Source organism: Salvia hispanica, chromosome 5 (assembly GCF_029641045.1).
Source record: "Salvia hispanica isolate PSC_SH4W2 chromosome 5, Shi_PSC_v1, whole genome shotgun sequence".
In the NCBI taxonomy this organism is placed as follows: Eukaryota; Viridiplantae; Streptophyta; class Magnoliopsida; order Lamiales; family Lamiaceae; genus Salvia; species Salvia hispanica.
In genome coordinates this window covers 5,918,645-5,979,592 of record NC_142696.1, presented here as the reverse complement: position 1 = coordinate 5,979,592, position 60,948 = coordinate 5,918,645, and the positions used below count along the sequence as shown (strand labels likewise).

The 60,948-nt window shown below is 37.0% G+C and overlaps 2 protein-coding genes across 51 annotated transcripts; both read right to left on the bottom strand.

The window, feature by feature from the left end:
• Positions 1-885: 885 nt before the first annotated feature.
• On the bottom strand, positions 886-1,350 carry LOC148924260 (uncharacterized). Its single transcript, XM_089059032.1, has one exon. The coding sequence runs from the start codon at positions 1,348-1,350 to the stop codon at positions 886-888; it is 465 nt and encodes a 154-aa protein (XP_088915158.1).
• Positions 1,351-3,950: 2,600 nt separating this feature from the next.
• LOC125216834 (uncharacterized) lies at positions 3,951-35,560 on the bottom strand. 50 transcript variants are annotated; one of them, XR_016130670.1, is made up of 37 exons: positions 35,286-35,560; positions 34,745-34,869; positions 34,329-34,659; positions 33,559-33,658; positions 33,337-33,477; positions 33,028-33,134; positions 31,930-32,013; positions 31,681-31,777; positions 30,327-31,289; positions 30,180-30,247; positions 28,644-29,472; positions 28,500-28,546; positions 28,360-28,417; positions 27,710-27,855; positions 26,811-27,632; positions 24,459-26,724; positions 24,019-24,381; positions 23,560-23,696; positions 23,412-23,473; positions 21,208-22,277; positions 20,309-21,130; positions 20,161-20,222; positions 17,958-19,039; positions 17,518-17,880; positions 17,059-17,195; positions 16,911-16,972; positions 15,254-15,776; positions 15,083-15,176; positions 13,808-14,630; positions 11,454-13,721; positions 11,230-11,376; positions 11,123-11,142; positions 10,555-10,691; positions 7,304-10,468; positions 4,884-7,217; positions 4,642-4,784; positions 3,951-4,515 (listed from the first exon to the last, which is right to left on the bottom strand). XR_016130670.1 is itself a non-coding variant. In XM_089058906.1 (35 exons), exons 32-35 carry the CDS (start codon positions 8,791-8,793, stop codon positions 4,402-4,404), a joined length of 357 nt encoding a protein of 118 aa, XP_088915032.1. In that variant the 5' UTR covers positions 8,794-10,468; positions 10,555-11,376; positions 11,454-13,721; positions 13,808-14,630; positions 15,083-15,176; positions 15,254-15,776; positions 16,911-16,972; positions 17,059-17,195; positions 17,518-17,880; positions 17,958-19,039; positions 20,161-20,222; positions 20,309-21,130; positions 21,208-22,277; positions 23,412-23,473; positions 23,560-23,696; positions 24,019-24,381; positions 24,459-26,724; positions 26,811-27,632; positions 27,710-27,855; positions 28,360-28,417; positions 28,500-28,546; positions 28,644-29,472; positions 30,180-30,247; positions 30,327-31,289; positions 31,681-31,777; positions 31,930-32,013; positions 33,028-33,134; positions 33,337-33,477; positions 33,559-33,658; positions 34,329-34,659; positions 34,745-34,869; positions 35,286-35,560; the 3' UTR covers positions 3,951-4,401. The 50 variants fall into 50 exon arrangements, 1 of the variants encoding a protein (XP_088915032.1); XR_016130665.1 differs by having other exon boundaries at positions 10,555-11,376; positions 13,808-13,944; positions 14,377-14,396; positions 14,484-14,630; XR_016130666.1 differs by having other exon boundaries at positions 10,555-11,376; positions 20,309-20,445; positions 20,877-20,896; positions 20,984-21,130.
• Between the last annotated feature and the right edge of the window lie 25,388 nt (positions 35,561-60,948).

Here is a 60,948-nt window from a genome sequence, read left to right as displayed (position 1 = left end):
CGCCCATATTTTCCACTAGTAGTGGACATGCTCAAGCCACCAAATAATTTAATTTTTTTCATTTTGTTTATATTTTAATTCTACTACAATAAAAGTTATTGGACTATAATAATTGAAAAAATGCATAAGACCTAAAATTAAAACAAAATCTTCGTTGTATTATAGAAAGGGGTAAAATTATACAACGAAAATTTTCGACGTCTCATAAACTACATTCCCAACGCGTATCACACTCTACCCCCTTCTCCCCTACGATTCCAAACCTCTTCGACCATATCAGCCTGCAGTGTCGTATGTGATGTTTCCCTCTGCATATCGGCGAAACGTTGGATCAAATATGCATTACTACGCGGTACACCCATCTGCAGTGGGGCGGTTGCAATACCGTGACTTGTACTAGCACCCTCTTCCGGTGCCCAGTACTCTGCAGAATATCCTTCGTCATCTATTATCATATTGTGCAATATGATACATGCATACATAATGGAGGCGACATCATTTTCGTGCCATTGTCGAACCGTGCACCGTAGAATGGCCCATCGTGCTTGGAGGACACCAAAAGCACGCTCAACATCCTTCCTAGCACTCTCTTGTTTGGCCGCGAAATAGGATTGTTTCGGCCCAACCGGCTGCCAGATCGTCTTGACAAACACGGGCCAACGAGGGTATATCCCATCGGCTAAGTAGTATTCCCTGTTGTACCGCGTCCCGTTGGCCATGAATCTGACCGTCGGACCCTTAGGACACTCATCATTGAAGAGATGAGACGAATGCAGTACGTTGATGTCGTTGTTCGACCCCGCGACACCAAAATATGCATGCCAGATTCGCAATCGGTAGTCTACAACAGCTTCCAGTATCATTTTTGGGTGTCTCCCTTTGAATCTAGATGTAAACTGCCCCTTCCAAGCAACCGGACAGTTTCTCCACTCCCAGTGCATGCAATCGATGCTGCCCAACATCTCCGGAAAAATTATGCACTCTCCCGTGCATATCTATCAATCTCTGGCACTCATCGGCATTTGGCTTCCGTAGATACTCCGGACCGAAGATGGCCTGGATACTATTGCAAAACTGCCTCAGCGTGGTTAGGGCAGTTGTTTCACCCAACTGTAGGTATTCGTTGAACATATCAGCGGGTCCGACATAGGCAAGCTGCCTAATTGCAGCGGTACACTTATGATATGTCGACAACCTGGGTCGGCCGCTAGCATCACTGCTCAGTATGAAGCACTTGTACCGCTGCGCTAATGTAGTCGCTATACGGATGAATAACCGTTGCAACATTCTGTAGCGGCGACGGAAAATCTTTGCTAGGTAACGGGGGTCATCGCCAAAATAGTCTTCCATCAACCGCTGGTGTGCCCCGACATGGTCACGGCAGATGGTCCGCCGATGATAGAACGGGTGAACGAACGCCGCCGCCGCCTCCTCCTCCTCCTCCTCTTCTGCTTCCCGTTGCACCTCTTGAACGAGTTCATCGAACTCCCTATCCATCAATTGTTGGAACTCATTTTTCAAAAGTAGAATTGGTGATAAAATGAAAAGAGTGGAGATTGGAATGGTGTAAAAAATTGGGAAAAAATGGGTATATTTATAGAATGAATATAAAAAAAAATAAATCGAAAAAGGGGAGCCGCGGCTGAGCCGCGGGCCGTGGCCGCTGCAACATGAGCGCCGCGGCCTAGCCACAATCGTGGCGCTCTCGTGGGCACCGCGACCGGGCCACAAATAAATGCACACTACCACAAATTTTAGAAAACACACATTGTACGCAATGAACACACACGTTACATTACACATTGCATATGCTATAACCAAAATACACACTACACACTACAATCACACAAAATACACATTATACACCAAATAAATACACTACACCACACCACACAATATACACTATAATTTACTTAAAAATAAATAAATAAATACACACTAAATTTACAACATTCAATAATCAAAATACACACATACAACAATCAAAACACAAAATACACACTATAGACATTGTACACATTGCATTTACTATTTAAAAAATAAATATATAAATAAACACATTACATAATAATGAAAAGTAATCATTATACTCAATGAACACACTGCACACAATGAACACAACTACACACATTGCACACACAGTACATACACTAAATACACACACTAAATACACTAAATACACAGTGCCTAATATAACACTAGACACTACACCCATCACACACACTAAAAAAAATACTATACAAAAAACACACATGGTTATAAACCGTACACACTCCACACCATTACACACAAAATAAACACACACTACAACACACAATACCCAAGATACACACTATACTAAGTAGACATTATACTCTAAACACACACACTGCATACAATGAACACAACTACACATATTGCACACACACTACATACACTAAATACACACATTACACAATGCCTACAATATAACACTAGACACTACACACCCAGCACATACATTATACACACTAAAAAAAATACTCCCTCCGTCCGCGATTAGGAGTCCCGGTTACTTTTACGCACCTATTTTATAAAAATGATAAAAAATAGTTAGAGTGGAGAAATGGTAAAGTAAAAAAGAAAATAATGTTGAGAAGACTCTTGTCAACATTATTCTCTCTCTTAATTTACCATTTCTCCACTTTAACTATTTTTTATTATTTTATAAAACGGGTGCGCAAAAGTGACTGGGACTCCTAATCATGGACGGAGAGAATACTATACAAAAAAACTCACACACTACACACATGGTTATAAACCGTACACATAATAATAAAAAGTAATCATTATACTCAAAACACACACATTGTACACAATGAACACAACTACACACACTACATACACTAAATACACTAAATAGACACATTACATAATGCCTACAATATAACACTAGACACTACGCCCACCACACACATTATAAACACTAAAAAAATACTATAAAAAAAAACACACACTACACACATTGTTATGAACCGTACACACTCCACACATTACACACAAAATAAACATACACTACAACACACAACACCCAAAATACACACTATACTAAGTAGACATTGCACACACTACATTTACTATTTAAAAATAAAATAAATAAATAAATAAATACACACACTACAACACATACTATAAACAATACACAAAATACTACATTTACTATTTAAAAAGTAAATAAATAAAACACACTACACATACTAATATAAAAATATACACATTATTCTCAAAACACACACAATGAACACACCAACATACACTACACACATTGCACAAAAGTACACACACTACACATAATCACATATTGCACACAAAATACACACACTACACATAATTACATATTGCACTTAAAATACACACTACGCAAACTAAATAAAAAACTAAATACGCACATTACACCACACATTGCTGGTCTACAATATACACTATAGAGACTACACCCACCACATACATTATATACAGAAAACACATACTATACCTACACTACACAACGCATATTTTTTTTATACTATAGACAACACATTTCACACACTACAAATTGTACACATTATAACAAAATACACTACATAGCGCACATATGCGCAGTACACACTATACACAAAATATACCATACACACAATTACACACTTGCACACACAACATTTAATATTTAAAAATGAATAAATAAACACACTACACAAACTCTAAAAAGAAATACACACGCTGCACACACCATACAATACACACATTGCACATACTATAACCAAAATACACACACTCACACATATTGCAAACAAAAAACACACATTGTACATACCACACAAAATACACCGAATGCACACAATATACATAAAATCTGCCTACAATATACATAGACACTACACGCATCACACATATTATATGCTAAATAGACACTATACAAAGAAAAACACACACTACACACAACTATACACAAATTACACACTCAAAACACATGCTGCATATAATATACATAAACTACACAACATATATTTCACACACTACAAATTGTACACACTATAACGAAATACACTACATTGCACACATATACACCACTACACAAACTAAATAAATAAAAACACTACACATTATAAATAAGAGTAAAGATCAATTTTGGTCCTAAACGTATGATCAAAATACGAATTCGGTCCAAAACATTCACTTTTAAAAAACTGGTCGATAACAAATGAAATCCTCGTCGGAGTGGTCCTTTTTTGACAGCTTCGTCGAAAAACTAACGGTCATGCCACTGTACAATTAGCGTTAACCGTTATTTTTTTCTCGGAACCATCAAGAAAAGGGTATTTGTTATGGACCCGTTTTTCAAAAAATTAATGTGTTTGACCAAATTCATATTTAGACAAATGTTTAGGACCAAAATGACATTTACTATGTAAATAAACACACTACATTCTGATAAAGAACTATCAACAGATCATAACACGGCCAAGCACAATATGGTCCGGATGGCAATGAATGTCCAAACACAGCATCATCAAAGGACTGCACAAGGAAAAAAGCACTATAAGGTCATTCCTAATGGCATAGCTTTACTGAAAAAAGATAAGGAAAAGTGACAAGCAGTCACTAGTTCATTTGGAAACAGCTTAACATTTGTAGCAAACGTACCAGCTGCCTTTCGGAATGAGCAAATGTAAATATTTCATGTGGTGTAGAGATGGCGGTTTTTAGAAAAGATTGTTGACCATCAACATCTTCCAAATAGAGCCACAAATAGTATGGAGAGGAAATGGTTCCTGAAAATTAAACAACTAAATGAAAAATTTAGACTAACAGATTGAGTATCATGCTTGATTCTTTACATTCCTAAAGTAATAGATGGTGGGCGATAGTTTAAAATAAATTTCTACCTGGCACGCTAATTTGTTTCTCCATTTTTGTTAGAATGACATCAAAACCATCTTTACCCCACCCATTCAATCTGCAGCACATAAACACACTAGACATACTATAAATAAACACACTACATACTGACAAAGAACCACAAGCTGATCATAACACGACCAAGCACAATTTGGTCGGGACGACAAAGTATGTCCAAGCAAAACATCATCAAATGACTGCACAAGGAAAGAGGCCTATAAGCTCATTCCAAATGGCATAGCTTTATAGAATAAAGGATGAGGAAAATTGACAAGCATTTTGTAAATGTCAGATAGTCATAGATCTACGAAAATGTATGTTTGCAACTATAAGCAATTCAATATCATCATTCACCTGCCTTAGTTGCCTCAGAATATTCTATTTCCTAGTAGTCATACATCAAAATTATGGAGCTGGTTGTTTATACTTACGGAAATTCGGTAAGGCGTTTCTTGTAAAAAAAGTTCACCTTCTTACCACAATCAGTCCTATATCTCTGTCAGAGCATATTTTAGCCAATCACCAACTACAGATATATCAGATAAGACTCAAAACATTGACCAACAAACAAAAAGAAGAATAAGAGAAAGGGAAGGGGGTTATTGCGTGTGTTAAGCAGCTTTTGCATGCCGTGGGATTACATGCATCTGAGGTCTCTTGCTTCAGCTTCAGAAACTATATCAGCCACATTTCTCTCCTGCGTCAGCTTCTTTTCTTCTTTAGTCGTCGTAAAGTTTAAATCTTGTTCCAGCATATTTAGCTCTTGAGTTGCTTCTAATCATTTGTGATAACTATGCAAGGAGCTATCCATCTCACTACTCAAATGAGAGAACCAAGAGCTCTGTCAGCATCTACTCTATTAATTATAATAGGGAAAAATAATTAGTAAAATCCGAAATAAGATCTTTAGGTTAGTTTGGGGGTACAGGGGAATCCAGGATTGCAAACACAGTTCTTTATAAACAAAAGAATTATCACAAAGCAGCTAATCTCAGCCTCCGACGCAGCTAATTTCTTCTGGGCTTTTGTTTCTGCTTCGGTTGCAACTTCAACTCACAACTCCAGATTGCGCTCATAAGGGGGGGCATTTAAGGCCTTGGACGTGATTTGGGTCTTGATCTCGTTTCTACAAGTTGCACTAACATATGACATAGCATTTCAAAAGTAAAAAAAGAAGAATAAAGTATGATGTTCTACAAGAAATATTTGAAGAAAAAAGCCGTTCCAAATTTTCTAGTCTACAAAAATACTACAAAACATGGTTCATTCACACAAAACAATGGCAACTAAAACGTATCCGAAATTTCCGGCAGATGGCCAGTAGCCCAAAAAAACGAAAGAATCGGTTACATTTTTCATATAATCTCCTCTTATAGATAGACTAAAGACTAAAAAATTGACAAGATCCTTGATGGAAACATGGCAACTAAAATTGCAACCTAAATAACATAAAATGGGGAAACTAAGCATTAGTTTAACACAAAATAAAGCACATAAAGTGGAAAAATTACATGCATGTACCCACACGCACCACAGAAGTTCATCCCAAGATGACTAGTGTATACACGCATCTCTCCGACCATTATTTATCGCGTGGAATCAAACACAGTGCATACAAATTATTACTTGAAAACATAATTCAACCTAATTTATGGATAAAATTAAATGGGCCATATCACTTTTTTAACATTATACATGTGGTCCCTAGGACACCACTTCTTAATCCAATCAACCTTCTCTCCTTAGTAACCTTGCCCAAAAGAAATTAAACATTTAAAATGGGAAGGAGGCACAGTTAAAGATGTTTTAGGAAATCAACTGGATGTTAAAATGCGTATGCAAATGCAACACAAGACAAGACGCCCCTGTGTTATCTCGAAAATCAATTTAAAGACAAGAAGACAAATTGTTGGGACTGCAATGTAAGTGATCGGTGGATAAAAATTCCAAAGCATTCATTTGTGTTCAGGAGACAATAATTGAGAAAATTCGCAGACAACATCCTTCTTTTATGAATACCAACAAAGTAAGTTATATAATGTGTCAATTGCAAGCATAATCACAAGAACATGTCAGACGGAGATAGAGAGTTGGAGATAAAACCATTATTTAGTATGTGTAGAGGTCACAAGCATTATCAAACCCCCCCATATGACAAACATAACACAGAACTGCATCAAATCTCTTCTAAAACCATCATTATACTACTGCCGCCTGCATACATAAATATGAAATCAAAGGTAGATCCAATATTTGTACCTGTTAAGAGAAACCAGCAGCATCAAAATCCACCAATTCTGTCTCTTTGAATTCTTCCCTGCCTTGTTCCAGGAACAAAAGGTTTTAGATAGTGTGAATGCGTGTGTAGGAATGCACCAAGTGTCAGATAAAAGAAATTTCTGCAAACCTTTTTGTCCCTGGGATTCGTGCAATTTCTTCTTCTTTACCAACAGCCAACGGAGATAAATTTCCAGAATTAGCAGGGTTCTTAGCTATTTCAATCAGCTGTTGTAATGACTCTGGGGATTAAGGCCTTGCAGCAAGCTGAAAACTTAGGAAAACTTTTAAGGACTCTAGATATAATATTCCGGCCATTGCTGGAAGCAGAAAATTAGGAAAATACGTAAGAGCATCAATAAGATTGTGAAGCTCTGTTATATCTTTAGAATTATTCGTAACGAAAGTTTGTATGAGAGAAATGGCAAATTCAGTAACAGCCATGGGTAGCAACGGCGGGCACATAAGTCAGATGAACATGATATGGCCTTTTTTACCTGAATCTCAACCTCTTTCGCTTCATTAGCCAACTCATTTTCTAGCAGAAATGGGTTTTTACAAGTTTGTTAAAAGCTAACATAAAGCATACCTTTAACAACACACTGATTCCAATGACTAAACTCTCAACAATTGAGATAAATTCATACAAGAAGAAAGGCTACAGTATATATATAGTCTGTATGTATCTAATGCATCACCAGTATTTATAAATTCGATCCTGCAAACAAAGTGGAAAAATGAAATAAGATACAAATAAAGATCACAAAGATGAACTAGACATAGTACAAATACCAAGAATAAATACCGGCTTCCCAAAATGAATAACGCAAGTAGAAAAATCAGACCGTGCAGTTTTCACAAGTGGCCTACACAATCTCTGTTCAATGGTTTCAAATTTGGTTTATCAAGAAACTTCAGGTACAAATCATGAAACATTGTTTCAATGCTTGCCCTGCCAAAAATATTACCGTTAGACAAAAATAACTGAAAACGACAGGTAAGGGATGTATTCGCAAACTAAATCTCTACCTCTTCAAAACCATATACTGCATGAACCAAGGATAATATTGAGAATTCAGAATTTTGCTAAACTCTTTAGCTTTAGCCTCAACATTCATAGTAGACAAGTAATTTATAAGAAAAGATATCTTGTCCTGAGCTTCTGATACAGGAGCCTATTCCAAATATGCTATAAGCTCATTCCAAATGGCATAGCTTTATTGAATAAAGGATGAGGAAAATTGACAAGCATTTTGTAAATGTCAGATAGTCATAGATCTACGAAAATGTATGTTTGCAACTATAAGCATTTCCATATCATCATTCACCTGCCTAAGTTGCCTCAGAATACTCTATTTCCTAGTAGATATACATCAAAATTATGGAGCTGGTTGTTTATACTTACGGAAATACGGTAAGGCGTTTCTTGTAAAAAAGTTCACCTTCTTACCACAATCAATCCTATATCTCTTTCAGAGCACATTTTAGCCAGTCACCAACTACAGATATATCAGATAAGACTCAAAACATTGACCAACAAACAAAAAGAAGAATAAGGGAAAGGGAAGGGGGTTACTGCGTGTGTTGAGCAGCTTTTGCATGCCGTGGGATTACATGCATCTGAGGTCTCTTGCTTCAGCTTCAGAAACTATATCAGCCACATTTCTCTCCTGCGTCAGCTTCTTTTCTTCTTTAGTCGTCGTAAAGTTTAAATCTTGTTCCAGCATATTTAGCTCTTGAGTTGCTTCTAATCATTTGTGATAACTATGCAAGGAGCTATCCATCTCACTACTCAAATGAGAGAACCAAGAGCTCTGTCAGCATCTACTCTATTAATTATAATAGGGAAAAATAATTAGTAAAATCCGAAATAAGATCTTTAGGTTAGTTTGGGGGTACATGGGAATCCAGGATTGCAAACACAGTTCTTTATAAACAAAAGAATTATCACAAAGCAGCTAATCTCAGCCTCCGACGCAGCTAATTTCTTCTGGGCTTTTGTTTCTGCTTCGGTTGCAACTTCAACTCACAACTCCAGATTGCGCTCATAAGGGGGGGCATTTAAGGCCTTGGACGTGATTTGGGTCTTGATCTCGTTTCTACAAGTTGCACTAACATATGACATAGCATTTCAAAAGTAAAAAAAGAAGAATAAAGTATGATGTTCTATGAGAAATATTTGAAGAAAAAAGCCGTTCCAAATTTTATAGTCTACAGAAATACTACAAAACATGGTTCATTCACACAAAACAACGGCAACTAAAATGTATCCGAAATTCCCGGCAGATGGCCAGTAGCCCAAAGAAACGAAAGAATCGGTTACATTTTTCATATAATCTCCTCTTATAGATAGACTAAAGACTAAAAAATTGACAAGATCCTTGATGGAAACATGGCAACTAAAATTGCAACCTAAATAACATAAAATGGGGAAACTATAGCATTAGTTTAACACAAAATAAAGCACATAAAGTGGAAAAATTACATGCATGTACCCACACGCACCACAGAAGTTCATCCCAAGATGACTAGTGTATACACGCATCTCTCCGACCATTATTTATCGCGTGGAATCAAACACAGTGCATACAAATTATTACTTGAAAGCATAATTCAACCTAATTTATGGATAAAATTAAATGGGCCATATCACTTTTTTAACATTATACATGTGGTCCCTAGGACACCACTTCTTAATCCAATCAACCTTCTCTCCTTAGTAACCTTACCCAAAAGAAATTAAACATTTAAAATGGGAAGGAGGCACAGTTAAAGATGTTTTAGGAAATCAACTGGATGTTAAAATGCGTATGCAAATGCAACACAAGACAAGACGCCCCTGTGTTATCTTGAAAATCAATTTAAAGACAAGAAGACAAATTGTTGGGACTGCAATGTAAGCGATCGGTGGATAAAAATTCCAAAGCATTCATTTGTGTTCAGGAGACAATAATTGAGAAAATTCGCAGACAACATCCTTCTTTTATGAATACCAACAAAGTAAGTTATATAATGTGTCAATTGCAAGCATAATCACATGAACATGTCAGACGGAGATAGAGAGTTGGAGATAAAACCATTATTTAGTGTGTGTAGAGGTCACAAGCATTATCAAACCCCCCCATATGACAAACATAACACAGAACTGCATCAAATCTCTTCTAAAACAATCATTATACTACTGCCGCCTGCATACATAAATATGAAATCAAAGGTAGATCCAATATTTGTACTTGTTAAGAGAAACCAGCAGCATCAAAATCCACCAATTCTGTCTCTTTGAATTCTTCCCTGCCTTGTTCCAGGAACAAAAGGTTTTAGATAGTGTGAATGCGTGTGTAGGAATGCACCAAGTGTCAGATAAAAGAAATTTCTGCAAACCTTTTTGTCCCTGGGATTCGTGCAATTTCTTCTTCTTTACCAACAGCCAACGGAGATAAATTTCCAGAATTAGCAGGGTTCTTAGCTATTTCAATCAGCTGTTGTAATGACTCTGGGGATTAAGGTCTTGCAGCAAGCTGAAAAATTAGGAAAACTTTTAAGGACTCTAGATATAATATTCCGGCCATTGCTGGAAGCAGAAAATTAGGAAAATACGTAAGAGCATCAATAAGATTGTGAAGCTCTGTTATATCTTTAGAATTATTCGTAACGAAAGTTTGTATGAGAGAAATGGCAAATTCAGTAACAGCCATGGGTAGCAACGGCGGGCACATAAGTCAGATGAACATGATATGGCCTTTTTTACCTGAATCTCAACCTCTTTCGCTTCATTAGCCAACTCATTTTCTAGCAGAAATGGGTTTTTACAAGTTTCTTAAATGCTAAAATAAAGCATACCTTTAACAACACACTGATTCCAATGACTAAACTCTCAACAATTGAGATAAATTCATACAAGAAGAAAGGCTATAGTATATATATAGTCTGTATGTATCTAATGCATCACCAGTATTTATAAATTCGATCCTGCAAACAAAGTGGAAAAATGAAATAAGATACAAATAAAGATCACAAAGATGAACTAGACATAGTACAAATACCAAGAATAAATACCGGCTTCCCAAAATGAATAACGTAAGTAGAAAAATCAGACCGTGCAGTTTTCACAAGTGGCCTACACAATCTCTGTTCAATGGTTTCAAATTTGGTTTATCAAGAAACTTCAGGTACAAATCATGAAACATTGTTTCAATGCTTGCCCTGCCAAAAATATTACCGTTAGACAAAAATAACTGAAAACGACAGGTAAGGGATGTATTCGCAAACTAAATCTCTACCTCTTCAAAACCATATACTGCATGAACCAAGGATAATATTGAGAATTCAGAATTTTGCTAAACTCTTTAGCTTTAGCCTCAACATTCATAGTAGACAAGTAATTTATAATAAAAGATATCTTGTCCCGAGCTTCTGATACTGGAGCCTATTCCAAATATGCTATAAGCTCATTCCAAATGGCATAGCTTTATTGAATAAAGGATGAGGAAAATTGACAAGCATTTTGAAAATGTCAGATAGTCATAGATCTACGAAAATGTATGTTTGCAACTATAAGCATTTCCATATCATCATTCACCTGCCTAAGTTGCCTCAGAATACTCTATTTCCTAGTAGATATATACATCAAAATTATGGAGCTGGTTGTTTATACTTACGGAAATACGGTAAGGCGTTTCTTGTAAAAAAGTTCACCTTCTTACCACAATCAGTCCTATATCTCTTTCAGAGCACATTTTAGCCAGTCACCAACTACAGATATATCAGATAAGACTCAAAACATTGACCAACAAACAAAAAGAAGAATAAGGGAAAGGGAAGGGGGTTACTGCGTGTGTTGAGCAGCTTTTGCATGCCGTGGGATTACATGCATCTGAGGTCTCTTGCTTCAGCATCTGAAACTATATCAGCCACATTTCTCTCCTGCGTCAGCTTCTTTTTTTCTTTAGTCGTCATAAAGTTTAAATCTTGTTCCAGCATATTTAGCTCTTGAGTTGCTTCTAATCATTTGTGATAACTATGCAAGGAGCTATCCATCTCACTACTCAAATGAGAGAACCAAGAGCTCTGTCAGCATCTACTCTATTAATTATAATAGGGAAAAATAATTAGTAAAATCCGAAATAAGATCTTTAGGTTAGTTTGGGGGTACAGGGGAATCCAGGATTGCAAACACAGTTCTTTATAAACAAAAGAATTATCACAAAGCAGCTAATCTCAGCCTCCGACGCAGCTAATTTCTTCTGGGCTTTTGTTTCTGCTTCGGTTGCAACTTCAACTCACAACTCCAGATTGCGCTCATAAGGGGGGGCATTTAAGGCCTTGGACGTGATTTGGGTCTTGATCTCGTTTCTACAAGTTGCACTAACATATGACATAGCATTTCAAAAGTAAAAAATGAAGAATAAAGTATTATGTTCTATGAGAAATATTTGAAGAAAAAAGCCGTTCCAAATTTTATAGTCTACAAAAATACTACAAAACATGGTTCATTCACACAAAACAATGGCAACTAAAACGTATCCGAAATTCCCGGCAGATGGCCAGTAGCCCAAAGAAACGAAAGAATCGGTTACATTTTTCATATAATCTCCTCTTATAGATAGACTAAAGACTAAAAAATTGACAAGATCCTTGATGGAAACATGGCAACTAAAATTGCAACCTAAATAACATAAAATGGGGAAACTATAGCATTAGTTTAACACAAAATAAAGCACATAAAGTGGAAAAAGTACATGCATGTACCCACACGCACCACAGAAGTTCATCCCAAGGTGACTAGTGTATACACGCATCTCTCCGACCATTATTTATCGCGTGGAATCAAACACAGTGCATACAAATTATTACTAGAAAACATAATTCAACCTAATTTATGGATAAAATTAAATGGGCCATATCACTTTTTTAACATTATACATGTGGTCCCTAGGACACCACTTCTTAATCCAATCAACCTTCTCTCCTTAGTAACCTTGCCCAAAAGAAATTAAACATTTAAAATGGGAAGGAGGCACAGTTAAAGATGTTTTAGGAAATCAACTGGATGTTAAAATGCGTATGCAAATACAACACAAGACAAGACGCCCCTGTGTTATCTCGAAAATCAATTTAAAGACAAGAAGACAAATTGTTGGGACTGCAATGTAAGTGATCGGTGGATAAAAATTCCAAAGCATTCATTTGTGTTCAGGAGACAATAATTGAGAAAATTCGCAGACAACATCCTTCTTTTATGAGTACCAACAAAGTAAGTTATATAATGTGTCAATTGCAAGCATAATCACAAGAACATGTCAGACGGAGATAGAGAGTTGGAGATAAAACCATTATTTAGTATGTGTAGAGGTCACAAGCATTATCAAACCCCCCCATATGACAAACATAACACAGAACTGCATCAAATCTCTTCTAAAACCATCATTATACTACTGCCGCCTGCATACATAAATATGAAATCAAAGGTAGATCCAATATTTGTACCTGTTAAGAGAAACCAGCAGCATCAAAATCCACCAATTCTGTCTCTTTGAATTCTTCCCTGCCTTGTTCCAGGAACAAAAGGTTTTAGATAGTGTGAATGCGTGTGTAGGAATGCACCAAGTGTCAGATAAAAGAAATTTCTGCAAACCTTTTTGTCCCTGGGATTCGTGCAATTTCTTCTTCTTTACCAACAGCCAACGGAGATAAATTTCCAGAATTAGCAGGGTTCTTAGCTATTTCAATCAGCTGTTGTAATGACTCTGGGGATTAAGGTCTTGCAGCAAGCTTAAAAATTAGGAAAACTTTTAAGGACTCTAGATATAATATTCCGGCCATTGCTGGAAGCAGAAAATTAGGAAAATACGTAAGAGCATCAATAAGATTGTGAAGCTCTGTTGTATCTTTAGAATTATTCGTAACGAAAGTTTGTATGAGAGAAATGGCAAATTCAGTAACAGCCATGGGTAGCAACGGCGGGCACATAAGTCAGATGAACATGATATGGCCTTTTTTACCTGAATCTCAACCTCTTTCGCTTCATTAGCCAACTCATTTTCTAGCAGAAATGGGTTTTTACAAGTTTGTTAAAAGCTAAAATAAAGCATACCTTTAACAACACACTGATTCCAATGACTAAACTCTCAACAATTGAGATAAATTCATACAAGAAGAAAGGCTATAGTATATATATAGTCTGTATGATATCTAATGCATCACCAGTATTTATAAATTCGATCCTGCAAACAAAGTGGAAAAATGAAATAAGATACAAATAAAGATCACAAAGATGAACTAGACATAGTACAAATACCAAGAATAAATACCGGCTTCCCAAAATGAATAACGTAAGTAGAAAAATCAGACCGTGCAGTTTTCACAAGTGGCCTACACAATCTCTGTTCAATGGTTTCAAATTTGGTTTATCAAGAAACTTCAGGTACAAATCATGAAACATTGTTTCAATGCTTGCCCTGCCAAAAATATTACCGTTAGACAAAAATAACTGAAAACGACAGGTAAGGGATGTATTCGCAAACTAAATCTCTATTCTTCAAAACCATATACTGCATGAACCAAGGATAATATTGAGAATTCAGAATTTTGCTAAACTCTTTAGCTTTAGCCTCAACATTCATAGTAGAAAAGTAATTTATAATAAAAGATATCTTGTCCTGAGCTTCTGATACAGGAGCCTATTCCAAATATGCTATAAGCTCATTCCAAATGGCATAGCTTTATTGAATAAAGGATGAGGAAAATTGACAAGCATTTTGTAAATGTCAGATAGTCATAGATCTACGAAAATGTATGTTTGCAACTATAAGCATTTCCATATCATCATTCACCTGCCTAAGTTGCCTCAGAATACTCTATTTCCTAGTAGATATACATCAAAATTATGGAGCTGGTTGTTTATACTTACGGAAATACGGTAAGGCGTTTCTTGTAAAAAAGTTCACCTTCTTACCACAATCAGTCCTATATCTCTTTCAGAGCACATTTTAGCCAGTCACCAACTATAGATATATCACATAAGACTCAAAACATTGACCAACAAACAAAAAGAAGAATAAGGGAAAGGGAAGGGGGTTACTGCGTGTGTTGAGCAGCTTTTGCATGCCGTGGGATTACATGCATCTGAGGTCTCTTGCTTCAGCATCTGAAACTATATCAGCCACATTTCTCTCCTGCGTCAGCTTCTTTTCTTCTTTAGTCGTCATAAAGTTTAAATCTTGTTCCAGCATATTTAGCTCTTGAGTTGCTTCTAATCATTTGTGATAACTATGCAAGGAGCTATCCATCTCACTACTCAAATGAGAGAACCAAGAGCTCTGTCAGCATCTACTCTATTAATTATAATAGGAAAAAATAATTAGTAAAATCCGAAATAAGATCTTTAGGTTAGTTTGGGGGTGCAGGGGAATCCAGGATTGCAAACACAGTTCTTTATAAACAAAAGAATTATCACAAAGCAGCTAATCTCAGCCTCCGACGCAGCTAATTTCTTCTGGGCTTTTGTTTCTGCTTCGGTTGCAACTTCAACTCACAACTCCAGATTGCGCTCATAAGGGGGGGCATTTAAGGCCTTGGACGTGATTTGGGTCTTGATCTCGTTTCTACAAGTTGCACTAACATATGACATAGCATTTCAAAAGTAAAAAAAGAAGAATAAAGTATGATGTTCTATGAGAAATATTTGAAGAAAAAAGCCGTTCCAAATTTTCTAGTCTACAAAAATACTACAAAACATGGTTCATTCACACAAAAGAATGGCAACTAAAACGTATCCGAAATTCCCGGCAGATGGCCAGTAGCCCAAAGAAACGAAAGAATCGGTTACATTTTTCATATAATCTCCTCTTATAGATAGACTAAAGACTAAAAAATTGACAAGATCCTTGATGGAAACATGACAACTAAAATTGCAACCTAAATAACATAAAATGGGGAAACTATAGCATTAGTTTAACACAAAATAAAGCACATAAAGTGGAAAAATTACATGCATGTACCCACACGCACCACAGAAGATCATCCCAAGATGACTAGTGTATACACGCATCTCTCCGACCATTATTTATCGCGTGGAATCACACACAGTGCATACAAATAATTACTTGAAAACATAATTCAACCTAATTTATGGATAAAATTAAATGGGCCATATCACTTTTTCAACATTATACATGTGGTCCCTAGGACACCACTTCTTAATCCAATCAACCTTCTCTCCTTAGTAACCTTGCCCAAAAGAAATTAAACATTTAAAATGGGAAGGAGGCACAGTTAAAGATGTTTTAGGAAATCAACTGGATGTTAAAATGCGTATGCAAATGCAACGCAAGACAAGACGCCCCTGTGTTATCTCGAAAATCAATTTAAAGACAAGAAGACAAATTGTTGGGACTGCAATGTAAGTGATCGGTGGATAAAAATTCCAAAGCATTCATTTGTGTTCAGGAGACAATAATTGAGAAAATTCGCAGACAACATCCTTCTTTTATGAATACCAACAAAGTAAGTTATATAATGTGTCAATTGCAAGCATAATCACAAGAACATGTCAGACGGAGATAGAGAGTTGGAGATAAAACCATTATTTAGTATGTGTAGAGGTCACAAGCATTATCAAACCCCCCCATATGACAAACATAACACAGAACTGCATCAAATCTCTTCTAAAACCATCATTATACTACTACCGCCTGCATACATAAATATGAAATCAAAGGTAGATCCAATATTTGTACCTGTTAAGAGAAACCAGCAGCATCAAAATCCACCAATTCTGTCTCTTTGAATTCTTCCCTGCCTTGTTCCAGGAACAAAAGGTTTTAGATAGTGTGAATGCGTGTGTAGGAATGCACCAAGTGTCAGATAAAAGAAATTTCTGCAAACCTTTTTGTCCCTGGGATTCGTGCAATTTCTTCTTCTTTACCAACAGCCAACGGAGATAAATTTCCAGAATTAGCAGGGTTCTTAGCTATTTCAATCAGCTGTTGTAATGACTCTGGGGATTAAGGTCTTGCAGCAAGCTGAAAAATTAGGAAAACTTTTAAGGACTCTAGATATAATATTCCGGCCATTGCTGGAAGCAGAAAATTAGGAAAATACGTAAGAGCATCAATAAGATTGTGAAGCTCTGTTATATCTTTAGAATTATTCGTAACGAAAGTTTGTATGAGAGAAATGGCAAATTCAGTAACAGCCATGGGTAGCAACGGCGGGCACATAAGTCAGATGAACATGATATGGCCTTTTTTACCTGAATCTCAACCTCTTTCGCTTCATTAGCCAACTCATTTTCTAGCAGAAATGGGTTTTTACAAGTTTGTTAAAAGCTAACATAAAGCATACCTTTAACAACACACTGATTCCAATGACTAAACTCTCAACAATTGAGATAAATTCATACAAGAAGAAAGGCTACAGTATATATATAGTCTGTATGTATCTAATGCATCACCAGTATTTATAAATTCGATCCTGCAAACAAAGTGGAAAAATGAAATAAGATACAAATAAAGATCACAAAGATGAACTAGACATAGTACAAATACCAAGAATAAATACCGGCTTCCCAAAATGAATAACGTAAGTAGAAAAATCAGACCGTGCAGTTTTCACAAGTGGCCTACACAATCTCTGTTCAATGGTTTCAAATTTGGTTTATCAAGAAACTTCAGGTACAAATCATGAAACATTGTTTCAATGCTTGCCCTGCCAAAAATATTACCGTTAGACAAAAATAACTGAAAACGACAGGTAAGGGATGTATTCGCAAACTAAATCTCTACCTCTTCAAAACCATATACTGCATGAACCAAGGATAATATTGAGAATTCAGAATTTTGCTAAACTCTTTAGCTTTAGCCTCAACATTCATAGTAGACAAGTAATTTATAATAAAAGATATCTTGTCCCGAGCTTCTGATACAGGAGCCTATTCCAAATATGCTATAAGCTCATTCCAAATGGCATAGCTTTATTGAATAAAGGATGAGGAAAATTGACAAGCATTTTGTAAATGTCAGATAGTCATAGATCTACAAAAATGTATGTTTGCAACTATAAGCATTTCCATATCATCATTCACCTTCCTAAGTTGCCTCAGAATACTCTATTTCCTAGTAGATATACATCAAAATTATGGAGCTGGTTGTTTATACTTACGGAAATACGGTAAGGCGTTTCTTGTAAAAAAGTTCACCTTCTTACCACAATCAGTCCTATATCTCTTTCAGAGCACATTTTAGCCAGTCACCAACTACAGATATATCAGATAAGACTCAAAACATTGACCAACAAACAAAAAGAAGAATAAGGGAAAGGGAAGGGGGTTACTGCGTGTGTTGAGCAGCTTTTGCATGCCGTGGGATTACATGCATCTGAGGTCTCTTGCTTCAGCATCTGAAACTATATCAGCCACATTTCTCTCCTGCGTCAGCTTCTTTTCTTCTTTAGTCGTCATGAAGTTTAAATCTTGTTCCAGCATATTTAGCTCTTGAGTTGCTTCTAATCATTTGTGATAACTATGCAAGGAGCTATCCATCTCACTACTCAAATGAGAGAACCAAGAGCTCTGTCAGCATCTACTCTATTAACTATAATAGGGAAAAATAATTAGTAAAATCCGAAATAAGATCTTTAGGTTAGTTTGGGGGTGCAGGGGAATCCAGGATTGCAAACACAGTTCTTTATAAACAAAAGAATTATCAAAAAGCAGCTAATCTCAGCCTCCGACGCAGCTAATTTCTTCTGGGCTTTTGTTTCTGCTTCGGTTGCAACTTCAACTCACAACTCCAGATTGCGCTCATAAGGGGGGGCATTTAAGGCCTTGGACGTGATTTGGGTCTTGATATCGTTTCTACAAGTTGCACTAACATATGACATAGCATTTCAAAAGTAAAAAAGAAGAATAAAGAATGATGTTCTATGAGAAATATTTGAAGAAAAAAGCCGTTCCAAATTTTCTAGTCTACAAAAATACTACAAAACATGGTTCATTCACACAAAACAATGGCAACTAAAACGTATCCGAAATTCCCGGCAGATGGCCAGTAGCCCAAAGAAACGAAAGAATCGGTTACATTTTTCATATAATCTCCTCTTATAGATAGACTAAAGACTAAAAAATTGACAAGATCCTTGATGGAAACATGGCAACTAAAATTGCAACCTAAATAACATAAAATGGGGAAACTATAGCATTAGTTTAACACAAAATAATGCACATAAAGTGGAAAAAGTACATGCATGTACCCACACGCACCACAGAAGTTCATCCCAAGATGACTAGTGTATACACGCATCTCTCCGACCATTATTTATCGCGTGGAATCAAAGACAGTGCATACAAATTATTACTAGAAAACATAATTCAACCTAATTTATGGATAAAATTAAATGGGCCATATCACTTTTTTAACATTATACATGTGGTCCCTAGGACACCACTTCTTAATCCAATCAACCTTCTCTCCTTAGTAACCTTGCCCAAAAGAAATTAAACATTTAAAATGGGAAGGAGGCACAGTTAAAGATGTTTTAGGAAATCAACTGGATGTTAAAATGCGTATGCAAATGCAACGCAAGACAAGACGCCCCTGTGTTATCTCGAAAATCAATTTAAAGACAAGAAGACAAATTGTTGGGACTGCAATGTAAGTGATTTGTGGATAAAAATTCCAAAGCATTCATTTGTGTTCAGGAGACAATAATTGAGAAAATTCGCAGACAACATCCTTCTTTTATGAATACCAACAAAGTAAGTTATATAATGTGTCAATTGCAAGCATAATCACAAGAACATGTCAGACGGAGATAGAGAATTGGAGATAAAACCATTATTGAGTATGTGTAGAGGTCACAAGCATTATCAAACCCCCCCATATGACAAACATAACACAGAACTGCATCAAATCTCTTCTAAAACCATCATTATACTACTGCCGCCTGCATACATAAATATGAAATCAAAGGTAGATCCAATATTTGTACCTGTTAAGAGAAACCAGCAGCATCAAAATCCACCAATTCTGTCACTTTGAATTCTTCCCTGCCTTGTTCCAGGAACAAAAGGTTTTAGATAGTGTGAATGCGTGTGTAGGAATGCACCAAGTGTCAGATAAAAGAAATTTCTGCAAACCTTTTTGTCCCTGGGATTCGTGCAATTTCTTCTTCTTTACCAACAGCCAACGGAGATAAATTTCAAGAATTAGCAGGGTTCTTAGCTATTTCAATCAGCTGTTGTAATGACTCTGGGGATTAAGGTCTTGCAGCAAGCTGAAAAATTAGGAAAACTTTTAAGGACTCTAGATATAATATTCCGGCCATTGCTGGAAGCAGAAAATTAGGAAAATACGTAAGAGCATCAATAAGATTGTGAAGCTCTGTTATATCTTTAGAATTATTCGTAACGAAAGTTTGTATGAGAAAAATGGCAAATTCAGTAACAGCCATGGGTAGCAACGGCGGGCACATAAGTCAGATGAACATGATATGGCCTTTTTTACCTGAATCTCAACCTCTTTCGCTTCATTAGCCAACTCATTTTCTAGCAGAAATGGGTTTTTACAAGTTTGTTAAAAGCTAAAATAAAGCATACCTTTAACAACACACTGATTCCAATGACTAAACTCTCAACAATTGAGATAAATTCATACAAGAAGAAAGGCTACAGTATATATATAGTCTGTATGTATCTAATGCATCACCAGTATTTATAAATTCGATCCTGCAAACAAAGTGGAAAAATGAAATAAGATACAAATAAAGATCACAAAGATGAACTAGACATAGTACAAATACCAAGAATAAATACCGGCTTCCCAAAATGAATAACGTAAGTAGAAAAATCAGACCGTGCAGTTTTCACAAGTGGCCTACACAATCTCTGTTCAATGGTTTCAAATTTGGTTTATCAAGAAACTTCAGGTACAAATCATGAAACATTGTTTCAATGCTTGCCCTGCCAAAAATATTACCGTTAGACAAAAATAACTGAAAACGACAGGTAAGGGATGTATTCGCAAACTAAATCTCTACCTCTTCAAAACCATATACTGCATGAACCAAGGATAATATTGAGAATTCAGAATTTTGCTAAACTCTTTAGCTTTAGCCTCAACATTCATAGTAGACAAGTAATTTATAATAAAAGATATCTTGTCCCGAGCTTCTGATACAGGAGCCTATTCCAAATATGCTATAAGCTCATTCCAAATGGCATAGCTTTATTGAATAAAGGATGAGGAAAATTGACAAGCATTATGTAAATGTCAGATAGTCATAGATCTACAAAAATGTATGTTTGCAACTATAAGCATTTCCATATCATCATTCACCTTCCTAAGTTGCCTCAGAATACTCTATTTCCTAGTAGATATACATCAAAATTATGGAGCTGGTTGTTTATACTTACGGAAATACGGTAAGGCGTTTCTTGTAAAAAAGTTCACCTTCTTACCACAATCAGTCCTATATCTCTTTCAGAGCACATTTTAGCCAGTCACCAACTACAGATATATCAGATAAGACTCAAAACATTGACCAACAAACAAAAAGAAGAATAAGGGAAAGGGAAGGGGGTTACTGCGTGTGTTGAGCAGCTTTTGCATGCCGTGGGATTACATGCATCTGAGGTCTCTTGCTTCAGCATCTGAAACTATATCAGCCACATTTCTCTCCTGCGTCAGCTTCTTTTCTTCTTTAGTCGTCATGAAGTTTAAATCTTGTTCCAGCATATTTAGCTCTTGAGTTGCTTCTAATCATTTGTGATAACTATGCAAGGAGCTATCCATCTCACTACTCAAATGAGAGAACCAAGAGCTCTGTCAGCATCTACTCTATTAACTATAATAGGGAAAAATAATTAGTAAAATCCGAAATAAGATCTTTAGGTTAGTTTGGGGGTGCAGGGGAATCCAGGATTGCAAACACAGTTCTTTATAAACAAAAGAATTATCAAAAAGCAGCTAATCTCAGCCTCCGACGCAGCTAATTTCTTCTGGGCTTTTGTTTCTGCTTCGGTTGCAACTTCAACTCACAACTCCAGATTGCGCTCATAAGGGGGGGCATTTAAGGCCTTGGACGTGATTTGGGTCTTGATATCGTTTCTACAAGTTGCACTAACATATGACATAGCATTTCAAAAGTAAAAAAAGAAGAATAAAGAATGATGTTCTATGAGAAATATTTGAAGAAAAAAGCCGTTCCAAATTTTCTAGTCTACAAAAATACTACAAAACATGGTTCATTCACACAAAACAATGGCAACTAAAACGTATCCGAAATTCCCGGCAGATGGCCAGTAGCCCAAAGAAACGAAAGAATCGGTTACATTTTTCATATAATCTCCTCTTATAGATAGACTAAAGACTAAAAAATTGACAAGATCCTTGATGGAAACATGGCAACTAAAATTGCAACCTAAATAACATAAAATGGGAAAACTATAGCATTTGTTTAACACAAAATAAAGCACATAAAGTGGAAAAATTACATGCATGTACCCACACGCACCACAGAAGTTCATCCCAAGATGACTAGTGTATACATGCATCTCTCCGACCATTATTTATCGCGTGGAATCAAACACAGTGCATACAAATTATTACTTGAAAACATAATTCAACCTAATTTATGGATAAAATTAAATGGGCCATATCACTTTTTCAACATTATACATGTGGTCCCTAGGACACCACTTCTTAATCCAATCAACCTTCTCTCCTTATTAACCTTGCCCAAAAGAAATTAAACATTTAAAATGGGAAGGAGGCACAGTTAAAGATGTTTTAGGAAATCAACTGGATGTTAAAATGCGTATGCAAATGCAACGCAAGACAAGACGCCCCTGTGTTATCTCGAAAATCAATTTAAAGGCAAGAAGACAAATTGTTGGGACTGCAATGTAAGTGATCGGTGGATAAAAATTCCAAAGCATTCATTTGTGTTCAGGAGACAATAATTGAGAAAATTCGCAGACAACATCCTTCTTTTATGAATACCAACAAAGTAAGTTATATAATGTGTCAATTGCAAGCATAATCACAAGAACATGTCAGACGGAGATAGAGAGTTGGAGATAAAACCATTATTTAGTATGTGTAGAGGTGACAAGCATTATCAAACCCCCCCATATGACAAACATAACACAGAACTGCACCAAATCTCTTCTAAAACCATCATTATACTAATGCCGCCTGCATACATAAATATGAAATCAAAGGTAGATCCAATATTTGTACCTGTTAAGAGAAACCAGCAGCATCAAAATCCACCAATTCTGTCTCTTTGAATTCTTCCCTGCCTTGTTCCAGGAACAAAAGGTTTTAGATAGTGTGAATGCGTGTGTAGGAATGCACCAAGTGTCAGATAAAAGAAATTTCTGCAAACCTTTTTGTCCCTGGGATTCGTGCAATTTCTTCTTCTTTACCAACAACCAACGGAGATAAATTTCAAGAATTAGCAGGGTTCTCAGCTATTTCAATCAGCTGTTGTAATGACTCTAGGGATTAAGGTCTTGCAGCAAGCTGAAAAATTAGGAAAACTTTTAAGGACTCTAGATATAATATTCCGGCCATTGCTGGAAGCAGAAAATTAGGAAAATACGTAAGAGCATCAATAAGATTGTGAAGCTCTGTTATATCTTTAGAATTATTCGTAACGAAAGTTTGTATGAGAGAAATGGCAAATTCAGTAACAGCCATGGGTAGCAACGGCGGGCACATAAGTCAGATGAACATGATATGGCCTTTTTTACCTGAATCTCAACCTCTTTCGCTTCATTAGCCAACTCATTTTCTAGCAGAAATGGGTTTTTACAAGTTTGTTAAAAGCTAACATAAAGCATACCTTTAACAACACACTGATTCCAATGACTAAACTCTCAACAATTGAGATAAATTCATACAAGAAGAAAGGCTACAGTATATATATAGTCTGTATGTATCTAATGCATCACCAGTATTTATAAATTCGATCCTGCAAACAAAGTGGAAAAATGAAATAAGATACAAATAAAGATCACAAAGATGAACTAGACATAGTACAAATACCAAGAATAAATACCGGCTTCCCAAAATGAATAACGTAAGTAGAAAAATCAGACCGTGCAGTTTTCACAAGTGGCCTACACAATCTCTGTTCAATGGTTTCAAATTTGGTTTATCAAGAAACTTCAGGTACAAATCATGAAACATTGTTTCAATGCTTGCCCTGCCAAAAATATTACCGTTAGACAAAAATAACTGAAAACGACAGGTAAGGGATGTATTCGCAAACTAAATCTCTACCTCTTCAAAACCATATACTGCATGAACCAAGGATAATATTGAGAATTCAGAATTTTGCTAAACTCTTTAGCTTTAGCCTCAACATTCATAGTAGACAAGTAATTTATAATAAAAGATATCTTGTCCCGAGCTTCTGATACAGGAGCCTATTCCAAATATGCTATAAGCTCATTCCAAATGGCATAGCTTTATTGAATAAAGGATGAGGAAAATTGACAAGCATTATGTAAATGTCAGATAGTCATAGATCTACAAAAATGTATGTTTGCAACTATAAGCATTTCCATATCATCATTCACCTTCCTAAGTTGCCTCAGAATACTCTATTTCCTAGTAGATATACATCAAAATTATGGAGCTGGTTGTTTATACTTACGGAAATACGGTAAGGCGTTTCTTGTAAAAAAGTTCACCTTCTTACCACAATCAGTCCTATATCTCTTTCAGAGCACATTTTAGCCAGTCACCAACTACAGATATATCAGATAAGACTCAAAACATTGACCAACAAACAAAAAGAAGAATAAGGGAAAGGGAAGGGGGTTACTGCGTGTGTTGAGCAGCTTTTGCATGCCGTGGGATTACATGCATCTGAGGTCTCTTGCTTCAGCATCTGAAACTATATCAGCCACATTTCTCTCCTGCGTCAGCTTCTTTTCTTCTTTAGTCGTCATGAAGTTTAAATCTTGTTCCAGCATATTTAGCTCTTGAGTTGCTTCTAATCATTTGTGATAACTATGCAAGGAGCTATCCATCTCACTACTCAAATGAGAGAACCAAGAGCTCTGTCAGCATCTACTCTATTAACTATAATAGGGAAAAATAATTAGTAAAATCCGAAATAAGATCTTTAGGTTAGTTTGGGGGTGCAGGGGAATCCAGGATTGCAAACACAGTTCTTTATAAACAAAAGAATTATCAAAAAGCAGCTAATCTCAGCCTCCGACGCAGCTAATTTCTTCTGGGCTTTTGTTTCTGCTTCGGTTGCAACTTCAACTCACAACTCCAGATTGCGCTCATAAGGGGGGGCATTTAAGGCCTTGGACGTGATTTGGGTCTTGATATCGTTTCTACAAGTTGCACTAACATATGACATAGCATTTCAAAAGTAAAAAAAGAAGAATAAAGAATGATGTTCTATGAGAAATATTTGAAGAAAAAAGCCGTTCCAAATTTTCTAGTCTACAAAAATACTACAAAACATGGTTCATTCACACAAAACAATGGCAACTAAAACGTATCCGAAATTCCCGGCAGATGGCCAGTAGCCCAAAGAAACGAAAGAATCGGTTACATTTTTCATATAATCTCCTCTTATAGATAGACTAAAGACTAAAAAATTGACAAGATCCTTGATGGAAACATGGCAACTAAAATTGCAACCTAAATAACATAAAATGGGAAAACTATAGCATTTGTTTAACACAAAATAAAGCACATAAAGTGGAAAAATTACATGCATGTACCCACACGCACCACAGAAGTTCATCCCAAGATGACTAGTGTATACATGCATCTCTCCGACCATTATTTATCGCGTGGAATCAAACACAGTGCATACAAATTATTACTTGAAAACATAATTCAACCTAATTTATGGATAAAATTAAATGGGCCATATCACTTTTTCAACATTATACATGTGGTCCCTAGGACACCACTTCTTAATCCAATCAACCTTCTCTCCTTATTAACCTTGCCCAAAAGAAATTAAACATTTAAAATGGGAAGGAGGCACAGTTAAAGATGTTTTAGGAAATCAACTGGATGTTAAAATGCGTATGCAAATGCAACGCAAGACAAGACGCCCCTGTGTTATCTCGAAAATCAATTTAAAGACAAGAAGACAAATTGTTGGGACTGCAATGTAAGTGATCGGTGGATAAAAATTCCAAAGCATTCATTTGTGTTCAGGAGACAATAATTGAGAAAATTCGCAGACAACATCCTTCTTTTATGAATACCAACAAAGTAAGTTATATAATGTGTCAATTGCAAGCATAATCACAAGAACATGTCAGACGGAGATAGAGAGTTGGAGATAAAACCATTATTTAGTATGTGTAGAGGTCACAAGCATTATCAAACCCCCCCATATGACAAACATAACACAGAACTGCATCAAATCTCTTCTAAAACCATCATTATACTACTGCCGCCTGCATACATAAATATGAAATCAAAGGTAGATCCAATATTTGTACCTGTTAAGAGAAACCAGCAGCATCAAAATCCACCAATTCCGTCTCTTTGAATTCTTCCCTGCCTTGTTCCAGGAACAAAAGGTTTTAGATAGTGTGAATGCGTGTGTAGGAATGCACCAAGTGTCAGATAAAAGAAATTTCTGCAAACCTTTTTGTCCCTGGGATTCGTGCAATTTCTTCTTCTTTACCAACAGCCAACGGAGATAAATTTCCAGAATTAGCAGGGTTCTTAGCTATTTCAATCAGCTGTTGTAATGACTCTGGGGATTAAGGTCTTGCAGCAAGCTGAAAAATTAGGAAAACTTTTAAGGACTCTAGATATAATATTCCGGCCATTGCTGGAAGCAGAAAATTAGGAAAATACGTAAGAGCATCAATAAGATTGTGAAGCTCTGTTATATCTTTAGAATTATTCGTAACGAAAGTTTGTATGAGAGAAATGGCAAATTCAGTAACAGCCATGGGTAGCAACGGCGGGCACATAAGTCAGATGAACATGATATGGCCTTTTTTACCTGAATCTCAACCTCTTTCGCTTCATTAGCCAACTCATTTTCTAGCAGAAATGGGTTTTTACAAGTTTGTTAAAAGCTAAAATAAAGCATACCTTTAACAACACACTGATTCCAATGACTAAACTCTCAACAATTGAGATAAATTCATACAAGAAGAAAGGCTATAGTATATATATAGTCTGTATGTATCTAATGCATCACCAGTATTTATAAATTCGATCCTGCAAACAAAGTGGAAAAATGAAATAAGATACAAATAAAGATCACAAAGATGAACTAGACATAGTACAAATACCAAGAATAAATACCGGCTTCCCAAAATGAATAACGTAAGTAGAAAAATCAGACCGTGCAGTTTTCACAAGTGGCCTACACAATCTCTGTTCAATGGTTTCAAATTTGGTTCATCAAGAAACTTCAAGTACAAATCATGAAACATTGTTTCAATGCTTGCCCTGCCAAAAATATTACCGTTAGATAAAAATAACTGAAAACGACAGGTAAGGGATGTATTCGCAAACTAAATCTCTACCTCTTCAAAACCATATACTGTATGAACCAAGGATAATATTGAGAATTCAGAATTTTGCTAAACTCTTTAGCTTTAGCCTCAACATTCACAGCAAACAAGTAATTTATAATAAAAGATAACTTGTCCTGAGCTTCTGATACTGGAGCCTATTCCAAAGATGGAAAGAAGAGTCAAATCTAAAAGAGAATAACAAAACAACACATTAGACTAACATATATGGTAATGGAATAGACTGCCTTACGATACACCGCACATAAATACAACCGGAACATAATTTAAGTAGGACATACTGACATACAGACGTACAATATAAAACTCCACATTGTCTTAGAAAATACTATGAAATTCAAATTTACAGTCCTAGCCGGGATTGGGATTGAGGACATCAATGCTCCAGCATATATATAGCTTTTACCTTGGCAGATACTTGCACTTGACTAATTGCAAGTATAATCACAAGAACATGGGATTCGAAGAGAAAGAGTTGGAGATAAACCATTATTTAGTATGTGTAGTGTGCACAATCGTTATCAAACCCCCCCATATAACAAACATACATAACTGCATCAAATATCTTCTAAAAGCATCATTATACTACTGCCGCCTCCTTACAGAAATATAAAATGATAGGTAGATCCTATATTTAGTACCTGTTGAGAGAAACCAGCAGCATCAAAATCCACCAATTATGTCACATTGAATTCTTCCCTGCTTGTTCCATGAAAAAAAAGGTTTTAGATTGTGTGTGTAGGAATGCACCAAATGTGAGATAAAAGAAATTACTGCAGACCTTTTTGTCCCTGGGGTTCGTGCAATTTCTTCTTTACCACCAGCCAACTAAGACAAATTTACAGCATTAGCTATTTCAATCAGCTATTATAATGACTCAGGGGATTTAGGTCTTGCAGCAAGCTGAAAATTAGCTCAAACTCACCCCTTCTTTACAAGCTCGGATTCTCACCCCTTCTTCAGATTCACCCCTACTTTCATCCCCTTTTTTTCTCTTTTTTTCTTTCTTCATTCTTCTTTTTTCCTCTTATTTTCTTTTCTTCAATCTGTTCTTTTTTTTTCGTTTTTTTTTCTCTTTTTCATTCCAATTTCTTTTTTTCCCTTTTTTGTTCTCTTCGACCTCTTCCTGGACTTACCCTTCCTCTTCACAAGCTCAGATTCTCACCCTTTCCTCATCCCAGATTCACCCCTTCTTTTACATCTTTTTCTAGGATACTAAGAGGGCCGTCTTCTTCCCTCTTCTCTCTCTGATACAGCAGGTTAGCAATAGCTGAAATGCTGCCGTTCTCTCTTCATCTTGGTCTAATATTCTAGGATGAGTCATCTTCTGCCCTCTTCTATCGCTGATACAGCGAATAGTTGAAATTCTACCATTCTCTCTTTCGGTGCAGAGGACGGTAGCTGAACAGGTTGCAGTTCTTCTCTTTTTCCCAAAATGGAGCAGCATCGAACAGGTAGGGTGGGTTCATCCTATTTTCCAATGGGGCGTGCAGGAGGGAGTGTAGTGAATAGATGAAGTCCCCTTTTTACTTCCAGGAAAGCATTTGTTTTTTTTTTTCTATCTCCTCGCGTAGCGGCTACTTGAGAAGTTAGCCCTAGTCCTCTTGTATAAAATAACCATTTCACCCATTTTGTTGGTGGATGAGACGAGACCTTTTAGGAGCATTCCAATTATGCCCATTTTAGCTCCATTTTTTCAGTTGATTTCCAAACTCCTCTATTTTCTTCCCCCGAATTCCTTGTCCTCAATTTTCCTACACAAAATCCAGGTAATTATGTAGCCATTGAACTACTAAAGCTCTAAAAGTATTAACTAAATACACAATGGCTTCAAAAACTTTGTATTCAAGGATAAATTTAAAAGATAACCATAACCACAAAATGAGAAAGACTAAGAGAAAATGAGAAGAACAAAGTAAGTTATATACAGTGTCAATTCCAAGCATAATCACAAGAGCATGGTAGACGAAGAGAAAGAGTTGGAGATAAAACCATTATTTAGTATATATAGAGGGCACAAGCATTATCAAACCCCCCATGAAACAAACATAATATATAACCGAATTCTTTTTCCTCTCTTTTCCTACACAAAATCCAGGTAATTATGTAGGCATTGTACAACTAAAGCTCAAAAATGTTTAACTAAACACACAATAGCTTCAAAAACTTTGTATTCAAGGATCAATTTAAAAGTTAACCATAGCCACAAAATAAGGACTAAGAGAAAATGAGAAGAACAAAGTAAGTTCTATACAGTGTCAATTGCAAGCATAATCACAAGAGCATGGGAGACGAAGAGAAAGAGTAGGAGATAAAACCATTATTTAGTATATGTAGAGGGCACAAGCATTATCAAACCGCCCATGAAACAAACATAATACATAATACATAACTGCATCATTATACTACTGCCGCCTCCATAGAGAAATATAAAATGATAAGAAGATCCAATGTTTAGGACCTGTTGAGAGAAACCACCAGCTTCAAAATCCACCAATTATGTCTCATTGAATTCTTCCCTGCTTGTACCTGGAAAAAAAAAGGTGTTAGATTCTGTGAATGTGTGTAGGAATGCACCAAGTGTGAGATAAGAAAAATTTCTGCAAACCTTTTTGTCCCTGGGGTTAGTGCAATTTCTTCTTTACCAACAGCCAAAGGAGACAAATTTCCAGAATAAGCAGGGTTCTTAGCTATTTCAATCAGCTGTCGTAATGACTCAGGGGATTCAGGTCTTGCAGCAAGCTGAAAATTTAGAAACCCATTCTTTATAAGCTCAAACTCACCTCTTCTTCACAAGCTCGGATTCACCCCTTCTTCAAATTCACCCATACTTTCATCCTTTTTTTCTCTTTTTTTCATTCTTCATTCTTCTTTTTTTCCTCTTTTTTTCTTTTCTTCAATCTGTTCTTTCTTTTTTCTTTTTTTTCTCTCCTTTTCATTCCAACTTCTTCTTTTTTTCCTTTATTCTTTTCTTCAACCTCTTCCCGGAATCACCCCTTCCTCTTCCCAGATTCACCCCTTCTTATACATCATTTTCTAGGATAGGAGGGCCGTCTTCTGCCCTCTTCTCTCTCCACTACAACAGGTGATACAACAATAGCTGATATGCCGGCGTTCTCTCTTCATCATGATCTAGCAATATAGGAGGAGTCATCATTTGCCCTCTTCTCTCTCTGGTACAGCGGGTGGTACAGCAAATTGCTGAAATGCTACCATTCTCTCTTTTGGAGCAGAGGATGGTAGCTAAACTGGTTTTGGTTCTTTTTTCCCAAAATGGAGCAGCATCGAACAAGTAGAGTGGGGTCATCCTATTTTCCAATGGGGCGTGCAGGAGGGAGGGCAGTGAATAGATGGAGTCTCCTTGTTACTTCTTGGAAAGTATTTGTTTTTTTTCTAACTCCTCGCTTGGCGGCTACTTGAGGATTTAGCCCTAGTCCTATTGTATAAAATAACCATTTCACCAATTTCTCGGTGGATGAGACGAGACCTTCAAGGACTTTTTGCGGCTTTTTTTAAGTTGATTTCCAAGCTCCTCTCTTTTCTTTCACCGAATTCTTTTTCCTCTATTTTCCTACCCAAAAGGATCCAGGTAATTATGTAAGGTTGTACAACTAAACCTCAAAAAGTTTTAACTAAATACACATTAGCTTAAAAAACTTTGTATTCAATTATCAATTTAAAATTTAACCATAACCACAGCATAAGGACTAAGAGAAAATGAGAAGAACAAAGTAAGTTCTATTCAGTGTCAATTGCAAGCATAATCACAAGAGCATGGGAGATAAAGAGAGAGTAGGAGATAAAACCATTATTTAGTATATGTAGAGGGCACAAGCATTATCAAACACCCCATATAACAAATATAATACATAACTGCATCAAATATCTTCTAAAGCCATCATTATTCTACTGCCGTCTCCATACAGAAATATAAAATGATAAGCAGATCCAATATTTAGTACCTGTTGAGAGAAACCAGCAGCTTCAAAATCCACCAATTATGTCTCATTGAATTCTTCCCTGCTAAGCCCTGAAGTGACCTTCTGAGCTCGCTTGATACTGAACCACATAAAGGTTCCTAATTGTGACTTAAGGGCCTCTTTAATCAACACGCAAGGTATAGAAAGTGATGTTTTGACAAATTCACAATATCATTAGCATTTAAAAAAATAGAGTAATAAAGGAAAGGTTATCTATACTTAAAAGGTTACATTAGCAAGTCTTCCTGCCAACCTTGATACCATCAAATGTGCTGCATTTCGTATTAGTTTCTCATCAGGCTCCATGGCATAGTCCTGCCATTTAAAAACACATAACTTATTTAGTATTTGTATTGTTATATACACTACTGAAAAAAGGACCCTTCGAATCAACGAATCGGAAAGAGTAATAAAATTAATTACTGCAGGAAAATTGTTTCTAAAATTAACCAATGTAGGAAACTTCTCCAATATGTATGTCCAATCATTAATTTGATTTTCCTACATGAGCTTATATGATTTCTGGAGTCACCCAGCCATAGAAGTGGCAACAAGCTGTTTACATTCTGGCATTGCAGAAATATTAAAATCATGAGAAAGATCAGAGGAAGTGGTGAGTTAATGTAATAAATAGAAAATCAACAGAGATAATCTTTAGTTTTCTTGGAAGTGCTCGCATATGACACCTCTGCTATGATAGCATAACCCATTAGTTACCATTTCATACAAAGAAATTGACTTCAAAATTCTCAACCAGCTACTTGATGCTTAAATCTATCCAACACCATACATAAGAGAAAAAAAATCATAACCTAAGAGGCACAAGATGTCACAGTATAGTATATGAAATTTTGGCTACACATCATCACAAATCCAACAACAAAACCAGACTATGGATTCAATAATTTCATGCCCAGATTCATACCAGAGAAAACATCGAACTATTTTGAACAGAAAAAATATATCCGGAATAATAATTTAGAACAATCAGTATATAAGATCTAACCAAAAAGTACTGCTTTCAGGTTACTTTGAAAAAAAATTGTAATCCTCAAAAGATTAGCAAACATATACTCATATATAGACTGTTCCCTATTTAAAAAATGGCCTCATCCTTTCACATATTATGCATTTACTAACCGAATGCTAAAATACTACAAGTAATCTCCATCATAGCATCAGTATTTGGCCATAAAGAACAACACATAGAACTTTGAAATATGGATCTCTTACAAGCAAGAATCTTCCAATGACGTATTCATTTAAAATAGTGGGACAAGCTTCCAACAACAACTGCAAAAGTGATGAAAATGTATGTCGCACTATTACCTTTAAAATAGTGGCCAATCTTCCAAAAAGATATTCAAAAGTGAACCCGAAGGTTGAATGTGACTAGGAGAGAGGTCCTGAACATCCTTCAGAAACTTGATATATTCCTGGAGGCATGCACATAAACCAGAGCATGAAATTACAATTATAAAAGACCACAAGATGGCACTTGCAGATGCAAATTCTAAAATTAGTCTTGGCAAATAATATTTCACAGAATGATTTGTTTACACCACAACAGACATTAACTTGCTTTTTTGTCCTGGGGATCTTAATAGGGAGGGATTTTAAAAAAGAGAAAACACTAACCTCATAGAAAGCATCTTTACTTGACACTAATTGAGTGCTCATCCAGCTTCCAAGACCCATGATTTCTTTTTTAGATGCAAGTACAGCAAATCGAATGCCAAAGTAAAAAGAAACATATCTAGCAAGTACTTGGGATAGAGGCTGTGAAAACATTTAACAGATATATTAAGATGCCAAGATTTGACAATCAATGGGGTTTATATATCAAAGGGCTCATTTGACCTTGTGCATAAAGGCTAGCATTAAACAAAGTGGCACAACACTGTCTCTTGCTTTCTCCTAATAGAAAGTTGTTGATGTCTTTCCCCATCAATGGTTTGGACTGCATGTAAACAAGGTTAAAAATGCAACAAGGAAAAAAGTACAAACAATATTAATTCCAAACACATACATAATGGACTAAATTAAACAATATGTATTCGAAACCCATACATAATGGACTAAATTAACACAGCACTTGACCAAATTTTTATCAGTTATTTGCTAGTATTATTTCTCTAATAAGTAAATCCCACTCAACAGAAAAAAACATCAACAAAATCCATGTTCAGCACAGTGAAAATATCAAGAGACCATTGTAACTCTCCACAAATCTAAATCATGTGGCCTTACCATCAAGATTTAGGATCCACTTAATATACGCTGGAAGGAACTTCATCATCATCATCCAGTTGGTTAAAAGTAAGTATGTTTTTCAGACATGATATGCATCGATGATTACATGACACGGAAACATGCATGGCCTATGTATTTCTTTAATCTTGATAAAGGCTTCCGAATTTATTTAAACTAAATCATGAAACCTACCAGTGAAACAAAAGTCACAAGAAAGCCTTAATTAACTTTTCGTCAAGAAACAAGATCAAAGAGAGAGGGTAAAGGACGGAAATATAAGAAATGCTCTTGGTCTTGTTTAGAAACAGCATAAATTCATTTCCACATATTATCGGTATTGCTATGCAAGAGGTAGAACTGAACGTTGTGGTGATTACCTGTTCTTCTTGAATCTATGACCTTAATGGGTGCAGCTCTTATCTCCCCCTGTTTCTCCTTTCCTCATTTTTACTCTTTCTCGGTTATGGTTGTAAAGATAACTTGTGGGATACAACATTGAGGCTTGCTCACATATATATTGCAACAGTGCATTTTGTTGGAATTTGATAGAGATTGAATCTGCATTATCCTTGACTTTTGTTAGGTAGCAAGGTGTGCTCATGAAACATTAACAAAAGTCATCATTTGGAAGGAGAATAACAAGCTTCTTCCCAGCATATATGGTATCACTTGTAAGCCCATTAGCTTCCTTAATTTCCTGGATAGGTACTACACAAATTACCCACATAAAACATCAAATTCCAGGAATATAATTTTTTCATCCAACAAAAGAGTAAAACTCAAGCAAACATACCCCATATTTTCTTGACAAGCCCCAGAGTGTATCTCCCTTCACAATCTCCAAAGCTTTCCTCTAGTTTCGGCCACATTTTGAGCCACTGATGCAATGACAGGGGCGGCATACAATTATAACCAAGTCTGTAACAAAGACACAAGCAAACGTAGATGTCACACGACTTTACACATCTAACTCTAGTTCAGCGCCTCATGCGAAGCGTCAACATTCTTACCACACATGATATCAATATGTATATTTGAAAATGAGCAACATCACCATGTACCAAACTGACAACTGCATGAATGATTTAGCTTCTATTTTTCTGTTTTAGTCCAATCAATCAAACAAAACACAGATGAAATTCATAATTTTTAAACTACTTCCAACTCAATAAGTGAGGCTCCTAGGAAGTTCAAAAACAAGAGAGGGTTTTTTTGGTAATTTCGAATCAACCTTTCTTCTTCTCAAAATCAACTCTAAATTCACAATAGCAAAAACATTATGAATCAAATTGACGTAAACTATATAAAGAAAAAAGAAAATACAATTTGATTACCTGAAGACGCGGTGGCTGTTGAGAGGAACGGCGGCGGAGGTTTAGCGAGAGGCTTCTCGGTCTCCATTCTAAACATGAACCCACACCATCTTCTCAATTACTCATTCGAGGCAGCACCATGGCAGCCCAATCGCGACTGACGGAACCAACATACCGGAGCCGTACGCCGATTTACACAGAGGAGGACCGGCCGTTCAGTTTTTACTGAGGAAGGTGGAAGGGACAGTGCATAAAAGAGAGAGATGAGAGGAGAGAGAGCAAACGGTCGTAATTTTATTTTTCAAATTTTAATCCTTCTTGACAGAGTTTCGATATTTGAGAGAATACAAATTTTCAATTACTATATGAAAATTTGTCATTAATTTTACAGTATAATAATTGTAGTAATACGGTAATTGAGTACAATAATTTATTGTATCTGTAATTATTAGTACTATTTCATATATACTTTATTTATATTTTACTATTTTATTTTCCAATACTCTATAATATTATAATATCTACTATATTACTATTAATATAGTAATAAAGTATTACTTCATACATCCACCACTAGAAATCCCGGCTTACCATTTTAGTTCATCCGTCATTAGGAGTCTTGGTTCATTTTACTATAAGGACCTGTTTGATAAGTTGGTAATATACTTGTATGACTATTTTCAAGTGCTTGGTATCATAGTTAACATATCATGTAACCTTGTGTTATCCTATATGGCTCGACCATGTAAGCTTGTGTTATCCTATATGGCTCAACCAAGCCTGCAATTTTTCCTCAAAATACAAGGTTATGTATCTCACAAATTTGGTCACATAGCATTTCCGCATCATTTCTTGTCTACCAAACAACAACAAAAAAAACTCTAATCTGAGCTTATCTTGACACAAAGTTTGCATTTTTTATCTTACTTTGCAAATATTCTCATATCTCATCTTTCTTATCAAACGAACACTAAATGGTCTTACTTTTCACAAATTCATTTTATTCACATTCTATTATAAAACTAATAATATAAAAATAGATTCCACATTCTCCGGTCTTTTCTCACATTCTTGTACATTTCTTAAAACTCATGTCAAACTCAAATCAAATTTCTAATAGAGGAAAGAGGGAATACTAATATTTACTTCGAATCCAAAAATTTACAATCAAGATATGTCATCTGTGGATAATTAGTACTTTTAGAATAGGCTATTTGCTCGAAAATAATATAATTGTCGTGTCGCACTCTTGTTAAATTTCAGCAACGACTTCTTTAAATTTATGGTTATGTCGCTGCCAATGATGGACCGAGGTGGGGTTGGGCGGGGTTGGCCGACCCCACTGTCGGTCCTTGGTGATGCTGAAAAAATCCATTCATTTGTTCGTCGTCCCACTGCAGCTTCGCTTTCGACCCCACGGCAACTCTAGCTCGAAGTTGAAATGAAAAAGGGTATAAATTGGAAAATTAGAGAAATAGAGGGAGGAAGATTAACACTACAAATTTTATGGTACCGTCCCCGGGCAGCACTACTAGGTACAACCCTTGGCTTGCCAAAAGCCTTCGTCTTTCTTCTCATGCGTTCATCCTCATTGTCCGACAGACGCATTCCTCAATTTGAATTACAACTACTCCTTGAACTTGAAACTCAAATAAACCTTGGGCGCGGCCACAGCGAGAATGCATTTGTTTAATACTAGTAATTAAATAATTCCTACATATTTTGATAATACGTGGAACTCATAATTATTAATTTTAATACCATTGTATAATGCGTAAAATTGATTTTAAAGTGTGGTAGATAATTAGGTAATATGAATTCATAATTATTAATTTTAATACCATTAGAATTGATTTTTATTACTTAAAAATAAATAAAATGCAAACTCTAAATATTGTACAAACTCCAAACTATGATCTGGATCGTTAGAAAATGTCAACAAATGACAAAATAACATAAACATTAAATGTCAACACAGTTTGTTATAAAACTCGTAAATCTTGTCTGACATCGACTTGGTGATGAAGTATGGATAACTCTCCCCCTTATAAGGCCTTTAAAGAGATGAGTGGCCCATTTCTAATATGGTATCAGAGCGGACCCAAATCGATGATGGATTTTATGTCTTTATCTCTTCTCTTTCCTACCCACGTGATGGAAGTCCGATGTGTCATTCTAGCCAACACGTGAGGGGACGTGTTATAAAACCCTTAAATTTTGTCACACGTCAACTTGGTGATGATCCTTAACTCATCTATATAAGTATGGATAACCCTGCCCTTTATAAGGCCTTTTAAGGGGTGAGTGACTCATTTTTAATACAGTTTCGATACATTTTTAACACAGCATCAACCGTTGGCACTGTGTTAATATTTTTTTATTGATGTTATTTTTGTAATCTGTTAACTACTAATAGTCCAGATCATAGTTTAGAATTTATACAATATTTAGAATTTGCATTTGATTACGTCAAAGTACATTAAAGACTAAAGAAATCGCGGTTAGACTCATATTTTATTGTAGTTGATAACAATGTCTAATATTTATGAAATGAATTTATGGTGATGGTTGAGTACGATATGAATGAGATTTTGATGGTGGGACTGATGAATCTAAACTTCCTGATTTTCAACTCTTTACGTAATTACATGTGCATCTTGAAAAGGCGTTAATGCGTTACCGTATCTATATACCACGCATCCACGTGACCATACATGCCATAGTATGTAAGTTTTATGTCTCACATATGTGACATGTGATAGAATCTTAAATAGAATTGGATTTTAGTATAATAAATATATTTGGTATAAGACGCATTTTACCCTAATTAATTGACTATCAATTAATTATTGTCACATCAATTAATTAAATAATCATATTATATTTCTCCAAAGAGAATATATGTTCATATATATATGGCGATTGATTGCCAATAAATGGAAAAGATTGATTGCATAATCTTTTTATGGAATGAATATTCATTCTCTTGGCCATCAAGTAAAAGAAACGTGCATATATATTATTAAAGATTTGATTAGAATTGATTGTGATCAATTAGTAATATTAATAGACGAAAGATTATATTCTTGGTCAATAAGAAATGTATTTACTAATCATTTTGGGCCTCTTTGATGGAAAGGGCTTTTAGGGTTTGATACTTAGGGTTTGTCCTCTCTCTGCCTATAAATACAAGTGTGGTGATCCCATCAAATCACACACATTAAGAGATCACATAAACGAGGGAAAGAGAGAGAAATAAACCCTAAGTATCAAACCCTAAAAGCCCTTTCCATCAAAGAGGCCCAAAATGATTAGTAAATACATTTCTTATTGACCAAGAATATAATCTTTCGTCTATTAATATTACTAATTGATCACAATCAATTCTAATCAAATCTTTAATAATATATATGCACGTTTCTTTTACTTGATGGCCAAGAGAATGAATATTCATTCCATAAAAAGATTATGCAATCAATCTTTTCCATTTATTGGCAATCAATCGCCATATATATATGAACATATATTCTCTTTGGAGAAATATAATATGATTATTTAATTAATTGATGTGACAATAATTAATTGATAGTCAATTAATTAGGGTAAAATGCGTCTTATACTAAATATATTTATTATACTAAAATCCAATTCTATTTAAGATTTTATCACATGTCACATATGTGAGACATAAAACTTACATTCTCCCACTTGGCGAACATGTGGGACACAAAGCTTTCGATTCTCCCACTTGTCACACTTGACAGAGCCACAGTAAAATAGACATAATAAACATAAGGCGCGCATAATATTGGACTTTATAAATACTTTCATCATTGATAAACATAAGTATTATATTAGAGAGACTACTAATGTGGGTCATGGCGGGCATATATCATTCAATCGACATAGTTCCTTCCATGTACCACATCACCAATAACCCCACTAATATAATCTATAAGTGACACAATGTCCATAATTGTCTTATTTCAAGACTTCCTGCATTAATACTAAAAACGTACATATGCATATGAAATAATAAGTATATGCAGGAAAAATAGAAACAACTTTATTGAATTCAAAATATCCATAACTTAGGTGTCTGAACCAACATGGAAACATAAAGATTAGACGTTTCCATACCCAAGACCCATCTTGTTAACTTATTCCATAAATGTCTTAGGCGGTAACGCCTTAGTCAACGGGTCAGCAACTATAAGCTGTGTGCTTATACATTCTATAGATATTATTTGTTCCCGAACTTCATCTTTCATGACAATAAACTTTAATTCCATGTGTTTAGCTCCTTTGAATACTTGTCATTCTTAGAGAAAGATACGATTGCACTATTATCACAATACATTTCAAGGGCTTGGATATTAAGGAGACAATACCAAGGCCTGAAATAAAATTTTGCAATCATTAATGCTTCAAAGCAAGCCATAAATTTAGCTTTAATGGAAATCCAATCATTTCTAGTTGATCAGATTTCCTTAATGTGAGCATAAAATCTTTTGTTCCCTTTAAGTATCTCATTATTATCTTTGCAGCTCTCCAATGTTCAATGTCAGGGTTACTTTGGTAACGACCTAACAATTTGGAGCGCAAAGCTTACAGACTTGAGCATGCATCAAACTTCCCACGATAGATGCATAAAATTTTTTTTTCATCTCGTTATGTTCTAATTCAGTTTTTGGACATTGATTCAAACTCAATTTGTCACCTTTATGAATTGGAACAACACTTAGAGAACATGCACTCATGCCATATCTCTTTAAAAGATTCGATCTATGTAGCTTTTATGAGACAATCCAAGAGTCCACGTGATTGATCACAAGATATTTCTATCTTATGACATAGGATGTCTCATACATATCTTTTATGTTGAAATTTTTAGAGAGATAATTTTAGTGTCATGTAGTAATCCAATGTCACTACTAGCAAGCAATATATCATCAACATACAAAACCAAAAATATGAACTTGCTCCCACTAACCTTGAGGTATATGCACCGATCAACGGTGTTCTCTTTAAAACCAAAAGCAGTAATAGAGTCATGGTATTTAAAATACCATTGTCGAGAAGCCTGTTTCAATCCATAAATTGATGTCTTAAGTTTGCAGACTAAATTTTCTTTCTTAATGAAGTCTTCAAGTTGTTTCATGTAGACTTCTTCTTCCAAATCATCATTTAGAAAAGTAATTTTCACATCCATTTAATGTAGTTCCAAGTCAAAATGGGCTACAAGTGCCAAAATGATTCTAAGTGAGCCCTTCTTTGATACTTGAGAGAAAGTCTATTTACAATCAATGCTATCTTTTCTGAGTATAACCTTTGGCAACAAGTCTGACTTTAAATCGTTAGATTAAACCATTTATGTCGAATTTGGTCTTGAAGACCCAATTACACCCAATACACTTTTGTTTATCAGGTAATTCGACAAGGTCCCAGACTTTAATCCATAGATTTTAACTCATCTATCATGCATCAATCCATTTATTAGAATTATTACACCTAATGACTAGTGAATATGAAACTGGATCATTACGTATTCCTATATCACATTCAGATTCTTGGAGATATGCCACGTAGTCATCAGAAATGGCACTTCTGTAGATGCTTCTTCCACACCCATGTTCAATGACTTTGGCATCATCATTAAGTGGTTGGTCATTCAAATATTGTTAGGCTGTTCAACAATATTTGGCACACTTAATTCTTAAGGAAATGAGGGAAAAAGGTTATACCCTTATTTCATTAATGACCGCATTATGAGTGTTAAAACTCCTACTGATCTCACCATTCTCAAGGAATCATATATTTCCAGTTTCCACAATTCTCATGCTATCATTAGGACAATAAAACCTATACCCTTTGGATTTTTCTGGTAACCCATAAAGTAACCACTAACTGCCTAAAATCCAATTTCATTTTTTGCGAAGAGTATACTCTAGTTTCCGTTGGACAGCCCCAAACATGAAGGTGCTGCAAACTAAGTTTTCTACCTGTCCAAAGTTCATAAGAGAGTCTTTGGTACAACCTTACTAGAAACCCGGTTTAATACATAAATAGCGGTTCTAAGAGCATAAATTCACAACGATATAGGTAAGGTAGAATTAACATTCTTCTAACCATTTCCATGAGAATTCGGTTTCGTCTCTCAGCAACATCATTCTGCTGAGGCGTACTTGGCATAGTATATTAAGCATAAATGCCATGATTTTCTAAGTATTTGGCAAAAGGTCCATGTAATTGACTTATTTTAGTGGTACAACCATAAAATTCACCACATCTAGATCGAATAATTTTCACCTTTCTATTTAATTGCCTTTCAACCTCAGTCATAAAATGTTCAACTGTGCCTGAGATTTTTCTTGCAATAAATAAATTCATAACGCGAAAAAAATAATCAATAAAGGTGATAAAATATTTTTCTCCACCAAAATTCGAGACATCAAAAGGTCCACAAATATTTGTATGTATAATTTTATGGAGCTCATTGCTTCTTGTGGCATTTTTACTATTGTGTTTGGTTTGTTTACACTTAATACAATCCACACAAACGGTAATGCTTTGTAAAGTCTAAATTCGAATGAATATTATCCTTTGTAAGCCTCTTAATTCTTTCACTGGAAGTATGATCCAGTTCCTTTATGCCATAGAATGATAAATTCGAATGAATATTATCATTTAGACGCTCCTTCGGTTGCAATGTGAGCATGAGATACACCCATTCCATACTTCTTCATCTTATGCTTCTCCTAGATCAATACGTTTCCCAATTCTTTAGGAGTCCACTAATCTTGTACAGTGAATCAATTTGGAATGGTTTATATTAAGGAGGTAAGGAAGTTAGGATGAATTGGACAAAGAAATCTTCATCCACCTGTAATCCTAACTTTTCCAGCTTAGAAGAGATTTTATTTATGTTCATCACATGCTCGTACATAGTCATCGTATTGCATGCTTATGAGATCCTTCATAAGTTTTTCTGCAAGAGAGTTATATGCAGTTGTGAAGCGATCCTCAACATTCTACAAACATTCTTTTGCAATGCCAGTCGTTGAGAGGTTTTATGTGCAACGAACATTCTAATGAACTGTAAACTTAGTTCTGTTAGATTTTTCCCTAGCATTATGGTAATCAGCCAACTACTTTGATCATAAAATAATTGGCTTATCATTCAACAGTGTTAGGTCTAAGTCCATTATTTCAAGAGTGAACTTAAGTTTCTCTTTCCATGCAAAGAAGTTGGTTCCATTAAGTTGGGGAACGTTTGAGGTAAACATACTAGTAGCAAAAAATATATGTTTTTACATTATAGGAGTAATTAAGAAATGAATGCTCACATATAGAAGTTTTGAATAATAACACGAACATTAATTTGAAAACCCATATCATGAGGCAATTATGAAAACTCCTTTGGGTAGTCTTCATACAATAATAAAAATCATGCTTTTACTATCCATATCTTAGTTCAATAATTGAGTAATAATAAATTGGCGTTACCTTTGGGTAATCGACACCAATTTATATTATTAACTCCATTAGTGTTTATTATGTCGCAAAAACTATTTCCTTTGGGAATCTAGACCTTTTATGACAAACAAACTATTTAGATAATGAATAGCCACAACAAGCATGATGATTAATTGCATAAATGGATTTTCATATCAACTTGATTATAAACTCTTCTTATTTTACTTCACTTTGGTGATTGCAAAATAAACATAATATAATCAAGAATGTATAGTGATTAATTGCTTAAGCATATTTTCACTTAATTTGATTATAAACTATTATTTTACCTCACTTTGGTGATTGTAAAATAAACATAATATAATCAAGAACATATAGAGATTAATTGCTTAAACAAATTTAATATGAGTTTGATTATAGATCTCCTTATTTTGCCTCACTTTGGTGATTGCAAAATAAACATAATATAATCAAAATACATGTTAAAACGAGAATTGAATTATGTATCATTCATTCCACCGTCTCGGTAGATTCATAAGCATGAAACATTTAATTGAAATCTCAATTCACCGATGCATATATTCAAACGCAATTTATATACAATATATACACAGTCAATATACCCAAATCTATTCCATATAATAAATCAAATCAATATGGAAATAATATATTTCAAACATGGAAATCATTAATTCTCGGTAGAGAACGTACAGATATGAATTGACAATTCATTAATTAAATATATCCATAATCAAAACTATGGAAACATGATTACGGTTTATGGAAATATAGCATAATCAAAACCAAATCTCAATAAAATACGTATCAATTAATTTCATTCTATACAGGTACAATGATAATAGAATTAAATATTTCATATTCATACACAATCAATTCATCAATTCCTTGAGCAAAAGAACGACAGCTATATTATATACGAATTCACGTGAATTCACCATATTCAAAACCAACTTCAATCCACTAATCATCCCAACTTCACGTGTTCACGATTCATCAAATTTGAAGTCATAAATTGCTTGAAACAAGTTTTAACATCAATTAATTAATTGGAAATACTTAGCATTTCATTCTAACGCAATGATATCTTAGCAATTTTCCCACCTACTAATATATTGACTTTGGCTGATTATACATAGTCATGATAGCATATCCAAGGTTTGTAACGTAGCCAAGTTTTATCTTTTATTTATTTAGTTTGCTTGTTTTATTTCTTTTTTGGGGGGGTTGGACATTTACTTCGATCACACTTTATAAATAGGCTTATAATATCAACAGCTTCGTAAATCAATTACATTTAGTCTAATTGATTCACTGAATAATGGGGCACTTAGTGTATGGGAATAATAATTTCCATTCTTCAAACCCTTGCCTCTCCAATTTCGATAAGAAAACACAAATTGATGCAGTTTTTGGTCATTCCACGCTCAATCAAAGTGATAGCAATATCAACACTTAGTACTAATTTTGCAACTGCTGCGGACAAAGTCTATCAGAAAAATCAAGCTTCATCATCGTCAACAACAACACACTCCAACAACGGCAAAGATGTTCAAATCTATGGAACCAACACCAACACCACCAACAACAAGATGTAATCATACCCATTTCTTTTTATGTTCTACCATATCCATATTTAGATTCTCTGTCCGGTATTAGAAGTCCCGATTGAGTTGGATGCGGGTTTTAAGAAATGTTTGAGTGTGTAATAATTGGAGTGTGTGATAATGGAATATGAGACTCATTTGCATTATTATTTGTTTTATTCTTTGGATGTGTTTTTACTTGTGATTTTTAGTGTTTTATTTTATAATATTTTTATTTCACTTTTTATGGAAATGTCTAACCGGGACTCCTAATGCCGGACGGAGGGAGTACTTCTTTTTGCATCTCTATCTTTTCTACCTTCGAATAATAAACGTAAATATGAATTCCTGTTATTTGGTCATTTTTAACATCACGTACGTTTATTTTAGATCATTTTAGTTCGCACGAGAGGCATCAGATCGTATAAACTAAAAAGATCTTAAAATTACTTTATTATTCATATAAACTAAAATGATCGGAATACTTTTGGATGCATTAACAATTGCAATGATTTACAAATTATAATTGTGATCCTCATTGGCTCAAAAATGATAAATTTCATAATAAAGCATCAAATTTAACATATACATGAGTCAAATAATAAAGCATCAACTCTAAAATAAATTCCTAACATATTCATATAGTTGGGTCCCATAATAAAGCATCAAATCTAGAAATAAATTCCTAGGTTTGATCCCCTGCTGTGCTCAAAGCCACAGCAGGAGTGCTGTTACAAACAAGTTATTATCTTTTATAAAATAAACTTAATATTTTAACATTTTCTTTATGAATAAAATGTGTGTATTAGAGCACAACATCCACTGCTGTATCTAGATCCTAAATTCCTAACATATTCCTCGTTGGGTCCATATTAAAGCATCAAATCTAAAATTCATCACTCATTCACTAAACTATCTAGATGTGTTACTATCAAATCTACAATTCATCACTCATTCACTTCTAGATGTGTTACTATCAAATCTAAAATATATTGATTCTAGATGTGTTACTATCAAATCTAAAATATATTGATTATTCACTTAACTATCTAACTATGTTTCACTCTTTAATTTTATTCATTTGTTATTTCATTTAATATATTATATTTTATTAAATTATTATATTCGAATGTTAAAAAGAAAAGTTATAAATGGGTGATCCCTCTCTCTCTCCTCTTCTCCCTCTCCATATATAATGTGTGTGTGACATAATGGTAAATTTCAGAAGCAGAAACACAAATTAAGTGAAGATTCAGTTGACTATTGCAATGATTTACAAAATAAAATTCAGATTCAAATTGGATCAAATTTGATGAATGACTCCCTCTCTATATCCATACACAATTTAAAGTCTCATTTTACTATTTTAGGATATCCATCATTAAGAATCTCATTTGCTTTTTCCCATTTTGGATGAATAGACCCACCATTCAACGAATCCACTATACTCACATTTTATTATAAAACAAATACTCCATCCGTCCCGGCTAAGATGACACATTTATTAGTTGACACGGTATTTTAGGAGTTTTGGTTAATGTGGTTAATTGGAGAGAGAAAGAGTGAGTGTAAGTATTATATATATAGAGAGAAAGAGAGTTGAATATTTAATTGGAGATAGAAAAAAAAAAGTTGTTGCGTGTATTAATTGGAGAGACAAAGTTAACAAAAACAGAAATATGTCATCTTATTAGAGATAAACTAAAAAGCAAAGTGTGTCATCTTAATTGGGGCAGATGGAGTACATAAAAGTGGGGGCCTATATTCCACTAAGTCCTTTTTCCAATTTTCTTTATAAAATCAAATACTCCCTCCTTGACCGGGCACGGGTTTTAAGAAATGTAAAGAAAAGTTGGTTGAAAAAGTTAGTGGAACGTGAGACCCATTTTTTTATATTGGTTTTATAATAAAATGTGAGTGAATTGAGTTAGTGGAATGTGGGACCTACTTACTATTTATGGTAAAAATGAAGTGTGACTCTTAATTGGAGACGGACCGAAATGAAAAAGTGTGACTCTTAATTGGGGACGGAGGGAGTAATTTCTTAAAATTTGTGCCCAATTAAAATGGGACTATAAATAACAAATGGAGAAAGTACATAAAAAATCATCAAATCTATCATGCTGGTTAATTTACAACTAAAATTGCAGGTTCTTTGGCTAGCAGAGCATTAGGGTACAACTTTGTATCTGGAGAGTCACACCATTGAACATTTAGAAAAGTAGTACTCCGTCATCTCTTAAAGATAGTTTTCTTTTTTATTTTGAGTCATCACACAAAAATAGTCATCTTCCATTTTTAGTATTTTTTCTCTCTTATGAGGTGGGTCTCATTCTGCACTAATAATACCTCAATCATTTTTTCTTTCTACATCTCTCTTACTTTACTAATTTTGCATTAAAATACGTATGACATTCTCAAAGTCTCTATTTTTATTGGACAGAGAGAATAGTACATAAACTCCCACTAATTAAATCAGGAACATTCTTTTACGTGTTCATGTGAAAGTACAACATCTAACCGAATTATATCTTTGAATATCTTCCACCGTTGTTCATATCCATAAAATCATGAAGTAAAATATATACCCAATACCACAATTAATGCACATCTACAATAAACTACATTCAAACTATAACACCCCACTTTTTGAATCATAAATTGCGAACTCTAATTCTTTTTGAATTTAATGTTTTAAATGTTGTGAAGTCAGTGAATTAAATTTCGAGTAAAATGGTTATTTGATATTCTTGTGATCTAATTTAATTTAGAGTTTTGAAGGTTGATGCTAGGCCTGTCAAATCGGATATCCGCGGATACCCGATCCAAAAATTTCGGGTATCTGATCCCGAATTTCCCAAAATCTAATACTTGATACCCAATCCGAGGAATGATTTCAGGTACCCAGTTACCCGACTCGGGTATTCAGTCCCAAAAAATCGGGTATCCAGTCTCGATTGTGGATTTTTTTTCTATATTTTTTTAAATTATTTTTTTAAGAAAATTAACTACAAAATTTTAGAAATACAAACTTGAAGTAGTTCGAGTTTAAGTTAAAAAAAATTACAAATTATTAGAACTAAAAAATTCATATTTTCCTCCATAATAAACATTACAATTTATACCTTAACCCTAAATGTGACTTAAGAGGTAAGGATTTCGGGAGTACATTTGATTTTTTAAATAATAAAATAGATACATAATTTATTAAATTTAAAGGAAATTTAAAAAATCGGGTAATTCGGGTAATTTGGGTATACCCGATCGGATATCGGATTACCCGATACCCAATAATCCAAAAATCCTATACCCGAACCCGATCCCGAAAGCCAAAAAATCGAGTACTGGGTATCCAATTACCCGATATTTCGGGTTTGGATATCGGGTACCCAATTTCCGATATCCATTTTGACAGCCCTATTGGTGAGAATGAATGGTGTATTAAATACTCCCTCCGTCAAAAAATACGCCTTTTGGGTGCGGCACGTATTTTAATACAAAATTAGTAAGTAAGAGAGAAATACAAAATTAGTAAAGTAAGAGAGAGGTAGAGAGAAAAAATAATTAAAGTATTGTTAGTGGCAAATGGCCTCATTAGAGAGAAAAAAGTTTCCAAAATTGAAAAGCGCATATTCTTTTGGAACAGACTAAAAAGGAAAGAGTGTATGTTCTTGTGGACGGAGGGAGTATATTAATATGGGAATGAATTAGGGAGTGGTGGTGTAAGTATCATAATTCAGGGAAACATGTATCTCATCTACTCCCTCCGTCCACAAAAAATAGTCCTATTTGTGGATAGCACGGGTTTTAATGAGAAATTTGGTAAAATAAGATTGTGTCCACAATAGTGAAACAACCACGCTTCAGCCACAAGAAAAACTTGTCCGCCCGGTCATCACAGCCATGCCTCAGCCACATAAAACTTGTCCAACCACGTACAGCCACAACACAACCATGCCTCACATTTTTTTTAGTTGTTGATATATTTTAATTGGACTAGAACAAAATTAATTGTATAAAAATAAATTGAAAAAAAAATAATTCATTAAAAAAATTAAAACCAAATCTTCGTTGTATTATAAATTTTGGAAAATTATACAACAAGAATTACATAAAAACATCGTCGGCTCACTTGGTGTCATCCCCGAAATCCGTTACAACACCTGCATCCCCAGCAGCCTTCGCCTCGTCATCGGAAACCGATTTATGAGAGCCTCGTACGTCCGCCTGATCCTCGGGTTGGTTTCGCTGGTCAAACGGTACAGATCTCGATCAGCTGCTTCTAGAAGAAGAAGTATGGGCAGACATTCCCACACGGGATCCAGAAGAAGAAGAACTGGTTCTCGCGTCCCGAATAATGGATTGTTGGTTGGGTGGACGTCGGCGGCGAGAAAGTATGGCGGGGAGTTCCTCCTCGACCCCTTCATTGAGGTCGATAGACTGTGAGCCACTACTGCTTCTGCTTCTGTAGTGCCCGGATGCTCCGAGTCTCGTCCGCTTTGGCGGCGCCTTAACCTCTTCCTCACAAACGGCCTTGAATTTCATTGAATCCCTGAGATTGAGATATCCCTCCACTAGGTGAATTTGGGATATTTCTCATTCTCTCTATACATCTCGTACGAAAGAGCCTTTATGTCGGCCTTGTGGCGGCTACTTTCAGCTAGGCAGGGATTGTTTGGGTGGATACCCGAGAACCTGCTGACGGCGGTTTGAATCCTTTTTCCATTTTTTTCGGAGCTGGTCCTCATTCCGGTTTGCCGTGCCTCGCGGCTTGAACTCATCGTAGACGGTGGCGACGCAGGCCCAGAAACCACTTTTCGTCTAATCCATTCCAACAGCTGAATCCTCCGATATTAAGTACCACGCCTTCAGAGGCGGACCTATTGAGGGACATGGGGGACCCATGGAACCCCAACTATTTTAAGAATGACTATGTATTATTCATAGTAAAGATTTTCCAAACAATCTAGTAGTGGAGTTGGCTTCCATCTCAGCCTATTATAGTGATGGTTAGAGATCGATTCTCAGCAAACTCAAGTTTGTTTTCACATCTCTTCCTTTTTTTTATTATGTAGTAGTAATATATTTACTTTTTTATTAGGGTAAACTGCCTCAAAAATCGACAACTTTCACAAAAGGCCGGTATTTCCCGTGAACTTTAATAGTTGCACGAAAAATCACAAACTTTGTCGGGTTGTGCAAATTTCCCGAGTGACCCGACCCTGAAATTTTCTAGTATTAACTTATCTTATGTGGCAGCTGGAAGCATGACTAGGTAGCCGGAACACAAAACTACGTCGTTTTGTGTTATTCTAAAAAAAATATTAAAAAACCTCATATTATATTTCAATACGTATTTCTGGAAGAATAAAACTACAATTTCTATCTTCACCAAAATCGCGCTGATATCTGGGAAAAATTGCGCTAGTCTGCATCGAGAGAACATCACCATCCAGACAATTTCGACAAAAATGAGGTTAGATTTCTTGAAAGTTAGATTCGATTTAGGGTTTATTTCGAATTGCATTAATTCGATTTAGGGTTTATTTCGAATTGCATTGATTCTACTTTTATGGAAATCGATTTAGGGTTCTATTTCGAATCGTGGGTTCAAATCGATTTGGGATTCTATTCGAATTGTGAGTTCAAATCGATATAGGGTTATATTTAGTTTGTTCCAATTTGTATGTTTATTCTTGTTCTTGCGTTTATTCTTGTAACCATGGAAGCACATTATTAGTGATTTAATTGGATTTGGAGCATCTCATGTGTGCGGTATGTATTTTTAATGAGGTAATTCATGCCAAATTGCCAATTATACATACTTGCTCGACTTTACCATGAGATTAATCATATTTCTAGACAAAACATGATGCAGTATTTCAAAGACTTGATTTTTAAATCTCATTACAGACGCTTGTGTTGTCTGATTTTATTGAGCTTTAGAGTCATTTTTTCTCTCTTGTTTGTGTTTTGTGTTTATCATTTGTGTGTGTGTAGGATGTCCACATCGTCGTGTAATATGAGCCATAGGAGTTGGCCAAGGCCAGAAGTCGTGGTTTGCAATAATGGAATTGAAGCTCAAGTTGTAACATCGAAGACGGATGCAAATCCTGGACGACGTTTCTACCGGTGCTATATTTGGAAGGAGGACGACTGCAAGTTCTTCCGCTGGATTGACCCATCTTTGTCACCGAATCAAGAGAAGGACATCATGCAAAAAGCATTGCAAGCGAGAGTTGCTATGCATGATATGCTAACAGAGAAAGTCCGTTCCAAAGAGGTTGAATTGGAATTACTCCAAATAGTGGCTAAAAATTTGCGTTGACAGAACCGGAACTTGAAGTATGCCATTTTGTGTTTATGTGTTGTGGTGTGGCTTCTTATCTAGACTATAATAGTCCAGATTATGTAATAGTCTAATGTATGTCACCTATGTCTAGGATTTTACATTGAATTTCTAATGTATCCCCAACTTTATCTTCGTTGTAGACTTTATGAAATTTTCAATGCAGATTGATAAGGCTCGTTTCATGCATCGGTTTAGGGTAAAAATTCTGTGCATTTGGGGCGCTAATGTGCGTTATTGAGTTTAGGTGCGAAGTAAATCTGCCGGACCCAGGAGTTGTTGTTACCGGATCTGGCAGATGCAAAAGAGATGGAATTGAAGCAAAAATCAGAAGTCGTCGTTCGGACCTGGGAGAATCAAAAGTTGGCGACAGGAGCAGAATGGAGCGAGAACAGATTATTTTAAAAGAGTCTTACTAAAGGGCAAGGGCGTAAAATCACCAGAGGGATACCCTAGGGATCAGAGCCTCACATATATAAAGAGCTCGACCTTGAAGAACAAGACATCCGTGAACAGCCACTTCTAAGCTCTCCTAGCTCTAGTTCTAGCTCTCTACTTCAAAATTTTCATCTTCGACTGCTGCGCACTTGGACATGGAGGATTCTGGCCACCGTGGTTCTCATCGTCGTCATTGTTATTTTGCTGCTGTGTAACACCGCCTTGTGGAGGCGAAGAAACAATTTTATTTGCTTTCGTTTAGTACGTTGTTGATTTCTAAGCTTCGCAACTCTAGTTTCTTGCTTTGATCTGCTGGATTCAGACTTATTTACAATTGTTATGGAAGTTTATGTTTGCTTTTGGTTGGATATCTCTGAGTTTATGTTTATCTCTTGCTTTTATCCTTTGTTCTTTGTCTATTGTTGAATGTTTGGAGCTGAGATCTGTTGATTTGTCGTTGGAGGTTTGGGATTTGCATATAGAGATATTTGGATTTGTTGAATCGTGGTATGTTGGAGTTGAAGTTTCGCACATTTGGTGCTTGATGTTTACGTATGCATGAGTATGGCTATTTACTTTCTGTTTCTGCATCCTTTAGGTCCAGTAGCGTAGATCTGTTAGTTTAGGCTTTAATTCTCGTTTTTAGTCTAGATCTAAAGTTTGCTCTGTTTTCATGGTGTTTTAAACTCTGTTTTCTTTGCTATTCTCGTTTGATTCCTGAAGAAGATGAAGTTGTTGGTAGTAAGAACCAGATCTGCTGTATGTCAGTACTTTTCTGCATGTACTTTACTTTTTCTGCATATCTGCTAGACCTGTCAGTACGATCTAATTTGTCTCTTTTACCTTTCTGCATGCTTTTCCAGACCCTGGTAGTTTAAGGAAACTTGTCTTGCTTTTCGCTTTATGCTTGTTTGCCCAAATTAGGAAAGTCTGTCTAGTTAAGTTTACCCCAGCTGTCTTAGAACTTAAAAATATCTCATTTTCTCTGAGTCATGTATGTTCCGTACGCTTTCGTTTCTTAGGTGCAGTAGGTAGAGTAAAGTTCTCCTGATCTATTAGACCCGATAGGTAGATTAAAGTTTCGCTTATCTCTCAGACCCAGTAGTTTTAAGTTCTCGACCCACAAAAATTGCGTGGCAGCAGCCAACCCTTTCCCAAAACATCCTCAAATACAGTTCCGTAACACCTGCTTCCTCGTGGGATCGATCCTTTACTTCCCTGTGCTAGTTGTAGTATAGTGGGTTGAGGTTTTTGAAAGGACAGAGTGCACCCAAGGACCCCTTTCTGATAGTTTCATGATCTTCTAGCCTTAGAAGTCTAGTCGAATCCGCTGGACCTGTTAGATCGAGTGATACATATAGCTTCGCACGTCTACTCTAGTCGCGTTTCAAATGGCGCCGTTGCCGGGGACAACATGGTGTTATTAGTGTGCTTGCGAATGTTTTGGTGTAAATAATTTATTTAACATGTTTTCTTTTTGTTTCTTTTTTCAGTTTATGAACAGGAGCTACCGGTTCGGACACTGGAACAACTCACCTGGTTGGAGAAGCGCCCACACTAGTTGGCGGGTCAAGGAAACTATATTCCCAGTTACCACCAGATCGGGGCTTACAACAGGGGATCCAGTTCACCTGAGTTCGGAGAGCGACGAGGAGTCAACTTCGTCAGTTAAGAAGGAACCAAAGTCAACCTCAGAAACAGAGGAGGAAAGCGTTGAGAGCATGGCCAACGCAGGCGATGACGACCCAGAGATCGGCTGGCTCACTGCCCATTTAGATGGAGAGCCTGCCCAGGCCATCGTCTCTACCTAGCGCCAGAGGGCGATCGACATCAAAACTAATGTGCTGGGAATTCTCCCCACTTTCTCGGGTCGGAGGAATGAGTGCCCCTATGAGTTCCTCAATGAATTCAGTAAGCTTTGTAGCATTCAAAAGAGGCCCAATGATGTAACAGAGGAGGATTATCGATTACGCGCTTTCCCGTTCGCGCTAAAGGGGGAGGCTAACACGTGGTTGTTAAGGCTGCCACCCGACTCAATCAATACGTGGAAAGACTTCAAGTTGGAGTTCTTGGATTACTTTTTCCCTTCTAACAAAACAAATGCTCTCAAGAAGGAGATCCAAGAATGTAAGCAAGAATATGATGAATCGTTGAGTCAGTATTAGTCCAGGTTCAAAGGGTTGCTCGACGCTTGCCCAAACCACCGGATGATGGAAGCCGAAACCTACTATCTATTCTATGAAGGGGCGAGACCTGAGTCCAAAGATCTGATGAACACCGCTAGTGGAGGAAATTTCACCAAGAGGAAGGTGAGCGAGGCCCGAGAGATACTGGGAAGATTAATTGATGCAAAAAAGGCATACGATTCACCTCGTACCATTCTAAGGAGAGGGAATACGGATGCAGTCACAGTGCAAAATGAAGAAAGGGTGGATGCCCGAGTGGATGCAAGGATGGATGTCAGAATGGAGCAGCTCGAGAAAATTATCCTAACTGCCCTAGGGAAGAACGATTCACCGGATCCAACAGAGAAAGAAAAACAAGCACTGGGTCCAGAGGATGGTTACAATTATTGCGAATCTCAAGGAGGGATGGATTATCCAGCCCATATAAATGCAGTAGGAAATTGGAACCAAAATAATCAAGGCAACAATTGGAACCAGTGGAGAATCAAAGACGCTCAATGGAGGGACAATCCATGCTTCAGGTGGTCCAAGGGGAATCAAAACCCTCAACTCCAGATTACTAACTCGGAATGTAACCAAGGGAACCAACCCAACTGGTCCGGAAGGAGTCAAGAGGGGCAAGGCAACTGGAATCAAGGAGCACAAGGTAATTGGAGCCAAGGAGGTCAAGGAAATCAATCCAGCTGGAACAATAGGAACCAAAATAACCAAGGAAGCTCATATGTACCCCCACACCAGAGGAACAACAACTATCAGGGGCCAGGGAATCAGTATAACAATAACCAAGGAGGTCAAGGGAATTTTCGCCCGCATCAAGGGGGTGGACCGAATCATGGTCAAGGGCCAAGTGGTAGTCAACCCAACACTCGGGTCCAGAGGAACCTGGATGATATGGTCCATGACCTAGTGAATTCTCAACAGCACATGCAGAACAACTTGCTGGCAAATAATGACGTGGTCCACAAGCTCCAGGATGCTTAGCGGGAACACAAGGCTGCGATGGATCTGATGTCAAAGCAACTATCTCAAATCGCAACATCCCTGAGCGATATGCGAGGGAATGAGGGAACGATTCCAGCCTCAGTAAAGCCACCAGAAAGGGCAAACATCAGCCAGGTTACCCTGAGATCTGGGAAAGCATATGAAGGACCCAAGCTGAAGGAAAATGATGAAATGTCAGTGCCAAGGAGCGAGGATGTTATCCACCCGGTCTAGCAAAAAGAAGAAGTTAGAGCAGAGGATGATCTTCAAGCCGGTGACTTGGGAGGATCGTTACCTCGGATGGCAGACCCATTTTTCTTAGACCCAGAGCCTGAGGTAGAAATTGAAAAAAAAGAAGAAGGAGAGGCGGAAGAACCCTCTAAGGAAGATCCTACCAACACGATAAAGAGGGTGAAACCTTTTCCCTACCGAGGAGATGCCAAGAAGAAAAAGGACAACCCCGTGGATTTCATGGAGATCTTTGGAAAGCTGGAGATCAACCTCCCGTTCCTGGAGGCTTTGAAGCTTTCCCCGTTCAGCAAATTCATTAAGGAATTCGTTGCAGGCAAGGCAAAATCTGACGGGAAGATCGTGATCGGGGAGAATGTATCTGCAGTAATTCAGAAAAGGATAATGCCTTCAAAGCAAACTGACCCAGGTATGTTTACCTTACCTATCACTATAGGAGGTGTCAGAATCGAGCATGCAATGTGTGATTTAGGTGCATCTATTAGTGTGTTACCGCTTTCCATATACAAAAAACTGGTAGGAGCGAGAATGACGGATACGAAAGTGGTAATCCAACTAGCTGATAGATCATGCATTAGCCCTGAAGGAGTATTAGAAAATGTGATAGTAAAAGTTCATAATTTTTTATACCCTGCTGATTTTCATGTGATAAAGATGAGTGACAACGAAACAGCTGAGTCTAGTTGCGTTCTTTTAGGGAGACCATTTATGAGGACCGCTAAGACTATAATGGATGTTTTTGATGGCACCATTTGTTTGGATTACAATGGGGAGAAATTCATTTTCAGCATTGATGAAGCTATGAGGAAACCACTAGACGTGGAAAACCTCCATTTTGTTGATGTCATTAACCCCCTGGTCCAGGAGTTTCTTGAGACCGAACTATTGCAGGAGCAGGTGGACACCTCGGAACTGACTGAATCCATGAGGAAAGAAGTTGCAGGATGGTGTGAAGCAATTATGGGACAAGGGCTATCTGACGGAGAGATCACAAAAGCAATAATGGATTTCTGTGGTGAGGTAAGATCCCCTGGGTCCAAGGAATCAGTTCAACTGGCCAGTATGGAAAAGTTGCCAGAGTTGGACGAGCTGGTCAAGAAAGGTATGGAGAAAAATCCATTATCCCCTGAAGTACCCCCACCAAAGAAGGAATAGAAGAATCTTCCTCCGGGTCTGAAATATGCTTACCTAGGAGAAGGCGAATCTCTGCCTATCATAATCAACAGCCTTCTGACCCAGGAGCAGGAAGTCAAACTATTAGAAGTGATGGGGAGGAACCAGAAAGCAATAGGATGGACTATGTCTGACCTAGTGGGGATCAGCCCCGACCTATGTATGCATCACATCCGTTTGGAAGAAGGAGCCAAAGCATACCGAGATCCACAAAGAAAACTCAACCCCAATATGAGGGAGGAAGTCTTAAAGGAAATATTGAAGCTGCTAGCCCTGGGGATCATTTACTCTATTCCCGATAGTGAATGGGTGAGTCCTGTCCACATGGTGCCGAAGAAATCAGGAATACAAGTAGTCAAGAATGATTGCAACGAGCTTGTGCCCACAAGGTTAGTCACGGGATGGAGAATGTGCATAGACTATAGGAAACTCAATGCAGCCACACGCAAGGATCATTTCCCACTACCCTTCATCGACCAAATGCTGGAGAGGTTGGCGGGAAAACAATACTTCTGCTTTCTAGATGGTTACAGTGGGTATTTTCAAATCTATGTCAACCCAGAGGATCAGGAGAAGACCACATTTACCTGCCCCTTTGGAACGTATGCCTACCGGAGAATGCCTTTTGGTCTATGCAACGCACCTGGGACATTTCAGAGATGCATGATGAGCATTTTCTCAGATTTGCTAGAAGATTGCATAGAAATTTTTATGGATGATTTCACTGTCTATGGAGATTCTTTCGAGGCTTGCCTGGGGCACCTAGATGTTGTTTTGGAGAGATGCAGGAAAAAGAACCTAGTGCTAAACTACGAGAAGTGCCACTTCATGGTCAAGGAGGGGATAGTGCTGGGACATGTTGTATCAGAGAGGGGCATCGAGGTAGATCAAGCAAAGGTGGAAGTAATCTCTAAGCTTCCATACCCAACGAATCAGAAGGAAATCCGTGGATTCTTGGGACATGCAGGGTTCTACCGAAGGTTCATAAAAGACTTCGCAAAAATTGCCCAGCCCCTAACACGACTTTTGCAGAATGATGTGGAGTTTAAATTTGATGATAAATGTGAAGAAGCCTTCCAACTACTCACGGATCGTTTGGTCACAGCCCCGATAATCCGCTCGCCCAACTGGGATTACCCCTTCGAGGTAATGTGCGATGCGAGTGACTTTGCCATAGGAGCAGTTTTAGGCCAGAGAATCGAAGGAAAAAGTTATGTCATATTTTACGCCTCGAAGACTCTCAACCAGGCCCAGAAGAACTATGACACCACCGAGAAGGAGATGCTGGCTGTGGTGTACTCATTTGAAAAATTTCGGCCATATCTACTGGGGTCGAAAGCAATAGTTTTCACTGACCATGCAGTCGTTAAATATCTCCTAGCCAAGAAGGAATCCAAACCAAGGCTAGTCAGATGGGTGTTACTATTGCAAGAGTTCGACTGGGAAGTCAGAGATAAGAAGGGGACCGAGAATAGAGTGGCTGACCACTTAAGCAGAATTACCCAGGGAGAAGATGAGGAAGCCGTCCCTGATGCTTTTCCAGAGGAGCACTTGTATTACTTAGGGGAATCCACTAGACCAATCAGATGGGTAGCAGTGTTAGCATTAACTGGGCCCGAGGAGTCAGAGAAACGGAAAGGCAAGCTGAATGACGAGCCTTGGTTCGCTGACCTGGCGAATTATTTGGTCACTGGAGAATTACCGACCGCACAAGAAATCACTAGGGCCCAGAGGATGAAGATTAAAAGCGACTCCAAGTATTACTTTTGGGATGACCCATACCTCTGGAAGATGGGTCCAGATCAAGTAATAAGAAGGTGTATTCCAGAGTGGGAGCAAAGAGACGTGCTAAACCATTGCCATGCGCTAGCGTGTGGTGGACATTTCGGCCCAAGAAAGACGGCGAGAAAAGTTCTGGATAGCGGTTTCTACTGGCCTTCGCTGAATAGAGATGCTTATGAGTTCTGCCAGAACTGCAGTAGGTGCCAACTGACCGGAGGGATTTCTATGAGAGATGAGATGCCACAGACTACAATAATAGTTTGCAAGATTTTTTATGTTTGGGGCATGGACTTCATGGGCCCATTCCCATCTTCGTATGAAAATACGTACATATTGGTTGCTGTAGATTATGTGTCCAAGTGGATCGAGGCCAAAGCTACAAGTTCGAGCGACGCAAAGGAAGTCTCAAGATTCCTAAAGGCCAACATATTCAACCGGTATGGCGTACCCCGAGCGATCATCTCAGACCAAGGGACTCACTTCTGTAATAGGACGATTGAAGCACTGATGAGAAAGTATGGAGTCCACCATCGGTTATCTACTCCATATCATCCCCAGTCTAATGGGCAGGCTGAAATCTCGAATCGAGAAATAAAGGGCATCCTAGAGAAGATAGTGAATACCTCGAGAAAGGACTGGAGCAAACGTCTAGATGATGCTCTCTGGGCCTACAGAACCGCTTACAAAACACCAATAAGAATGTCACCCTACAGATTGGTATTTGGAAAAATGTGCCACCTGCCCGTGGAGATAGAGCACAAAGCATATTGGGCAGTCAAGGAAATGAACATGAAGGCTCATGCCTGTGAGGAAGAGAGGAAGATGCAACTGCAGAAACTGGAGGAATTAAGGATGGAGTCATATGACTCAGCCATGTGGTATAAGGAGAGGACCAAACTCTGGCACGACAAAAACCTCCGGGTCAAGGAGCTGCAGGTCGGGCAGAAAGTACTCCTTTTTCAGTCAAAGCTCAAGCTCATGCCTGGAAAGCTGAAATCCAAGTGGATAGGGCCTTACACAATTGTTGGCATTCGACCGCATGGAGCAGTGGAAATTCAGGGAGTCAATGCTAACTCTATTCCGTTCCTTGTTAATGGTCATAGAGTGAAAGTGTTTAGGGATAGTTCGGAGTTGTGTGAAGTGGAAGAAATTCCACTCCACACACCTTCCACTATTGCCTAGTAAGCCATGTTTAAATATTCTTCGGGAATTACTGGGTCAGGTAGATAGGGTAAAATTTTCGATCAGCTGACTGGACTAGTTAATTCCCAAGAATATTTAAACAATTAGGTGTAAATAACATGAATAAGTTTTTTATGAAAATACAAAAAAAAATATATATATATATACTCCTAAAAACCAAAAAGATTTTTGAAAATTCTGATCGTCTGTGGAAATGCACATGTGTGAAGGGCTCATCTCTTTGACCCAGACGTTCAGCAAATTTCGTTATCTTTACTAAGTGTTTCGGATTACCAGGTCAGAGGGAAGTGAGAAAAATCAGGGGGAAGTTTGAATTTTGAATTTTAAAAAAAGAGCTGGCGAGGCGTACGGTTGCTCGCGTCAGAGATGCGACCGTTCGCCATCAGCCAATCATAATATTCCCTTTTGTATTTTATTCCTTTTAATTATTTTATTTTCCTTTTATTTTCTTTTTCCTAAAATAACTTCCCTAAGAAAACTAATTAACTTCCCCCACCCAAAAATTATTTGCTCATAACTCACCATTTCCAAACTTTTTTTTCTCTCTCTGCAGATCCGAGAAACATCAAACCCACCGCCATTAACCACCGCCGTACACGAAGATGCAGAAAAATCCGGTGTCACGCACAACCCGCGGGAAGAACCCGCCAAAAGGAAAGACCACAAAGAAGGTGACGGAGGCGACGAGTTCGACTCCCACGGCCAAGAAAACACCCACGCCGCCACCAGAAGAAAACCCCATTCCGCCGGAAGTTCCACCGCAGCCCATACCGACTGAAGTGCAACCACAGCAAAACATCGGACAAGACAACCCCGCCGAGGCGAAATCCGACGAAGCGGAACCGGATCCCGAGGAAATCATACAAGAATTCATGAGGAAGTACAGGAAAGGGCAGAAGGCGAGCAAATTCTTCGCACAAATGTCAGAGGCATGCAGGAAACAAGAAGAGGTAATTCCTGCCCTAACCCCACTTACAATTCCACCAAGACCCCATACATTAATCGAAACACCCACTGCACAAGCCTTACCCACACACACAGAAAACCCCCAACTTTTACCCAGAACCCTAACTCAAGAGACGAACCCCCCACACACTATTCCTCAAACAGAAACTGAGCCCCAAGCCGAACCCTCTGCAAATATAGAAGAAACTGATGCTGAGGAGGGTGATAGGAAGGGTATGGAGGAATTAGAGAGAGAGGATGGAGGGGGTAGTCTAGGAGAGCAAGAAGAAATACCGGATGTAGAGGCCGCTGGGTCAGGGGATGAGAGGAAAAAAGAGGAGGGTGAGGATGGTGAGGAGAGTGATAGAACAGAGGAAGTGGGTCAAGAAGAAACAGGGGAGGTGGAAGCGAGTGAAGAACAGGGTATAGAGGAGACTGAGGATGATGGGAAGGGTAGTGAAGGTAGCGTAGGTGAAGAAGGTGAGACGGGTGTTGACAAGGACGATGAGAAAGAAGGTGAGAGTGTTGATGATGAAGTTGCTTTTAAGGAGGCTGAGAAAGAAGGAGAGAGAGTTGATGAGGAAGTTGATGTTGAGGAGACTGAGAAGGAAGTTGAAAAGAATGAGGAGGAAGGAAGAGACGGCGAAGAGCAAAATGCTGAGAATGTTTGTGAAGGAATCGAGACTGACATCGTCGTGGTGGACGATACGACTACCGATGAACAAGTGACTCCGACGGACGGATGAGAGGATGACGAGGAGGCAATCCCGTCTGAACAGAAAGCAAGTGGATGAGGCAGAGGCAGGCAGATCCAAGCGCTTGAGGCTGGAAGACATAAAGGAGACTGAGGATGGTACCCCCCCCCCCCCCCCGGTCCAGGAGACTGTGGCAGCTGAGAAGGAGATCTCTCCAGAGGCTATGGAGACGAGATACGAAGCTGAGAGGAAAAGGAAGGGGAAGCATACTGCTAAGCCCCAGCAGAAGAAACCTCGCCCCGCAAACACCACGGTGGTGATTAGCGAGCCGGAGGCGATCCGTGTGCCGTTTTCCCATCCAACAGACAAAGAGGAGGCTGAGATACCAGCCGTGGAAGAGAGCCCGTTTGAGACGATGAAGGTCCTTGTGACCAAAAGGTTGTTGGAAACCATGGTCCAGTTTGAGGACCCAAAGCTGCAGAAGGCATGTGATGGCCGAGCCACGAATGGAAAATCGGCGAAATCCGGAAAAAAGCTATGCCTATCGGACCTGGAGGAACTAGGAGTGGAGAAGAAGTTCACCTCCTACTTGAAGAGCATCGG

Excerpts from the sequence above, each read along its gene's own strand:
- LOC148924260 (XM_089059032.1), bottom strand. The coding sequence starts at position 1,350 with ATGGAAGACTATTTTGGCGATGACCCCCGTTACCTAGCAAAGATTTTC.
- LOC125216834 (XM_089058906.1), bottom strand. The coding sequence starts at position 8,793 with ATGCATGTAATCCCACGGCATGCAAAAGCTGCTCAACACACGCA. Across the intron at positions 4,955-8,749 it reads AAAGCTGCTCAACACACGCA|ATTGAATGGGTGGGGTAAAG; the intron begins GTAACCCCCTTC and ends TATGTGCTGCAG. Across the intron at positions 4,516-4,641 it reads CTCATTCCGAAAGGCAGCTG|TCCTTTGATGATGCTGTGTT; the intron begins GTACGTTTGCTA and ends TTCCTTGTGCAG.